Genomic DNA, 72,089 nt, shown 5'->3' on the forward strand with positions numbered 1-72,089 from the left:
TTGCCACTCTTCCCGAATCTCATCAAACTCTTCCGTGGAGAAACCCAAAGAAAAATGTGGTCTCCCACCTTAGAGGATACCGGCCGTCTTCGTTTATCTGTATAGCTCTTCTGTCAACTTTGAGCTGTAAGTAGCCTTTGTCTGATCAGCTTAATCTTCTCAGTAGTCTAGAGTACAATATCGGGTCCTAAGGCGGCTGTCTCGCCCACCTCAGTCCAACAAACAGGAGACCTATAAGGTCTACCATACAACACCTCATATGGAGCCATTTGGATACTCGCTTGATAACTGTTGTTGTAAGCAAACTTAATAAGAGGAAGGTGATCCTCCCAACTACCTCCCAAATCAAGTACACATGCCCGAAGCATATCCTCCAAAATCTAGATAGTACGCTTCGACTGGCCGTTTGTCTGTGGATGGAATGCCATACTAAGATGCAGCACTAAACCAAACGCTGCTTGAAGTCCTTTCCAAAACTTTAAAGTGAATTTGGCATCCCTATCTGAGACAATGGTTACTGGAACTCCATGCAACCTTACAATCTCCTTCTCATAAAGTACACCAAGCTTCTCTGCATCATCTGTTGCCTTAATAGGCAAAAAGTGAGCCATCTTGGTCAACTTGTCAATGATGACCCATACGGCTTCATTGCCCCTCCGTGACCTTGGAAGACCTATCACAAAATCCATAGCAATATGTTCCCATTTCCACTACGCTACAGGCAATGGTTGCAATAAACCAGCTGGTCTCTGATGCTCGGCCTTCAACTGCTGACAGGTAAGGCACTCAGCCACAAACTGAGCAACATCTTTCTTCATCCCGTTCCACCAATACTGACGTCTCAAATTGTGATACATCTTGGTACCACCTGCATGAACTGCAAAGCAGGAAGTGTGAAACTCTCGTAAGATGTCCTCGCGACAAACCGTGGGAACCACTAACAAACACCTGAACCGTAGACTCCCATCTGCATGCAAGACCCAATCTTTCACTGTCTCACCACTGGAGATCAAAACGTGAATGGCATCTAAATCCGAGTCTTGTCTCTGTGACTCAATCACTCGTACAACAAGAGTAGGCTAAGCCACAAGACTAAATAAGAATGCTGGCTCACTGTCAACATCATCATCAAAACGATTCAATCTCATCTCTGCTAAATCCTTAACCATCTTCCACTTCTGAATAGCCAAACAAGCCTGAGTCCCACGAGATTTCCGGCTTAAGGCATCTGCAACCACATTTGCCTTGCCCGGATGATTCTGCAAGTCAAAATTGTTATCCTTCAAGAACTCAACCCATCTTTTCTGTCTGTTGTTTAAGTCCTTTTGGGAGAAAAGGTACTTGAGACTTTTATGATCTGAGTACACCTCGAATCTCTCACCATACAAGTAATGTCTCTAACATTTCAAGACAAATACAACTGCCGCTAACTCTAAATCATGAGTAGGGTAGTTAAGCTCGTGAGTCTTCAACTGTTGAGACTCATAAGCCACTACTCTACCATCCTGCATCAACACACATCCCAAACCATCACGTGAAGCGTCACAATAAATTACATAACCCAAGCCATGCTCAGGTATCACCAACACTGGAGTTGTAGTCAATCTTGTCTTCAATTCTTGAAAGGATGACTTACATGCTTCATTCTATGTAAACTTAATCCCTTTCTGGGTCAAACGAGCCATAGAAGCTGCCAAACGGGAGAAATCCTTCACAAATCTCTGATAGTAACCCGCCAGGCCAAGGAAACTCCAGATCTCAAAAACATTCTTGGGTTGCTCCCAAGTCAAAACTGCTTCTATCTTCAATGGATCCACTGACACTCCACCTCCGAAACAACATACCCCAAAAACTTCACATCTTGTAGCCAAAACTCACATTTCTCATATTTGGCATACAATCGGTGCTCCCATAAAATCTATAAAACAATACTCAAATGGACCTCGTGCTCTTCTCGAGATCGTGAATACACAAGAATGTCATCTACGAAAACTACCACAAACTGGTCCAAGTAATCGTGAATGACACGGTTCATCAAGTCCATGAATACCGCTGGCGCATTAGTTAAGCCAAAAGGCATAACAAGGATCTCATAGTGTCCATAACGAGTATGGAATGTTGTCTTTGGGATATCCTCATCCCTAACCAGTAACTAATAATAGCCTGACCTTAAGTCAATCTTCGAAAAACAACTGGCTCCTCTCAACTAATCAAACAAATCATCTATCCTTGGCAAATGATACTTATTCTTGATGGTGGCACGATTCAACTTCCGGTAATCAATGCACAACCTCAAAGAACCATCTTTCTTCTTCGCAAACAAGACTGGTACGCCCCCTGATGAACACTCGGTCGGATGAAACCGTTCATCCTCAAATCATCAAGCTGCCTCTTTAATTCTGCTAATTCAACTAGTGCCATACGATACGGTGCCATAGAAATTGGCGCGGTACATAGCATTAAATCAATAGTGAACTCCACTTCTCGGTGTGGATGCAACTTTGTCAAATCCTCAGGAAACACATCCAGAAAATCACGAACAACTGCAGGATAATCTTCTTCCACAACATCATCTTCTTTGACTATAAGGCTAGGCAAGAAGTAATCACCATGACTCCGTCCGCGAACCCCATAAAACGATGAAATGTAAGAATCACTCCGATCTCCCACGAAAAAGAAACAGTCTCCCTCGGGGGTGCAAACTGTGACTCTACCTCTAAAACAGTCGATCGTGGCATGAAAGGAAGCTAACCAATCCATCCCAAGAATGACATCAAAGCTAGTCATCTCCAGGAAGATAAGGTCAAACAAAAAGGTCCACCCGGCTATCATAATGGAACAATCCCGCACAACTCGACTCAAAGACACTGAAACCCAACTGGCGTATCAATACATAACGCCCGATCCATGAAACTAACCTCTACCCCCGTTGCAAGTGCAAATGATAATGATATGAAGGAATGAGATGCACCAGAGTCAAACAAAACACAGGCCCATGAACCAAACACTGGAAATATACCTCAGAAAACTAATGATCCAGGAGATGTATCAGTTCGTGCAAGTACAAAGACACGTCCCTGTGGTACCTGTGCCTGAGAACTACCAACCTGAACACCTGACTGCTGCACTGACATAGTAGGAGTATCCCTCCTAACTGGCCATGAACCCTGAGAGGATATGGCAGGCTGTGATGGTGGTGGTCTGAAACCTGACTGAACCGCAGCCGACTGTGATGGCCTCTGCTGTGACCCTCTGCCACTACCGGTGCCTGCTCCCTGATTAGGACAATTTTTAACCTTATGGCCCTGTTGGCCACAACCAAAACAAACCCCAGAATTAACCAATGTCTGTGGACACTTTGACTTGTAGTGACCCGGTTAATTACAACGATAACAAATGACATCACTCCTGGCAGACCCTGCTGGCATAGGAGTGGTAAGAGTGGATCGTACTGAATGCTGCCCCTGAAACTGAGATGAACCACCCATGTTCCTCTTCCCTGAAGGTTCCTCTGAAAATGACACTGCATTCCTCTTTTACTTCCACTATTCCCTTCTTGCATCTTTATCTTTGGCCTCCACCTCTAGCATTAATACCTATTCCACTGCCTCAGAATAAACCTTGATGCCCTATGCTATTAACAATAGCCTTATCTTGTAGTCAAGTCCAGAGATAAACTTCCGAAACTTGTCAACTTCATTACTCACCATCTCTGGAGCAAAGCGAGAGAGTGAGGTGAACCTGTTCTCGTACTCCGTCACCGACATATTGCCTTGGATAAGGCCAATAAACTGATCCTTTAACTCCTACCTCTTGGAAGTAGAGAAATACTTCTCATAGAACAGCTCATTGAACCTATCCCAACTCATCTCTTCAATCTTATACTGATTTGTAACCGACTTCCACCAAAACTTGGCATCCTTTGAAAACTTGTAAGTGGCTAGGATGATTTTCAAGTGATCATCTGTCACATCCATAGAAGTCAATTGAGTTTCAACTTAATCCATATAGTTTTCCGCTTCCATTGGATTTGCACCACCTTCAAACATCACTGGCATTAACTGAGAAAACCCTTTAATGATCTTGAGACGTTTCTGTGCTGGCATCTCCTCTACCTGAATTACCGGTTGTGGTACCGGCGGCGGTATCGGCTGTGGATGTGTTGCAATTGTAGCCCTTAAGGCTCTCTATAATAAATAGTTTAATGTAAGTTCCGCCGAACCTTCACCCTCCTCAATGGGTACTTCAACATTATCCCTCCTTGTAGGAACAACTCTTGGGGCAATCAAATCCCTAAGAAGTATGTCCTCATCAACTGGCTCCGCCAGATTGGAGCTAGAGCTCTCGCAAACATCACCTCTTGTTGGCCTAGGGCCAACTTCCTTTGGTTCTTCACGCCGTGACATCGTTCTATAAAATAAAGAAAATAGTTCAATAACGATAATACTAAGGTCCAACCGTGAACAACTTAACACAAAAGGACATTATACTAACACTTAGCATGCAATACTATGCAATGAACACATTAATATAAGCATATAAGCACATAAACACGTAAATAAGTAAACAGTTAAGCATGCCTTTTTTTTTTTTTTTTTTCACATAGCAAAACACTTTTGCAAATAAGGAAATAACAATGCCAATGACTTCCCAGACAACCCTAGGTAGGCCTCTACCCATCGTCCTAATAGTTTTCGAACCTTTGTTCTGATACCAAATTTGTAACGACCCTAAACTGATACCATTAAAAAATAAATTTTGGCATGACCTCCCCTAAAAAGGGGCATACAACCCTTTGCTAAAAAAAAACGCAATGGCCATTCCTGACCTTTCAAAACATATCCGACCTGTTCCAACACATAATACAATTAATATATTCCAGCATCCCACTCATCCATTCATTATACCTCAACATGGATCATCTCATGGTGGAACATCCACATACAATTTAATCCAAATTATCATAATTACAGTCCCAAAATATACGGTTAAGATCTAAAGTACATGTTTTACAACGTTTAGACAACTTATAATAAAATTACAGCCCATGAATATTACTATAATAGCATGAGTCTATAAGTCTCTATACTAAATATGACAAAATAAGGTTTTACAAAAATATGGGACTTAGATACAAAAATAGCAAAATAATTTTCTAATCCAAATTAAGCCTGTGGTAGTACATCATCCGCCAGTTCTTTCCCGTTTTCTGAAAAATGTTAAATATAAGGGGTGAGCATAAGCTCAGTATGAAGTGCCTAAGGCACATCTCTTGAGACCCCGTGAATCCACACAATGAATAGAAATAAGGAAATTGGGATCATACCATTCCGGGAGTAAAAGTATAACTACGATACCACATCATTAATCCAATACCACAAATAAATATGCCATGCAATGAGATGCCATGCCATGCAATGTCACTCCCCATTTTCCCAAAACCATTTCCATTATCATTTCCAAGCTGTTAGTGAACCTGTCCCATGGCAACTCCATGGCTGCACGAAAGGAGGATTGGCCACTGTCCCTGACCCATGGCAACTCCATGGCGTCATTTGGGGTTTGGTAACTCAACCACACTAAAGCGATCTCTCTAGTCCCCTCTAGGCCCCACTAACGCCACAATCCCTAGGCAACTCCTAGGAGGCTGGGTTTTTCTCAAAAATCCTTTTCAAAATTCTTTCCCAAAATCCATTTCATTTCTTTCAAATCAATTTTTCCTATTCTTTCCCAATGAATGCATATATGTCTTATGTATTTCAATGACGTACCAATAAAGAAATTTTTATTTCTTACAAGTCAAATATTTACAATATACATGCCTCATAGGACAATTCTAGAAATTTACATCATACTTCAAAATCATAAAATTCAGCATATAGGCATGAAATTTAACATGGTCCTTTATCACATAACAACTAACATGTATATATACACATCTCATATACAACATATAACAAATACGAAAATAACACAAATTAGAACACAAATTAAACACAAATTATGAAAAATAATTTACCAAAATCTAAGAGATTGTGGATTAAACACCCATACCTCAATCTAAGCCAAAAGCCCCAAATTTTCACCTCAAACCCTCAAAATGGGTTAAGATTTTTGGACTCCCTAGGTTGGTCAAAACTGAAATTGCTGGTACACACGTGTAGAGTTCGCCGTGGTCTCTGTTTTGCCGCAAACGACACTTAAAAACACTAAGAAATGAGGGAGAAATCAAGCCTTGAATTTGTAAAATAAAAAATTAAATAAAAAAACAAAGAGAATGCCGAGAGGAAGACACAGAGACATAGACGGGAAAGAGGGAATGAGATTACAGAGAGCCAAAAAAAAAAAAAAATCGTGTTCTTATGATCACTTAAAACAATTGTGGGCCCCACCAATTTATTTTTTTTAAAATATCTTTTTTCTTTAGCTAACAATATATATATATATTTGAAATATTACAATAATAATAGAAAATATACATGAACTAAGGATCTATCAATTTCAAAGCACAACTATGTGATAATAGAAAGTATATATGAACTAAGCATCTACAGTAGCTTAACTATAATATCAGTAATAAAGATGGACTGAACATCTGCTAAATTTATTTACTTTTAAAAATTAAAGCCTTAGACATTTGAAGATCCAAACTTGAACTCAAAAATTCCTCAAGCCTCAGTTATAACTGCAAAAGAATAAATATGGTCAAGATTGCATAGTTAGAGTTGTTAATTAACAAGTAAGTAGCTAACAATTTGTAATTATCTGATTCATATTCTTCAATTTCTTCCATAGTTTCTTCAACTTCAATTGGGAGTGGTAAAGCCCGTAACCAATCTTGTACACATATCAAGCACTCCACGAACTTGGGCGACCTCCGGTGCAAAATGTGGATTCAGTGGCAATAGTGGACACAGGGATAGCCAAAACATCTTTAGCAACTTGAGCTAACACTCTATACCTGGAACAATTCAATTTCCACCAACTCAATATTTCAAAATTAGGGCCACACTCCTCACAAGATTCCTCCAAATACCTATCCACCTCAGATTTGCAACTCCCAACCTTTTTTGCTTTCAAGTACTTTCGGTATCTGGATAGAAGAGAGTCTTCTGGCTCACATGCTTCTCTAAACGGTCCATCAACTGCCATTCCATTTGATTTTTGAGTCGAGCTAGCCGAAGCTGAATTAATTGAGTCATACAACTGGTACTTGGCAAAAATACGACTCATAGCCTCTTTTACCCTATGCATTAGCTCATCCACCTTGTGTAGAGGATGCAGTTTAGTACAACAAAACTTCACATACTCCATTTTGAAACAAGGATCCAACACAAGAGCAACCAACAACATTGAGTCCATTTTTTCAATGTTCCAACAATACATGTCAAATTTGCTCTTCATTCTTAAGGCCATGGAACATAAACCAGTATCCGAACTTTTTGCACACTCAGATAAGAGACATTCAATTCCAATTACTTCTTGAAAATATGAATTTGAAGTGGCATATAAACATCCGGACAAGCGTAATGCTGTATTATAAAATTTTTGCAAGAATTTCGCCAAAACTCGAGCATCATACCAATCACTCTTCGATGGAGGTTCATTATTAAGTTCCAATTTATAATGTGGATCGTCCTCCTCTAACCTCTCAAATGCCTTTTGAAGTTCTAATGCTGCTTCTAACATAAAAAACGTGGAGCTCCTCCTAGTTTGAACATCAAGACATAAAACACTCTTACTTGCTATTTTCTCTTTCTTTATACAAGCCTTAAAATGTTGTTCTCTTTGTGGAGAACTCTTAATATACCTCACAGCACCACGAATACGAGTTATTAAATCCTTAATATCATTTAGCTCATGATTCACAATAAGATTCAATATGTGTGCTGAACACCTCATGTGAAAAGATTCACCGCGTAGAATCAAAGTCTTTCTTTTCACAAAATTTTCTTTTCAAGTAAGCAATAGCATCATCATTGGAACTCGCATTATCAACTGTGAGCATGCATAATTTATCAAGACCCCATTCTATTAAACATGCCCCCCGACTGCCTGACCAATTGCCTCACCTTTGTCACTCGAAAGCACACAAAAGTTTAGAATCCTTTTATGCAATTTCCAGTCATTATCGACAAAGTTAGCCATGAGGCACATGTAAGAGAGGTCTTGCAACGATGTCCAACAGTCTATAGTGAGAGAAATTCTTTGTCTTGTTTCTTCCAATATGTTCTTCAGCTTGTTCTTCTCACTAAAATATATTGCCAAACAATCCCTTGCCAAAGTAGTCCTTGACACGAGCTTAAATTTAGGTTGCAAAACACTACAAAAATTACGGAATCCTTCATGCTCCAGAAACTTAAAAGGCAATTTATCTATTATGATCATCTTAGCAAGTGCATACCTACACAACTCCTGGTAAAATTTACAAAGAGGTTACTATTGGAGCTTTCTTTTTCTCCCGCCATTTGAAACAATTGGAGCTTTTGTTTTTTGTGTTGATGGTATGGATACTGGGGACACCCAGTAACATGTTTTTTTAGCATACTAGTCTCGTTTACACTCTCCGGCGCATAAATTGCATTTGGCACCCTCAGGCTTCCCTTCCTCATTAATTTTAGTAAAGTGATCCCAAACATTAGATTGAAAGGTATTTTCCTTAGAGGTGCATATCTTCGTTTGACATGGAGAGGCATCGCAACCATCACTGCTTTGATTTAAAGTATCTCCAGTAGTTGGCATCTGAAATTAAGCATTGTTTCTAGGTGATTTACCAGAAAATCAGATCTCATTTATTAATACAAATAAAATTAAGCACTGTTACTAGGTGAGTTACTAGAAAATCAGATCTCATTTATTAATAGAAATAAAATTTGAAGCAACCATAAAGTAGTATTTTTAGAGATTATCAAATTAGAAAATTAGAGTAATAAAAAATGAACCTCTTGCGGACTGAACAAACTATAAAATCAGACTATTAAAATGAAAATCAGACTACAAAGAAAGAAAGAAAACACACACACACACACAATAAACAGAAATGAATTTCTCACATTTTGTCCCAAAATTTTGGGCGCGTGTTTGTGGGTGTGAAGAGTGAAGACAGTGTGTGTATCGATTTGTGCCTAATGAAAAGAACAGAGAGAGACTTACCGGAGAATAAGATGAATTGTAGGCCGGAGAAGATGGTGAGTGGCTGTGACAGCGTGAGAGGCGAGGGGTATTAGGTTTATCTATGGTTAATGTATTGGGGAAATGGATATATATATATATATGTATATATATATGAAAGATCGACGGATTGGTTTGATCAACGGATTGATTTCTTGGCGCCAAATCTCAATCCGACTCGATCCGAACCGACCTGACCAAGTTGGTTTGATTATTTTTCACTATGGTAAACCTGAACTAACGTTACACATTAGATGCCTAAATTTTATTTTATTATTTTTGGCTTAAACTTGTACCAGTTTGTCCCTGTCCTAAGTCTGTAAACTTTTCACTTGCACAATTTTCTTGTATTTTTAACTTGTGAGTGAATATGAGGGTCAAAACAAAACTAGCAAGTTAGAGTGACAGGTCTATAACAAAGGTTTTCTGGTTCAATTTTTTTTTTTTTTTTTGCAATTAATATATTGTCTCTTTTAAAATTATTAATTTTCAAGTTTGAATATATAATTAAACTGAAAAAAAAAAAAAATTAAACTTACAATGGTATTTATGAAAATATATGAAATATTTTGTTTGAACTTTTTAAATGAAATAAGTATTTTGGAACAACCTAAAAAGAAAAAATAGATAATTAAATTGGTATGTACCCCGTCTTCACAAAGAAAATAATTCATAGGTGTGACCATGGATGAGATCAATCGGATTTGATTAGACATTAACCCTAAGCCAATTTGATCTCTGTGGATTAGTGAAAATTAAATTCAATCTGATGCGTTATTTTACGGATTAGATCGAATTAAGTCTTTTTACTGTCTGGATTGGATCATATTTATAAATCGGACTTTTTCCAAGTAGCTCAATATTATTACTTTTAACCATGACCCAATGGATGAATTTTCAACCGTTAGTAATAAGACTTAAAAGTTAGTAGTCTTTAGGGTTAAAAGTTAGTAAAACTTAAAATAATAAAAGAATAAAGAAAATAAAAATAATGTGTATGTGTGTGTGTGTGTGTGTGTGTATATATATATATATATATAATTTTTGGGGTGAAATATCATGACGTCCCTTAAGGTTTGTTCACATATCTCCCAACTAAAATTATTATCAAAATAACTCTTGAGGTTTGTCCAAATTTATCTAAGTACCCAGACGTTAGTGAGAATTAAATCTTTCAATGGAATATTTTATAAATGCCCAAACAACCACTAAGTGAGAGAAAATGACTCAAATGACTTGGTTAGTATACCAAATTACTTATGTCAACATATAATTCAATATATTTGTTGTCAAAACAAAGTATTCAACATATAATTCAGCAAAATAGACGTTGGCTAATAATTATTCATCATTTGATTCATCAACAAACCACATATTCAAAAAAAAAAAAAAAAAATTGTCTTCAACTGCCCATAAAAATTTATTTCAACTCTGCAAAAATAATACAAAAGGGTAGATATACAAAAGGGTAGTTTTGTCCAATTAAAATTGGTTGAAATGGTAATTTGGTATTCTAACAAGATTATTTGAGTAATTTTCTCTCACTTAAGGATATTTTTGGCATTTAGAAAATATTCCATTGATTAAGGTGAGGGGTGACAAATTTGAACAAATATCAAGGTGTGTGTGTATGCCAAACCAAACAAACTCATTCCTCTCTCTCTCTCTCTCTCTGTCTCTCTGTCTCTCTCTCTCCACCATTTTCATTTTTTCCTTCAATCTTCAAGCTTCCATATCTTCGTATTCCCTTGTGATTTTGAGCTTGCCATAAAGGAAAAGTAACTGAGACACCGAGAGTGACAAAACCTTGGAATTTATTTTCAATTTGGAGCATATTTCTCTTTGGAGTGGCTAGGGTTTGCACCTAACTTAACGTAATGGTGTGTTATGTCCATAAACTAGGACTGCTTGGGATTTTATGAGCATTGTGTGAGTTATACATGCGTGTGTGTGTGTAGGAGTTGAATTAAAGTGTATATTTTATGGTGTAATTGCATAATTTATTTATTTATTTTAAAAAAAAAAAATTTGAAATCAAAGAGTATAATTACAAAAGGATTGAAACTCCAATACAGCAAAAGGAATGGACAAACTCCACTTCTGGCCAAAACTAAAACAGAAAAAGAAAACATGCAAAACAAACTAAACTTCAACTTCAAATAGCCATCTGCAATTGTTTCCTTCATTGACAAATGATCAATAAATCTTCCAGCCTAAGCTTGAGATATTGAATCACATCCCAAATAATACTCCTAGCAGCATAGTCATAAGAATCTTTAATTCCCTCATGTAAGTAAGAATTCCTACTGGACCAAATCTTCCAAATAGTAACAACAAACACAATACCCAACACCTTAGACTTTGTACATTTGACAGTAGAATTCCCAAGAAATTTGACAGTAGAATTCCCAAGAAACCAATCTGTCATGTGAAGCATAGAAGAAAATCTAGGCAGCTCCATAATATTAATGTTTTAGTGACTTCAGTATAGATTTCATATGTTGTATGTTCAATTGATCTATTACAATGTTTATATGTGGTAATTTTGTTGTCCATGCTTATGCATATATGTTTTCATCATTTACAGTTCATTTAAATTGAATATATATGTTTAGGTGGCTATCAATTGTGCTAATTGTGGATTTTGCTCTCTTGAGTGTAACTATGTGAAATTAATTGAGCTATTGTACTCCTTATAATTGACAAAATGCCCGCATGAATTAATTTGAGTTATTTGTAATTGTGTTAGGCTATAAATGGGGACATTGTATTGTTGAATATGCCATGAAAGTATTTTGAGACTATAGGGCATGAATTGCTTGATTATCATTGTAAACACGCGTTTGTGAAGTGTTATATATGATCATCAAGTATGTGGATTATTTGTGGATATGGTTGTTGATTTTGGAAGATACTCTAAACTTTGATACCGTGATAGCGAGGGCTTGGCTCGCAGATGAAACTCGGATTTCCCCAACTTTATATTAGCCAATAGGTTTGTTCCTTGCGGGTTAATAACTCGAAAATAATTATTTTGCCAGTGTGTGCATTAGGTATGACCGAGGGTGTGGGTGTGTCCAAGTTATCTCATTTAATGATTTTAAATCTTATTTTCAAGTTGGTATTCATGTGTTATTGCAACTTGTGATTTATTGCTACTACATTATTTTGCATATCCTTTCCTATAATCAGATTAATGTATATTTGTTCCATGGTAGCTTATAGGATGTTCCCTTTCTAGATTCTCTTGAGACTAGACGTTAAGGAGCATGTCCCTTGCATTGTGTAGCCATGCTATGTGGGTAGGATTCGAAAAACCTTAGTTTATTTTCATACCATATCCCTACTGAGCGAATCCATTGCTCACCCTGTTGAAATTTTACTCTTTTCAAGTAAGGGCATTGCCGAGGAGGAGCCCCCTACTGGAAACGGGGACATACAAAACAGAAACTTTGGATGAAATTTAAAGTAGATTACGCTAAGAAGTTTTTGCGGATCTATAGACGAACGCGTTCCTCTCCGCAAGGAGATGCACATTGTAATGTTTGTAATTTATTTACATATGTATATCTATGTGGTGGAGAATTGTTATGTGTATGAATATATATATATGTGTGTGTGTGTGTGTGTGTGTGTGTGTGTGTGTGTGGAATTATAGTGTAAAAATAAAAGGAAAAAGAAAATTTTTAATTAAAAGTGGTGGGACCCACCACTTATACAAATTGTGGCCAAAAGGCCATGTTGGCCTCACATTTTATCCACTCCCGTAAGCTCTCTATCTTTCCCCCTTCTTGATCCATTTTCTCTTTCTTTTCAAAATAAAAATTCAATCCTTGATTTCTCCTTCATCTTTTGGTATTTTTTAGAGCCGTTTACGGCAAAACAAAGAGCGCGTTGAAATCTACGATTTGATTGGAGCAAAAGTGGTTTTGGTGCACTCTAGGGATTTCGAATTTAGGACCTATTTTAAGGATTTTTCTATAAAATTAAGGTAGGGGTTTCTAATTCACATTTTCTTGGATTTTAGTGAATTACCTTTCATTAATCGTTGTAAAGCATGCCTAAATTTTGTGGATTATTATAAAGATGACTTAATTGTTATATATGTAATATGTGGTTATGTGCTAATTGTTATTTGAGGAGAATGCATGCTTAAATGATGTATATGAGAAATGTGTTTTTGTGTTAGTAGATGTTTTGTGTGTAAGCATGTCTATGTGGAATAGAATTTATGCCTTGTATGTTTACTATGTTAAATCAATGTTGAATGAAAGCATGAATTACGCATTTTGAAATTTATTATGGAGAGCATATGTGAAATACAATAGTTGAATTGTGTTTAGAAGCATGAAGCATTCATGCATCCATTGGGAAAGAAAGAGAAAGGAAAAAGTGTTGTTGAAGCAAATGAAATCGTTTTGAGAAAATTATTTTTGAAAAGTGTTTGTGAAAATCGGACGCCTAGGAGGCGCCTAGTGGTCCATGATATTAGTGTAGTCTAGAGGGGAGTATGGTTAAGCTAACTAGGCCAGATGCGACGCCTTGGAGGTGCCTTGTGGTCGTGGATAGTTAGCCAATTCTCTCTTTGTGACGCCTTAGAGGTACCTTGGGTCAGATTGCACTAATGGTTTGGAAGTTGAAACAGTAATGTTTCGGAAAATAGGGAGCGACATGGGCATGGCATTGCACTACATTGGCATACATGGTATAATTGTGACTTGAATGACAATTGTGGTTATATTTGATGTTGTGGTTATGGATTATATCTTCGGTATAGTATGATCCCGTTCTCTTGATTTCTATTCTATACTTGAATTCACAAGGTCATAAGAGGTGTGTCTTAGGCACCTCCTACTGAGTGTTTAGCTCACCCCATTATTTAACATTTTTCAGGATACGAGATGGAAGTGGCGGACAACGCTCCTCCACAGGTCTTGATGGGTTAGTGGACTGTTTTGTCATACTTTGTAGTTATGATCTCATTTAATTATTATTATTATTATTATAATTATTATAATTTTTATTATTATTATTTTATAAACCCTGGAATAACACGTATAATATGCATTGACATAAGAAAGGACAGTAGTGTCCTTAGTTGACCTCAAGTTTGGGTAAGGAACCTATTAGCCATTCGAACCCATGGGTTCGGATCGTTACAAACGTGATATATTTACTTTCTCAAATCCGTTTCCAAGTGAATGAGAAATTAGCTCCAAAGTAAGGTATTTGATATACTTAAATGAGTATGCAAAATATAGGAAGTGTTTGTCCCACATAGAAAAAATGTTGAAACCATTTTAAATTTAAATAAGCTAAGTTTTGGATTTTTGTTTGGGCCAAGGGCACCCAAGTTTTTAAAAGAGGGAGGACCAAACCATTTACCACATATAGGCGTGCCGGGCCCAGACCGGGCTTGGTTGTAAAGTCCATTTAATTTTTTATTAAAATTTTTAAATTTTGGCTGGGCTTATTTAAACGGGTGGTTGATTTTTGAATTAAATTAAAACCACTTTTTAGTTTTTTCCAAAGGGTTGCACCTGGTTCTTGAATATTATAACAACTCAAACCCGAGGGACCGAATCGCTAACCGGGTCCTTACCCAAACCCGAGGCTAACTAAGGACACTATCGTCCTTTCCTACATCAATACATAATATATTTGTCATCCCAAGGTTTATAAAAAATAATAATAATAATAATAATAAATGAGATCATAGCTACAAAATATGTTAAAACAATCCACTAACCCATCAAAATCTGTGGAGGAGCGTCGTCTGCCACTTCCTTTCCGTATCCTGAAAAATGTTAATAATAAAATGGGGTGAGCTAACTGCTCAGTAGGAAGTGTCTAAGACACACCTCTTACAACCCCGTGAATCCACATAAATAATAGAGTGCAAGTGAACGGGATCATGCATTGGGATACAAATAAAAATAGTAATAGCATCAATAAATACATACTCAAGTTACCCGACTACCAAGTGTGCAATACATGCCAATGAAATGCCATGCCATGCAATGTCGCTTCCTATTTTCTGAGACAATACCGTTTCACCTTTCAAACAATTAGTGCAATCTGACCCAAGGCAACTCCAAGGCGTCACAAGAGGAGGATTAGCTAACTATTCACGACCACAAGGAAACTCCAAGCCGTCGTATCAGATCTAGGTGGCTCAACCATGCTAGGGTCTCTCTATAGTCCCCTCTAAACCACACTAACGCCATGGACCACTAGGCGACTCCTAGGCGTCCTGGTTTTCGCAAACGCTTTTCAAAAACATTTTCCCCTAAAACAATTTCTTTTGCTTATCAAAAACACTTCTCCCTTTTTCCTTTCCAATGGAATGCATGAATGCTTCATGCCATCAAATATCCATTCAACAATAAAATTCCATCAACATCGGGGTTTCATATTTAAAAGAAATTCTACACATTTATTATTATAACCACAACATCATTTTTCATAGGAATTGAAAATCATAGGGCCTTTAATACATTCACACTAAGCATGCTTCTACACCACAAAGAATGTCATCATACTTTTAACAGAATTAACACATAGTATACATTTATCACTTTAAATGCAAATAATCACAACAAACATAATCAAGATAATTAAAATTAAGGATGCTCAAAATCAAATTAGAGGGGAAAATTCACAAGAAATTCAAGAAATTGTGGATTAGAGCACCCTACCTCAATTAGAAGAAAAAGGCCCAAATTGAACTCAAAATTCAAAACCTAAGCCTCGACACACTCATCAACTTTGCCTTCTATGGCAAATCAAAATCCCAATAGAATAGTCTAAATTTAAGCTTTAAATGAAAAAAAAAAAAAAAAAAATTGAAAACCAGAAGAGAGAAGAAGAAATGGCTTACTGGAGAAAAGAGAAATGACTTCTGTGACTATACTGTCATTTACAATGATATACACTAATAGTGGGTCCCATGCCTTATGAAAATCTTATAACTTTAACATTTATATATATATATATATATATATATATATATATATATATATATATAAACAAATCATTTTACAACCACAATAAATATTTAAATAATTAACTTATGCACAACATAACAATGCATGAAATGCAATGAACCCATGACACAACCCTCGTGCACAATGACCCCGGTAGCGGGTCCCATCTGGGACCTCCGGCCCGACAAATGAAAAAAATACCTAAATGACAACCAATACATTTCCAAGAGTTCTGGACTCAAGGAAAGGTCATCAACACTCTGACACACCCGACACACACCACGGTATCCGGTACACAAAATGATAAAAGATAAAAATACCCTCAAAAAATTAAGAAAATTCCAAAAAATGATACAAATCGGAAACATTATATTCTACTCTTCTTAAAAAAAATTTGTCCTCGAAATCTACTCTCCTTAAAGAAAGAAACTCACAGTCATAGTCCTTACCAAAAGACATCCCACAAAACCATAAGACTAAGAACTTATCAACCTTACTGCCTTTAATACCGAACATTAATAGGCAATCACATTCTACCGCCACTAAAACACAATGTTCACCACCCTATGAGGGTACTCATCACTCACAACATCATAACACAAGACTGGCTAGTGTGCCCTACGCTATACCCGACTTAAAACGAACATCGGTCCACTCTACACTGCCATGAAAGGCTTTAGAGCCTGAAAAAAGAATGGTCACAAGACCACTAAACATGATAACAATCAATCTCAACTTATTTTTTAAAGGACACATACCCCAAACAAGAAACCCCTAATCTCACAATCAAGCTCAAACTCAAATCTACTGATCCTTGTTAAACCAAACATTTGTTATCTACCGCATAGCTACACCACGCATAACCGCACTAGCGACTATTAACCACACTATACGACAATCATTATACTAAACAACTTCAAGATGACTAAACAACAGATCTCCCAACGACTACATAATCATGAATCACCAGAACAAAAAAACGTATTATCCTTTACCTAGAACACAAATCTTCAAAACCAAATCTTCAATAATCAAATGGTCGGACACTTGGTCCTACTTACACACCTCGTTACCCAAGACATATCATCTGAATCCATAAAACACTATTATTCCAACGAATGTCCTTTTCAGACTAGATCCACACTGTCATACTGACACAATATACAACACATTACTCTCATTGTCGCTAACAAGTTGAAACAATCATTGACCTTTGACCTGACATAGTGCTAAAGAGGAACTGATTCAGGAGAAATGGTTGGTTAGGCCATTCTCATCATCGATCAGATCTTAACACAGATGTCATTCCTGTCCTCAGGTCCAAACCTTAAACACAATCTCACACAGTCCACAAGACAACCATGAGATCCACTCACTATCAATCCATCGCTCTACGTAACCTCAACAACTATAGAGTCATATACCTGCTCTAAAAATCCCAATCATACCTCAATCACACAACCTATAACAACCTAAAAACAACACGGCACCAAGCACCACAATTATCGACCAGCATAAAAGCTCTCTAATCTTTTCACAATTCCCTTACCAGGTAAACAACTCCATAACATTACTCGATTCAAATTTTACCTCATCAAAACACACAATGTAATTATCTCATGCCTAAGATCTCAAAACCAAAGTCAATCTTTTCCATTTTTCCTCAACGGAATCCCACATTCATTTTCTCTAATCACATAGTTCTAAAGCGATACTGACACTCGTCCTCAAGACACTACTCGAATCAAATGTCTATAAAAACATCCGAGTACATGACTTACATCATATCACCTAATCATCCTCAAACTTACAGTTCTTAACACATCCCCTAGCTATAACTGCTAGTACTAGACACCGAAAACACACAATCTCTATTCGGCAACTCATGCCTTACACACCACCGGCCAAAACCACTCTCAGAACAAGCACAATAAAAACCAAAGACTCTACCTCCCTCCATGGGAGTGAGTTGACCCATTCAACCAAACCTATACCAATGAACTCTAACAACATAATAACCCACACATGGGTCAGCCCATCCGCGAATGCGCACAACTCCTAGATGAAGGACAAGACATACTACTAATGGCATCCTTGTCGGTACCAGAATAAATGGAAGGGTAATGAATCCCACTCTCACAAGAGACTGACGACTCATACTTGAATGCACCTAACACCTTGTCACACACTGCTCATCAATCATCCAACCGTGGACACCCAATCTTACCTGAGATTAATTGAACTCCTTACACATAAGAAAAAGAACCAACTAGATACCTGTACGGAACTATGAACTCAAATCTAGGTGACCTCGCCACTAACAAACCGTCCACACTATCAACACCAGAACCTCCCATGTGCTACATTGCGATACCCATGCTAACCAAAACTAACCAGAATGCTTAACATCCAAATGTCTCCTTAAACCATCCACAACACAATCAGTCACTGACACTTAACCGGTTACCTAAACCACTCTTCCCAAGGTAATCTTTGCGCCTAGTCAAAATAACTTCACATTCTAAGTTCAACATCAATATCTCTCCTCTTCACTGTTCCTCGGTACACCCTTGGCCCCGACAAAAGTGAAATGGGGCTGCCAATTAAACCTACAAGATCCCTCTTATCCCAAACATTTTAATCAACCGTCCATCACTTCGGATCCTCAAACAACAAGCACCACCTCTTGATATTCCAGACACAACTGGAATACAACTCTAGTCCACAACTTACAACTTTTAAAACATAGTTCATATGGTAACATAGTACCTTACCATCTATCACTTTATCCGCAAACGACCAAGCACATCAATGACTCCATACTACATACTTTATCGTTCAATCCTACACTACCCAGTTAAAATTGACCACTATACACCACCTCGAGACTCTCTCGACAACCGTGCCAATCTATAACCCTACTCATCGACCGAGCCATGCAATTGACTCACTGAGAGTCACTCACCCGCAACACACTCCCGTATCTCTCCAAAATGGGAATCACTCCTCGACAAACCAATCTCTAAAACAGACTCTAACAAAATCACAAAATGAACCACCTCTAACTGTTAATCACCAGCACTGGCATGACTCCAGTTAATGCCCACGCCATCCTAGACTTATAGAGTCCAACAAATCCCCTCAATAGTCCAAACCACCACACTCCTGTGAACAGTGCTAGAATACGCAAAATACACGTCTACAACCCATAGACTACACTCGTAACTCTAGCAACATCCATCACACCTATAACAAACGGGTTCAAAAAGAACCTTCGCACCAAACCGTGACCTAAGTCACAAACACCAACCTCCTAAGGTCATACATTTCCCACTAAAACCCTATCTCACCCACTTAAGTAGGCGGCTCAATGGTCTTCCTCACTTGTCACCCTCTAGGTGGGACCAAATCACGTAACAAAACAACCTCTTTAACCTGCTCATGATCCCTCTCCATGGGATTGGAACTAGAACTCTCCCCTGGATACCTTGGTGGCATGGCGCTATAAGAAAAAAGAAACGAGTCACAAACAATGACGTTAGAATACACACGAAAATGGAATCCTCACACAAATGACTTGACATGAAATGAAAACACTTAAATAGTTTCCATACTCCTTTATTTTTTTCATAATTGGTGTTGTATTGACCTCAAAAAATGAACAAAAATACAGGAGCATAGAGGGTATACCCTCAGAGAACTGAACTGAAAAGGCCTACAAAGAGAAAGGACTTTAATGAATAAGCCCATTTCCAGTACAAAAGCACTAAACCAAAACAGAGATTACAAAATAACATCATTAAAATCAACTCTCTGAACATCATAAACTTCCGAGAAAGCAGTCTGAGCCACCACCTCAAAAGTTAAGCTATTGGAACCATGAAGTCTATTATTTCTTTCCCTCCAGATGTACCATAGGCTTGCAACAAAAAGATTCTGCAATTATTTTGAATTTTTATATATTGTATTCATCCAATTACACAAGTCCCACACTGTTACCATTTCCTGAAGCTTTCTGATATCCCAACCTAAAATCACTCCCGACCACCTCCAGTAGCCTTGAGAAAATTGACAGGTAACAAACACATGGTTTGTCAAATCCAAATTAGCTTGACAAAGAGTACATCTAGCAACCAGACATACCTTTCTTCTTTGCAAATTACACATTGTAGGTAATCTATCCAATAACACTAGGACAGCTGTAATGGACCATCTGGGCTGAGCCTTCCCCCAACACAATTTAAACCATTCCACCTCTGTATCAATATGTCGAATAATATTCCATGCAATTTTGAAAGTAAATTTCCCTTTATCCCACAACAAAAGATCCTCTATACCTTTAATAACCACAGTCTGCAGAAACACTAGGATCTCAGTTTGCAGACTCTAAAAATTCCAATCTCTATTTAAAATAAGAGAGCTGACCTAAGCATCTCTATGGAGTTGAAGACTTCTAGCCACTCGGTGGCCAAACATAGCACCAAACAATTGTCCATTACACCAAGGGTCCTTGAACAGAGAAGTTTGTTGACCATTTCCAATTTGAAACTGAATATTTTACTGCATCACATCCTTAACAGCAACCATTGATTTCCATATAGGGGAGCTAGTCTGTCAGACAATAACATTCCAGTAATTAGCATTTGGAGCATACCTGAACTTAAACCAAGAAATCCACAATTTGTCTTTGCTAGTTAAATAGTCCCAGGGTAAAACACATCTGGCAGACATTTGCAGATCAGAGAGCTTCTTAATCCCCAAACCCCCTTCAGCCTTTGGTTTGGTAACTTTGTCCTAGTTGAGAAGATGCATCTTCTTCACATGGTCTGTACTTCCCCATAGGAAATCTCTACATTTCTTCTGAATTTGATTGATAGTCGCCACTGGGATATCATATATACTACACCAGTATTGAAATATGGGCATAATCACAGCTCGAATCAGTTCCAGTCTACCTGATAAGGAGAGGAGTTTGGTATTCCAGCAAACAATCTTATTAGAAATTTTATCCACCAGGTCCTTACACTGAGTTTTCTTTAAACCATGTGGACACTGAGGCAATCCAAGGTATTTAATGGGAAAAACATCTTCTGCACATTTTAGGACCTGTAACAACACTTGTTTTCTTCTTACAGCACTAGAGAATAACACTCTACTCTTCCCTTGGTTAATTTGAAGCCCTGTAGTATCTTTAAATCTTTTAAAAATACCTTCAAGGGTAGTTACATTATGGATTGAAGCTTCATAAGCCAAAATAAGGTCATCTGCGAAAATATATGGCTTATAGGGTTCTGAAACTTTGCTACAGACTTCAACACCACCAAATTTTTTCTTTGAATTGCTTCATTAACCAATGTAGAGAAAATTTCAGAAACTAAAGTGAATAACAAGGGAGATAATGGACATCCCTGTCTCAATCCTCTCCAGATGGAAGAATCCTTCAGGAGAGCCATTCAACAAAATAGAGTACCTTGATGATTGAAAAATAGCTTCAATTAATCTTATCCAATTCTCCCCAAAACCATACTTCTGTAGAGCTGTTAATAAACCTTCCTAAGAAACCGAATCTTAGGCTTTCCTAATATCAATCTTTAAAGCCATAGCAGGATTTCTGGGTTTGTTGCCTCACTAACTCATGAGCCATGATTACTGCCTCTTGTATTTTTCTTCCCTGCACAAAGGCACATTGCTCCAATCCAACCAATTTCGATAAAACCACTGCCAATCCATTTGCCATAATTTTAGTAATAATCTTATAAACCAAGTTACAGAGTGCTATTGGTCTAAAATCTCCTAATTTAGCAGCATCCCCCACCTTTGGAATCAATGTAATAAAAGAACAACTAACCCCAACAGATATATTCTTATATTCAAAGAAGTGTTGAACAACTGTAACAACTTCTTTATCCACCATAGCCCAAAAAGTTTGGTAGAACCTAGCAGGAAACCTATCAGGACCAGGTGCCTTGTCCGGAGTGAAACTCATCACCACCTCCTTAACTTCAGCATAAGTAACTAGACCTTCTAAAAGATCCCTATCAGTAGAAGTCAAAGTATGTCTACGGGTAACATCCCCTATAACTTCAGTAGTATGTTTAGAGAACAAATCTCTGTAGTAATCCACAAACCAATTACTAATCACCTTTGGATCTCGTGAAACCGTGCCTTCTTTATTCTCAATTTTGGTAATAGCATTGAAGTTTCTGTGTTGTTTCAGTTTCTGTGTTGTTTCAGTTTCAAGTAACACATATAAGGGGTCTTTAAGAAGCAGTCCTGGACTGTTTCCAATCTCAGTGTAGTCTTAATAATTTTATCTCCCACATCTCCAAACACATTCTTGTTCCATTCCTTAAGGGCTTTTTTCACATTCCGAAGCTTATGTAAAAGTCTGTGCATTAGTGAACCCTCTGTAGCCATATCCCAAGCCTGTTGAACCAAAGGTAAAACTTTATTCTTTACACACCACAGTTTGAGCATCTTGAACGGTTTTGTTCCCGAAGCAAAATTACTTGAAACCTGAACCATTACTCCATAATGGTCTGAAGTTTTTGCCATAGTGTAAGAAAATTTTGTACCAGTGAACTTATCCAACCAGATATCATTCAGAAAAACCCTATCAAGCTTCACATGAATCCTTTTTCTCACCCTCTGCCTATACACCAAGACCATTCCCCATTTGTAGGAGGTAATTCCAAAAGATTAGCAGCTTGTAAGCACTCATTAAATTCATCCAAAGCTTTTTGAGGGACTCTCCCACTTCCTGCTTTATCTCCATGAAACCTTATAGTATTACAGTCCCCTAGAGAAATCCAAGGACCTTGAACTAAACTAGCATATGAGGTGATATAGTCCCATAACTTTAATCTATCCTTCCTTTGATTTGCAGCATAAACAGGACTGCAATAGAACACATCCCCAGTATGGTGAGTAGTAGCTTTAAGAAGCATACATTGGTCCTTACTATCCACCACAGTTACAGAAAACACAATAGGATTCCAGCCTATCCAAATCCGACCCCCCAGATGAGAATCATAATTTGTAATCCAACACCAATTATTCCTAATTTTTTAGAAATAAGATCAAATTTATCAAGTTTCACTCTAGATTCTAATAGACAAACCAGGTGAAAGGCATTATTCATGATCCATCCCCTCACCTCTCTCTGTCTTCGAGGCTTATTTAAACCTCTCACATTCCAAGCCCCAATCATTGAGAAGATGATGTAGTATGGGGTAAGAGCCCCTTCAAGTGTGGTTAAAGCCTCTTGTTGCATAATTTATGTCTCTACACTAAAGGATGGAAAGTATAAAACTATACAATTTAACATACTGTTAACGGACGGGTGGAACTGAACTATTCTGGAAAAATTCTAGGACTACACAGAATGATTAAGAAGTTAATTTTAGGTGTTAATAGGACTTGAATTGATCAAGGTTTACCCCTAAATTAATGGAACAAACTGTATAAAATTTATTCATTTTTTTATTTTATACGGCTAATGGATGGAAGATAACTTAAATTGCCTAAGTTTAATTTTAGCAATTCTGTGGGATCTAGTATGGTTATAAATCTTATTTTTGGTTGCATGCTAGGGTCAGTTAGTTATCAAGTTTGCTCTAGGCATACCTTGGATGTTAACTGCTGAAATGCTAATTCTGTTTTGTAATACATGGATTTAAGCTGGGATTGTAACTGCAGTAATATTAAGCACTATTATGCAAATACTTGGGTTATTGAGTTAGACCTAAATTATTAAATTGATACTTGGGTCTCGTTAATATAATTGGGTGATGGCCTGGAATTAATTGAAGAATTAATTATGTATTCTCTGTCAATTAACTGGATGGATGCTGGACTTTAATTTGATGAACTATTAAACTTAGTCTCGTTAAGTTATGTGAACTTCACATATATTTGATTTAGAATATTCGGTGAGGTTTTGAAACCTTTCATTTAATTAATTTCCTTATTTAAGATTTAATTCTCATGGTGATATACAACTTGGAATTGAATTGTGGCAAGTTAGAAAATTAAGCTTTGGTGTGGTTGTTTACATATATTAAATTGGGATTAATTGCATGAGACTTGCAACTTTTAATTTATATTTAACTTTAGTGAAAGTTTAATTCACATGGTCTTAAATTGAATGAAATAAACTCGTAATGTGATATTACATTAGTTCTTGGCATGCTTTCCAACATAGGTTAATTTGAGAGCATTTAGTTAAGTTTGAAAATCAAGAGATTTTAATTAAAAGAATTAATTAAAATCTATTTTGTGGTCCCATTAACTTAATTAAGGTTTTAACTTGATGTTTGTATTGGCCATGACTTGTTTACTAGTATGTATTAATTTGGGACTATTTGAAGTTGTTTTAGAACCTTGGGATTTAAATTAGCATGATTTAATTAAAGTTCTACTTTGTTGTTTTAACAACCTAATTGAGTTTTAGAATGGATATAAGTGATGACCTTGCCATGCCCTTTAACATGTATTAAATTGAGGTTAATTGAAATTGAATCGAAAATCTAAAGAAATTAATTGTGTTTATCTATTTAAATTCTATCAATTTGCTCCATGATCTAGTTGTGTTTTAGAAGTAGTTTCTATATTCAAATCATGGACTTAGACTTGTTGTATATTCATTTGGTTATGTTTTGAACATTGGACAACATAGTTGCTATGTTTGTATTCAAGAGAATATGTTTTCTTTATTGAATATATTGTTGCCTTGTGTAATGATTTGCACACTTCGTGTTTAACATCTTTCATGCATAGCGTGTAACGAATCGCATACTGAAGATTCGACATTCATCATATCATATTAGTTGTGGATTTAGAGCATGCATTGTATAGGTTTCCAAATTTGGTTGTACTTAGTAGATAGTTGATTATCTTACATATTCCTGTTGATATATGCGTTATTGCACCACTTATTGATTTTAGAAACTTAGGGATGTCGTTGTTTGACTGTGGCTAGGACGTGGTTCTAGTACGGGAGGTAGTCCCTCTATATGGTCTAATGCGCACATAGGGAGGTCACCCATGGGCTAGTAACCCTAAAGTAACTATGTTATCGGTCTGATCCAGTATGACATCCGAGTATCCACTTTGTTTGATTTCGCATTTCATTTTCAAGTTGATAAGTAGATGATGTTGTAACTTGTTGTTTCTTATTTGTCGTTCCATTTTAAGTTATAGGATGTTAACTTTGCGAAATTGTGCTTTATGCATTGTATTAGAAGTTCCAATGTTAGTTAAATTGCATCGATATTGAAAATCGTGCTTTGACGTTCTAATAAAGCTTAGGATTGATCCTATTGATTCATTTATAACATAGACGTTAGGTGGCATGACCCACTTCTGTTGTTTTCGTGCTTCAGATTCCAAGCTGATAGCTTTAAGAAATTGTATTTTGTTGCCTTGTATAATATGCTTTTATGTGGTTAGACTGCACTGAAGATGTAATTTGCGTTTTGATTGTTCAACATGACCTAGGATGATTCCTTAGACTTATTTAGAACATAGACGTTAGGTGACATGATCACTTTAGTTGTTTCTGTATTCGAGATTGCAAGTTAATACCTTTAAGAACCTATATCTTGTTGCTTTGTATAACGTGCTTCCATATTGTTTAAATGGCATAGATGATGTGATTTATGCTAGAATCACTCTAAGGTAGCTTAGGATGCTCCCTGAGTCTCATTTCGATATAGACGTTAGGTGGTATGAACCCCTTTAACATGTTTCACCTTAAGGTGATAAATTTGTAAAATGCTAGGTCGATGCATGCTCATCTCCTACGAGTAGCTTTATGTTACTCACCCCTACGATACTGGGGTATATTTCAGGTACGAAGACTTGGTTCGTGACGCCTAGCATTTCTTGGATGTCATGTAGTTTTCAAGTTTCCATTTCATGCAAATGTTAGCATGAAATGTCATTTTGTAGACTTATATGTCAAAATATGTATATTTGACTCCATGTATGTAATGTGTACTTAAGTACACTCCTTTCAATATATTTGATATCTATGAGATGAGGCCGGAGGCCAATGACCATTATATTGTATTCTATGTACTTTTTAACTTCATGAAATATTGTGAAAATCTTGAAAAATTGCAAGTCATTACTTCACCATGGTTGCATCGGGTGTGGGAATTCCATTCTCATTCTTTCATAGGGTCTCATAAATCATGTTTGAAGTGTGGCCAAGGGCCAAATGGCCATTTGATCCCGTTTTGTATTTTTGGATTCCGAGTTTTCATTCCAAGTTCCATTTTTGCCTTTTTGCCCGTTGGGGGGTTGGATTTTGTGTCGGTGGTATTTTTAAGTCATGGACCATTGTAGCACGTCTAAATAGGTAAGTTACATTTGCGTGCATGGTCGTTTCCGGGCAAAACCTTATCGTTTGTGTTTTGAGCCTCTTGTGAATTCATTTCGCATTTTTTTTGCATATTCTGATCTAGGGGCATTATAGACATTTCACGGTGGTTTTATTTTTTTCTTTCAATATGGTTGAATAGAAAACATGATTTTAGGGGGGGTTTCTTTTCCATGTTTTTCCAGAAAATGTCGTCTTGATATCAGAAATCGCTTACAAAGTTCAGCTCTCAGTTTTTCAATTTAGCAGCTTTTTAGACCTCCATGACCAGATTTCATGGAGGGGCATTTCGGGTATTCTACATTGCATTTTTGTTTTAATTCTTTCACGTGTCATGTAGAAAATTCAATTTTGAGGGGGGTTTCTTCTTTGTGTTTTTCCAGAAAAATTCATCTTCTAACCCGTTTTTGCTTTCAGTTGCAGACAGTCACTGTAGCAACTTTTAACCCTCATGTTCAGTTCTGATTTAGGGGCATTTTGGGGATTTCACAGTGAGTTTTTTTCGATTCCATCCAAGATGTCGGGTAGAAATCTCAATTTTATGGGGGGTTTCTTCTTCGTGTTTTTCCAGAAAAACTCGTCTTGACCTCCGTTTCAAGCCTCAGTTCTGGGCAGATAAAAAAAAAATGTAGCAGCAGCCAAGGGCTGCCACCAGCCATGTCTTTGGGCGCCGGCATGCGCGCCGGTGGGCTCGTGGATGGGCGCTATGTGCGCCATGGCCCTCGTCGGGCCGCCGCGACGTCAATTCTTCTTTTGGGCTTTTCTCCTTCGTCCGGACTCCGATTCAAGTGAATTTTTTTTTTGAACTTGACTAATTTTTCACTTGTCTTTCCAACGGTTTGCCCAGTTACACCCGATTCTTCCTGGATAATTACCAGTTTACCCTTTTTGCCTTAAGTACTCGTTTCTCTTCGTCATGCCGTTTCTCCTTCGTCCGGACTCCGAATCATGCGATTCTTGAGTCCATCTTGATTACTTTTTCGTTGTCCTTCCAGCGGTGTGCTCAGTGGCACCCAAATCTACAGTTTTCAAAAATGACTAGTTTGCCCCTGGGGGCTTATTTGTCATATTTTCGATCTTTTGCTTCCGCATCAGTTCTTGTTGAGTTCCACGACCTCATGGAAGGTCACTTTGACTTCTTAGAGTCTTGTTTTCTGTTTTCGCTTCCGCATTCGGATCCGTTATCGAATCATCCTTACGGTTCATCATAGGACACGCTGGCCTAAAAACCAGGGTCGTCACAAATCATGTGAAACATAATTCCCAATTTAATCACACATAGACATGTAAATAAATTAGAGAATTAATAGGAAGAATTAAACCATAGAAATCATAGAAATATACCAAGATTCATTAAATTCACAAGGTTAGAACATTAATCACAAGATATTTTTTCCTAAAAAGTACGAAAAAGATAAAGGTTTAGATTACAAACTTGGCGCTCATCCAAGCCCCAAAGAGAAGTCTATCCAATCATGGAAGAGGTAGATGTGATCTTGGAACCCTCAAGGGCAATCCCCAAACATGGCTCCATCTTCGTCCTCTTCTTCTTGTTAAATTCTAGAGAGAGAGTGTGTGTGTAGATGTTGAGATGTGTTCTTGGAGCCTCCACTCTTCTCTTTTCTTCTAACCCTAATCTCTAACTTTTTTAGAGAGAGAAAATAAAATTACAATGTAAAAATAAAATGATGAAAATCTCTCTATAAAATGGTTTAATTCCCTTTAAATACAAGGTCTTTTTCTTAGCCACTCAGTTAGAAATATAGCCCCAAAAATATCTAATCCCGCAACTTTTTGGTAGGTGGAGTTCGGGCGCGCGGGAATAAGACAGCTCGTTGCAAGCACATTTTCGATCGATCCAACTTTTGATCGATCTGGGTTCGATCGATCCAATTTTCTGTGATAGATCTCACTTGGCAGTTTTTTAACATTAGCCTCCTTTTGCTCCAAATCAGCCTCTTTTTGCTCCAAATTCTCACTAAGACTTAGTTTGACTCTAAAAAGGCCTTAAGAAACCATTTTTAGCTCGTTTTAACTTTATTGACCTAAAAAAGGAAATAACACGAAATTAGTCTAAAATGGAAAAATAAGATAGATAAAGGTCCTAGAATACTCAAGCTTAAGGGGTTTAAATGTGCATTTTTCAGTGCTCATCACACCCCCAAACTTAAATATTGCTAGTCCCTAACAACGAACTACAAAGTAAAGGAATGAAATGAACAACTAAACAACTATGAACTAGAAAGCGATAAATGGATAATGCCACTTTCGTATGGAGCATGATTGTATTTAGCGCATGCAATAAGCCTTTTAAACCCCTAGTGGAGGAGTGAAGTCTCGCGAGGGTTTCTAGAAATGATACCAACAAACATTAAGCTCATTCTCACAAAAGAGGCACCAATATTTCAAACAAGTATTGGGAGAAAACTACCTCAAGTATGTAATTTTTCAACCATTTCCAAGCAATCTCCCAAAATTTCAACACCAAGCAAGCAAATATGGTCCTCCACACATCAAGAAAATGATCATACAAATCAAAACAACACTAGAATCCTTTTTTAGTGGACCAGTATCAAGTATGTTGCTATCTAAACCAACTAAAGAAATGATCACATCCTTACCCTCAAACTAGCACACAAATCTAGTACCGGTCATCAAGACAAAGAGTGGACCTTTTATTAAAGCTTTATTGATCTAGGTGCGCTTATTCTATTCACTTGAAATTTTAAAAATTTTTTTTTTTTTTTTTTTTAACTATCCTAGAGGATCAAAGATGGAAGCATAGTGCAATGTGTTAATCTATTAAGCTTTCTAATAATCCATGAGGTCGAGCGTTAGGTCAATGACTCCCAAACCAAACGTCTTTAGGGCATTAGGTGTTAAAACACCTCTAAGGACTTACAAGCTCAAATCAACTAGGCTACAAATCAAAACAACCTCCATCTAATCATTTCCTACTTTTCACCTTTTGGGAGAAGTCCTCACCTTTTTATTACTTTTGCAATTTTTCTATCATTTTTCTTTTTCTTTTTCTTTTTCTTTTTTTTTTTTTAAAAAAAAAAACATTCAATTGTTAACCTAGAGTTTGGGCCCTCCACCTTTCGGTGCGAGAAATTCAGTGCTTGATGAGGCTAGAATCCCAGCTACTCAATGAAAAGGGATTGTTATCCACCTTTATCAAGAATGAAAGTTTTCAATGCACTACTAGCTCAATTGGGATATAACCAATTCAATAATCAACAAAGCATGTACCCCACAAATGAATGCTAATATGCGTCTGTGCTAGTGTAGAATCCTAGAATGAATCTCAAAATAATCACAAAATCAAGGTGATGTGGATCACAAATGCAAGCAAGATATCAATCATTTAAAAAATTTACTCCTAAATGGCATCCACAAGGCATACAAGGAGTATTAAACTCTCAAGCCAAACAATTTTTAAATTTTAAGCAATATAGTCCTCAAAAGATTAAAATTATCACTAACATGGATCCCAAATCTTAATCATGCAATTAAGTCTCAAACTTAAGCAGAATGCAACAAAGTCACCTTACCCCCAAACTTAAACCGCACATTATCCTCAATGTGCAATGAGAACAATGGAAAAGATGGAAATAGTATACCGTGGTGGGGAAAGCATGAAGCCCAGTAATGGTCCAATATGAAAAGGGTCTCCCCCAACTTGGAATCAGCAACTTATTTGAATAACCACACTAGCAAACTCACATCAAATATCAAATGGGATAAGAATAATCAAATCGGGCATTCTAAGGCAATATAACACAAGATAAAAGAGAGATATGAGATCAAGCCCAAGATAAAATAAGGAAATATACATGACTACACACAAGGGCACAATGGTGAAACAATTGTTTTTGTATTTTTCATTTAATAAAAGCAAGTATAAACAAAATGTAAGAAAAACAAAAAATAAAATGCATGAACAAAATACAAAAAGAAAAATAAAGAAGATAAAATGCAATGAAAGAATATGTACAATGCAAGAAATGAAAAACAAAAAGTAAGAAAGGATGTAAGAACAAAAAAATAAATAAAAATAAAATAAAAATAAAAATAAAAATGAAAATAAAAACTTTTTTTTTTATTTTTTTTTTATGGCATAACTAATATGTACACACAAACAATAAAATGCAATAAATAAAAATGCAATGAAATAAAGAATGCAAAAATTTATTTATTTATTTTTATTATTATTTTTTTTATTTTTTATTTTTTTATGAAAGTATGTATGATGAAACAAAATGCAAGAAAAATAAAGAAATAAGAACGAACATGAACATGTATGATACAAGAGATAAAAGACACAATATGTCATGTGGGTGCTAAGTTTAACGTCTCTAGCAAGACGGAATGCTACTTTGAAAAATTATTTTTTTTTGTTTTTTTTTTATTTTTTTATTTTTAGACAAAATAAGTATGTACATAAACAAAAATAAAAAGGCAAGTAAATAAAAATGCAAAAACTAAAGACGCAATGAAATAAATAATGCAAAGAGAGAATTATTTATTTTTTTTTTTCAATTTTTTTTTTTTCAAAAGAGAAAAGTAACTAAATAAAATAAAAGAAAATGACAAAAGTAAATGAAAATGAAAAATAAAATAAAATAAAAATAGAAAGAAGAAAAAGTCAAAAAGTCAAAGGGACAAAGCTGTGATCGATCTAAGGGTGATTGATTGAACTCGATCGATCCAAGATGTGAAAACATGCAGATAACTTCGAATGATACACAGAGATCTGAAATATGTAGAGATTCAAAAAATTCCTAAGTATAGAACTGAGATCGATCGAGAAATAATTGGATCGATCTGGAATAAAGTTCGCACGATACACAGAGAGCTGATTTCTGCAGAAAATTGATTGCAAAGAGGTTCGATCGATCGAATGGACACTTGTGATCGATCGAACTGGCACCAAATGCCTAATTTTGAGATGAAAGTGCAGAAAATCAAATGTTATGCCCCAATGATGGTAACAAGAATATAAATTGAAAAATAGATGAAAGAATGTACACAAGAACAAAAAATAAAAAGAAATGAGGGAGGAATAGAGTTTTGAAACTCTACGAATACTAGTGTTTAACGTCTCTAGCAAGACGTTGGGTCGACTCACTATTCGAACGAATCAAAAACCGGATATAAAATATCCTTATTAACCTTCTTTTCCATTTTCTCATTTAATGCCTCACTTACAGCAATGAAATCATCCTCCAAAAGAATGACTTGAAAAGAAATGAAAGAGATGATATTATTCCTTTCATTCACGGTCTTGAAAATGAAGTCAATAATGGGCTGTCTTGCCTCATTTTTGTGCTCTTGAAGTGTATTTAAAGAATCACTTCCTTTATGAATTGGCAAGTCAATGTCTTTCAAAGACTCGTTTGGAATATCAAGAAACACCTTCTCTTCATCCCTCTTCTCTTCCTCAAAAATCACCATCTCCTCACCTTCCAAGTTAGCTAAGGAGTCCATTAGAGAGTTTATTTCATTTTTAGAGCTTTCAAGGTCAAAACCACAATTTTTATACATTTCAAAAAGGCATGTCTCAAGAGGGTCATTAAAGATAATAGAAAGAAGGCTCTCTTTTACGAGTTCCTCCTCCTTCTCTCATTCCTCAAGTGCGGTTAACATCTCCTCACTCTCTAAAGTAGCAATGGCCGAGATAAAATCATGATCAAAATAAGGAAAGTCCTCATTAATCATGTTGTGCTCTATTGGATTAGCTACTAACTCACTTGTCACTTCCTCCTCTATAAAAGATAGAGTGCTAGGCATTAGCTCACTTGTATCATCCTCATCTTCACTCTCATCATCCTCATCTATATACATTGAAGTTCTTGCCATTTTTTCATTTGCCTCTTCCTCCTCCTCTTGACGAGAAAGAGTACTTGCAATTTGCTCAACTTGAGCTTCTAACTTGGCTAACATTTAGGAATGAGAATTAATAAGTGGAGTTTATGAAATATGTACATCAAGTAAAGCTAACACTTTTTTTTCAAATCCGGGTAAGTACCTAGAAGGTGGAGTTGGTTCATCATAAAATGGTGAGGGCGGGTAATAGTCATTAGGAAGATCAAAAGAGTGATCAAGTCTATAATAAGATGATGCATGTTGAAATGAATTGGACTCAATCTCATAAGGATTAAAATATGATGGAGGAGCATAAGGTGAAGGGAAGAAGTTCCCCCCCCAAACTTAGATCAAACAATTCCTCCATTCACAATTAAAATCCAAATGCAAGAAAATATTGGCCTCCACACGGGCCGATGCTTCGACAAAAATTTAAGCAATATAATGAGCTTCAACAAGGGCTATCACTAGCATGCAAAGAAGTATACAATTAAAATTCAAGAGTTCCAAGAATTGCTACAAAAGTCCTAAAGCAACTTCAAATTTTAATTTTAGCTTTAAGCTCCAATGATTGCTTCAAGTTCCAAAGAATGTCTTCCTTGTAGTCAAGTACCTAAATGACAAATAATATCAAGAATGAGAAACGAATATACAATGGAAAATAAAATAAAAATAGAAGCAATCAAATGAACACTATTATCTAGTTTAATTCTAACAAAACCGTTAATCCTCGGCAACGGCACCAAAATTTGATGAGCCCCTTCCTATGTGTTTAGAAAACAGACTTTTTAATGCGAGAGGTCGCTTCACAAGGTCAAAATATGATTGTGTTTTAAGAAGCCTTTCTAGTCAAATTTACATTTATAAAAACTACTACTACAACTAATGAAGTATAGCGAGTAGGGATCGTCCACAGAGATTATATGTGTTGGAATTTAACCTTGACTCTAATGCATCAATTGATTGTAATGAGAGATTGGTTGATTACTCTAAAAAATAATTAATTAAAATGCAAGTAAAATAAAACTAAGTTGAGATAGGGATTTAAGAGATGAGAAGTGAGGTCTTGGGGTCTATTAGAATTGCCACCAAGCTTGTTCACCAAACCACACACTTTCAACTAATTGGGGAAAACATTCTTGTGAGCAAAATGCGACTGCCAATTGCAATATTAAGCATGGACCATCAAATTCATGTATGAATCATCTACCTAACCAACAAATAAACTAAGTGTAGAACAACCCATCAATTCTAAGTATGACCCATCAAACTAATCACAATTGTAGCATACATCAATCTAGAGAATCAAGAAATTTGCAATAATAAGCCATGGAATATCAAATCAAGTACAGATTGTCTACCTACCTACAAGCATGAATTAAATTATAGAACAACCCATCAAGTATAAGAATAATCCATCAAATTAATTGACAAACTCATCTAATAAAACCATGTCTAGCCATCACTAGATTCTCAATTAACCACACATAGACATACAATTAATATGGAAAAACAAGCGTAGAGATCAATTCCAAAATAATCACACATAAGACAACATGTAATCATATAGAGAACCAATAGAAAGAATTAATCCACATGAATCATGTGAGATATAATTCCCAATTTAATCACACATAAACCTGCAAATAAATTAGAGCATTAATAGGAAGAATTAAACCATAGAAATCATAGAAATATACCAAGATTCATTAAATTCACAAGGATAGAACATTAATCATAAGATATTATTCCCTAAAAAGTATGAAAAAGATAGAGGTTTAGATTACAAACTTGGGGCTCATCCAAGCCCCAAGGAGAAGTCTAGCCAATCATGGAGGAGGTAGATATGATCTTGGAACCCTCAAGGGCAATCCCCAAACATGGCTCCATCTTCTTCCTCTTCTTCTTTGTTGAATTCTAGATAGAGAGAGTATGTAGATGTTAAGATGTGTTCTTGGAGCCTCCACTATTCTCTCTTCTTCTAACCCGAATCTCTAACTTTTCTAGAGAGAAAATAAAATTACAATGTAAAAATAAAATGATAAAAAGCTCTCTACAAAATGGTTCAATTCCCTTTAAATACAAGGTCCTTTTCTTAGCCACTCAGTTATAAATATAGCCCAAAAAATATATAATCCCACAACTTTTTGGTAGGTGGAGTACAAGCGCGCGGGAATAAGACAGCTCGTTGCTAGCACATTTTCAATCAATCCAACTTTTGATCGATCTGGTTCGATCGATCCAACTTTTAATCGATCTTGGTTCGATCGATACAACTTTCTGCGATAGATCTCACTTGGCAGTTTTTCAGCATTAGCCTCATTTTGCTCCAAATCAGCCTCTTTTTGCTCCAAATTCTCACCAAGACTTAGTTTGACTCCAAAAAGGCCTTAAGAAACCAATTTTAGCTCGTTTTAACTTTATTGACCTAAAAAAGGAAATAACACGAAATTAGTCTAAAACGAAAAAATAAGATAGATAAAGGTCCTAGAATACTCAAGCTTAAGGGGTTTAAATGCACACTTTTCAGCGCTCATCACCCAATCTCTAATTCTCTCCACTTGGGCTCCAAACACCAGCAGCAGCCCTTGCAATTGGTTTGGGATTCATTACAAAAAGGGTAATAGAAGTATCACCTACATACGCCTTTTAAGTGTTGGTTTAAGAGGACACTTCACTATCTCAACTTCTCATGCTTTTCCCATCTCCGTAGCATTGATCTTCATAACAATTCACTATACGGGACGATCCTTAACCACATCACTAGCCTTTCCAAGCTCACCTATCTTGACTTGTCTAATAATTCTCTCTCTGGAGGAATTCCATATGAGATAGGAAACTGATGTCGCTCAGTGTAATGTCACTCGAGACGAACAACCTCGTAGGTCTAATCCCTGCTACAATGTGCAACTTGACCAACTTGACACTTCTATATCTTGATAACAACAAACTTTCACGACCCATCCCTCAAGAAATTGGAATGTTGAGGTCTCTTGTCGATTTTCAGTTGCACAGGAAAAACATCTTAGGTCTAATCCTTTGTTTTATAAAGAATTTGGTCAACTTAACCACTCTGTATCTTAATAACAACAAACTTTCAGGACCCATCCCTCAAGAAATTGGAATGTTGAGGTCTCTTGTTGATCTCGTGTTGTCAATGAACAACTTCTCAGGTCCAATCCCTTGTTCTATAAAGAATTTGGTTAATTTAACCACTTTGTATCTTGATAACAACAACCTTTCAGGACCCATCCCTCAATAAATTGGAATGTTGAGGTCTCTTGTCGATCTCCAGTTGTACAAAAACAACTTCTCAAGTCCAATCCCTTGTTCTATAAAAAATTTGGTCAACTTAATCACTCTGTATCTTAATAACAACAAACTTTCAGGACCTATCCCTCAAGAAATTGGAATGTTGAGGTCTCTTGTAGATCTTCAGTGGAATAACTTCTTAAGTCCAATCCCTTATTCTATAAAGAATTTGATCAGCTTAACCACTTTGTATCTTGATAACAACAAACTTTCAGGACCCATCCCTCAAGAAATTGGAATGTTGAGGTCTCTTGTCGATCTTGTGTTATCAATGAACAACTTCTTAGGTCCAATCCCCCAAGAAATTGGAATGTTGAGGTTTCTTGTCGATCTCGATTTGTCCGAGAACAACTTCTCAGGTTCAATACCTGCTTTGATAAAGAACTTGGTCAACTTAACCACTCTGCATCTTTTTTCCATCCAACTTTCATGATCCATCCCTCAAGAAATTGGAATGTTGAGGTCTCTTGTCAATCTCGAGTTGTCTAAGAATAACTTCTCAGGTTCAATACCTACTTCGATAACGATCTTGGTCAATTTAACCACTAAATATCTTTTTTCCAACAAACTTTCAGGATCTATCCCTCAAGAAATTGGAATGTTAGGGTCTCTTGTTGATCTCGAGTTATCCGAGAACAACTTCTCAGGTTCAATACCTGCTTCAATAAAGAACTTGGTCAACTTAACCACTCTCTTTTTACCAACAAACTTTCAAGACCCATCCCTCACGAAATTGGAATGTTGAGGTCTCTTGTCGATCTCGATTTGTCCGAGAACAACTTCTCAGGTTCAATACCTACTTCGATAAAGAACTTGGTTAATTGAACCACTTTGTATCTTTTTTTCAACATACTTTCAAGATCCATCCTTTAAGAAATTGGAATGTTGAGGTCTCTTATCGATCTCGATTTGTACAAGAACAACTTCTCAGTCCAATACCTGCTTCTATCAATAACTTGGTCAACTTAACCGCTCTGCATCTGTTTTCCAACAAACTTTCAAGACCCATCCCTTAAGAAATTGGAATGTTGAGGTCTCTTGTCAATCTTGAGTTATCCAAAAACAACTTCTCAGGTTCAATACCTACTTCGGTAAAGAACTTGGTCAACTTAACCACTCAGTATCTTTAACCAACAAACTTTCAGCATCCATCCCTTAAGAAATTAGAATGTTGAGGTCTCTTATCGATCTCGATTTGTCCTATAACAACTTCTCAAGTTCAATACCTGCTTTAATAAAGAACTTGGTCAACTTAACCTTTTTGCATCTTTTTCCCAACAAACTTTTAGGATCCATCCCTCAAGAAATTGGAATGTTGAGGTCTTTTTTCGATCTCGAGTTGTTTGGTAACAACTTCTTAGCTGCAATCCCTACTTCGATAGGGAATTTACAAAACTTAACCGTGTTGTACCATCACGAAAATCAACTCTCTAGGTCCATTCCATCCACTATTGGGAACTTGACCAAGCTCTTTGACTTGGGTTTGTTCGAAAATCTATTATCTGGCTCTATACCAATAGAGTTTAATAATCTTACCCATTTACAAAGCTTGCAGTTGAGTAGGAACGAGCTTACTGACCATTTACCATATAACATATGCTGTGGTGGATCACTTGTAAATTTCACTGCATTTGGCAACCATCTCACATGTTTAATCCCTAACAGTTTGAAGAGTTGCACTAGCTTATTCAGAGTTAGGCTTGAAAGAGACCAACTTTCTGGAAATATGTCAAAAGATTTTGGCATATATCCAAAATTAGATTATATTAATTTGAGTGATAATAAAATGTATGGTGAACTTTCTCATAAATGGGCCAGTACCACAATCTAACAAGCCTAAAAGTGTCCAACAACAATATTTCTGGTCAGATACTACTTGAATTGGGAAATGAGACTCAGCCTTGTATACTTCACATCTATTCAAATCGTCTCGACGGAAAAATTCCAAAGAGTTTAGGAAGGTTAACCTCATTAATAAACCTTGATTTAAGCAACAATAGACTTTCAGGCAGCATCCTTTGGAAATTGGTGGGTTATCATACTTGGAACGTCTTAATGTGGTAACAAATAATCTATAGGGCTTAATTCTGGAACTATTAGGAGAGTGCGTGAAACTATTGTATTTGAATTTGGGTAAAAATATTCTTACTGAAGGTATTCCTTTTCGCATAGGCAATTTACACTCTCTTGAAAACCTTAATGTCAGCCACAATTTACTAAAATGGAAAATACTAGCCCAACTTAGACAAATGGATAAGTTAGAAGCATTGAATCTCTCCCACAATAAGCTTTCTAGATCCATTCCAATGACTTTTGAAGGTATGTTAACTTTAACTTCTGTTGATATATCATACAATCAGTTGCAGGGTCCTGTTTCAAAAAATAAAGCCTTCCAAGCGGCTCCGTTAAATGCATTCACATATAATAAAGGTTTGTGCAGCAATGCCACTGGTTTGAAGGCTTGCGCCACCACAATGAGTAATGAAGAGAATGGCAACAAACTAGTGATTTTGATTATAGTTCCTCTTTTAGGAATTTTATTTCTTTCATTCCTGGTTATTGGGATTTTCTATCTTCTTTACTCGAAAGTGGGCAATGTAGGAAATGAGCTAAGAAGAGAAAACAATGAGAATTTATTTACAATAGGGAGCTATGATGGAAAACTAGTGTATCAAAACATCATTGAAGTAACAGAGGACTTCATCTCTAATCATTGCATTGGGGTAGGAGGATCAGCAAGTGTTTATAAAGCTTAGTTGCCGAGTGGTCTAATTGTTGCTGTGAAAAAACTTCATACCCCTGAAGAAGATGGTGGATGGGCTACTGATCAAAATGGTTTTACAAGTGAAATCCGAACATTTACAGAAATACATCATCGGAATATTGTGAGGCTTTACGGTTTTTATTCGCACCCACAACACTCATTTTTTGTTTACGAGTTCTTGGAAGGGGGAAGTTTGCAAAAGATCTTGAGCAGTGGATTAAGAGAGCGAATGTGGTAAAAGATGTGGCAGATGCTTTGTGTCACATTGATCATGATTATTCGCCTCCTATAGTTGATGGGGACATATCAAACAAAAAGGTTTTGTTAGATTCTGAATATGTGGCTCACATTTTTGACTTTGGCAGTACTAGCCTTCTAAATCCTAACTCTTCCAATTGGACTTCATTCGCGGGGACCTTTGGGTATGCTGCTCCAGGTAATTTTGCTTATTACATTATTTTAAATGATTTTGGTCCAATTGTTGTTCTATAAAACACGCTTATTACATTATTTTAAATGATTTTGGTCCAATTGTTCTATAAAATACCTCTTTCAATCTTAATGGAATACTCTAATTACACAATATACTAGAAGCTCTTCTTCATTTAACCCTTCTTACCTTGATATATGATTAACATCATCTCCAATTTCTCGTTCATAAAAGATAATTTAGCTTAAATAGCGAAAATGTCCAATTTTTTGTACCTCTTGATCCTCACATATTTGTGTTCTATAATTATGTTGAACAATGATTGTTTAAAATAAAAATTATATTGTCATATTTCTCTTTTACTTTTCTTGTCCTTTATTCATTGCTTTGCAAAGCTTGCTTATACAATGGAAGTGAATGAGAAATGTGATGTTTATATCTTTGGAGTCCTGACACTGGAAATGATTATGGGAAATCATCGAGGCGAGCACATCTCCTCTCTATCATTATCATCATCGCCACCGACATTGTTTGTCCCAGATATACTCTTGAAGGATATGTTGCATTAATGTCTTTCACCTCCAACGGAAAATGTAGCAGACGAAATAGTTTTTATTACCAAGCTAGCTTTCACATGCTTTCATGTCAGTCCCTAATCTTGGCCAACAATGGGAAAAATCTCCACAAAGCTATCGAAATGAAGGCCAACTTTGCAAAATCCATTCCACGTGATTGCCATAGGACAACTACTTGATATTGGATGTTTAGCTTCCTGAGCATTTTTACATATTCTAAGTTTTTATCTAAATAGAATTTGCAAGAATAGTAGATCCCCTCCTTCAATGGTGTTTGATTCCATCTTCAAAATTGTGAGATATCGCTCTGCAGAAAAGCTCACTGGATTGTTGCAGATTGGAATTTCGGGCGTGCCAGAACCACTTGTATGGTTCGATTGTAAATAGTCAACTATAGTCTCTTTGGAAGATTGACTTTTAGACGATGCAAGGTTAAAAAGAACAGTGATACTCCTTTTAGAGTTCAAGAATTGCCTTAGTTAAAAGGACTTTTAATTGAATAAATTATAGTAACGTTTAGAGAATAGAAAAAAAGAGAAACAGATATTGAAAGAAATATTAAAAAAGAAAGAAAGAGAAATAGATAGAGCGAGAGATTGAGAGATAAATAGATAGAGAGAAAGAAGAAATAGCAAAGATGCTATTCTAGGAAAGAGCTCGAGAAAGCAAACAAATAAATTAAAGGATTCTGAGGGTGCTGGACCTCTATCACAGCATGCCACTTTGTTTATTTATAGGAAAATACGTAAACCAACTTCCTAAATACAAGCATTCTAATTGTATTACAACTCTATAATACAACTGAAAAATAAATTCAAACTAAACATTCCTAGATAAACACTAATTCAAAAATCAAGTAAACACATAAATCTTATCCAACAAAAAGTCCAAAAATATTCCACCCGATCAGTAGCGCCCTTGTGTAACTTTATTCTTGTATAAAATCTGCTATGTCATTCAGACCAATTCCATCGGCTGCTCTTTCAAACATAATCCATGCAAAACCCAAACTTCCTCTAATCTGTATTATAGCTATCCCAATTGTAGTCCAAGTCTATTGTTCACCAGGCTTTATATTCTTAGCCCATATAATCCGTATACCAAATTGAATTCTTCTTACCAGCCCAATCTCTTACCATGTCACTGTTCTTTTCACCTGTAGCCCACATATAAATCCTTATCCTAATCATCATCTATAGCCCAAACACTACCCATGGCCCAAATACCAAAATGGGTGTCAATCCTGCCCCCCAATTTTGGTAGCTATTTTAACCTTCCGGCTTCTAAAATTTAAATACACCCATTGCATCATAACATTGTATACACCATATAATCTCTTTATTTGTATCAAGAATGAAGTTCCCAAAAAATGCCGATCACACTAACCCATCTTATCAACCATTAATTGGGCTATAACAACGTTTTCATTTCCCAACTAAAACACGGCTCTTCCTGCATTTGCACAAAGCTTTGCACTTCTAACATAACTCTTTCTTCCCAAAATCTTTCTTCACTTGAAAACCTCTGCAAGTAAATCATTTATGTTTGTAACCATGGCCTCAAAAAACCATAAACAAAGCGATTTGAATCTAGAAACCCCTTTTCCAGAAGCTACCTCACATACCCAAATGACAAAGTCTGTGATCAAAACCCTAGCCCAAGCCGAACTGGATACCACAACGTTGATCGATATCACAAAAAACGCTAAGGAATTAGGTCCAGCCTTTCTCAATCGATTCCCTTCTATGTTGTCTTCAATTTATCCATTAGCCAAAAATCATCTCCCTTTTTCAAAACCTCTCTATCTTACAGCGGAAGAAGAAAAACCTGCCCTCTCTGTCAGAAATTGGCATCCACCAATGCTCCAATGGAACGATTGGGTGGATCATGTATCAGCAACGAAAGGAGAGCAGTGGAAAATGATGGGTATTTTTTATCTCATCCAACTCAGTAAGATTCCTTTTACCTTTGATCGAGCATTATTTTTTGCTTCTTTGCACTTCTGGTCACCCACAACCAATTCACTACACTTGCACTATGGTATAATGGCCCCTACATTAAGAGATGTCTATTTTCTAATGGGTTTGAAACCTGGAGGAGATAAAATCAATTATCTCCTCCAAGATGAAGAAACCTCTTTTATTTTCCAGAGCAAAAAGGGTCTAAGCCCTACGTGCAGTTACATGGCCCATTCTTAAAGGAAATGTTAGGGGAAGATGGGGCTGAAGTAGATGGGCAGGAACACATAGGTTTTTTACTATTGTGGTTGTGTAAGTATTTGTTGTGTGCCCCTGCTATCCAATCACTAAAGACCTTACCCAGTTGGCCATTGCATTATCCAAAGGAAAACCCATGGCCTTAGCCCCATTCCTTTTAGCTTCCTTGTATAGAGGTTAATCCGATCTCATTACTTCTAATTTTTTAAGATCTGGAGGTGTAACGACCCACTCCACCACATGGTATGATATTGTCTGCTTTGGGCCTGAGCCCGCACGGTTTTGCTCTTAGGCTTCACCCCAAAAGGCCTCATACCAATTAGAGATGACATACTTACATATAAGCACTTCCCCCTTCCTCTACCCAGGCGATGTGGGACTGTGCACCCGTAGCTCGCCAGTGTGGTAGCCTGACAGTGTCTCTCGCACCCCACGGCACACCCGCACACAAGGTCATCACAATCCACCCCCCTTGGAGGCTCGACGTCCCCGTCAGCACACTTCCGGCTGGGTCAGGCTCTGATACTATTTGTAACGACCCACTCCACCATATGGTATGATATTGTCCGCTTTGGGCCTGAGCCCGCACAGTTTTGCTCTTGGGCTTCACCCCAAAAGGCCACATACTAATTAGAGATGACACACTTACATATAAGCACTTCACATTTCCTCTATCCAGGCGATGTGGGACTGTGCACCCATAGCTCGCCAGTGTGGTAGCCTGACAGTGTCTCTCGCACCCGCCTATGGCACACCCGCACATAAGGTCATCACAATATCATACCATGTGGTGGAGTGGGTTATTACAAGAGGCCCACTTTGGCTCTATCAATTCTGGCTGCATGCGTATTTTCCTGAATTAGCTCCCCCCATTCGGCTTTTTACTAATGATCATTTATTGTCATTTGGGTATGCCAAAGTAAAGCCCAAAGATCACTCCTTCAATGACTGTTTTCAGTTTTTCTATCATCAGTGTAAGATCAGGACTCAATCCCAATTCTTTCTTTTTCAAAATACCGGCTAGCTCCCTCTTGGTTATTTCCTCCTACTGCTGAGTCCTCGGCAGAACAAATTGAACTTCACAACACTTCTTGGGGCCATTTCTTAATTGCTAGGGATATTCCCTATAACACCGATACTCCTCACCTTGCCAAGAGCTGAACTGGGGTAAAATTTTACAACCCAGCTCAACTAGCCCGGCAATTTGGATTGACCCAAATAATCCCAGTGCCGCCCCACTTTTCTTATAAAAAAAATTATCATCGGCGGGTCAAGCTTTCAAACAGTGAACATATTTAAGATGTAACCAATCGATTTACTCAGTGCCTTCAAGAATTTCAGTATAAATCCTTTTTTGAAGAACCACATACTGATCCAAGTTTCGAGGATTGGTGGGCATCATACATCAATTCTACAAGGACTGTAGATTCTAGCCAACTCGTGTGTGCTCTTCTTGGCTCCTACAAATTCATTTCCCTCAATTTTCAAGGTGTAGATTCCATTAAACCCATTGTTCTCACTGCCGCTCCTAAACTAAAGAATGTAACAGATAAAACACCGATAAAGAATGTAGACCAGATCTCGCTCTCGGCAGAGTAAGTTTTACATCTTTGTTCTTTTCACACAAACTTGTAGTTTATTTATATGCTTACTAACATAACTTTAAGCACAGATTCTAATATACCAGAGAAATTAATACCCACCAAGTCTGAAGAAACCCAATGTGATCCTTACATCCCTATTCAAAATATACCACCATTGTCGGCTACTCCAGTAAGTTAACTAGACTTCCTCTCTATTTTACTGAATTTATATATATATAAATTCTAACACCTTACCCCAGGAATCAAAGAAGAGAAAGAATGTCAAAACAGTGGGAAGAGAACCTGCGAAGAAACAAAGGGCAAAAAGGAACTTTGTGTTGATTGATGATGATGATGATGAAGTTAATGAAGATGAAGTTATGTCCAAGAAAAAGAAACTTGCCACTGGCACTCCCAAGGTAAATTTCCTTAATTCCGGATTTCCTCTACATTATGTTTTTGTTCAAGTAATATAACTGAATCGGCATTATTTTCAAAAAATTCCAATCTCTCCAAAACAAAAGGTAAGATAAGAAATTGCTATGGACAATGTTGAAGAAGAAGAAAAACTTGAAATGTCAAGAGAACAAAAACAAGGGCCCCTTGAACAAATAATTTCACTAGCTTCTTCTCAACACCTTGCTACAACTTCAATGAATGAGCAAATTGGAGATTCTGAAGAAGTAAGTTGTTATTTTTATAACCTGTTCCTGTAAACTTGTAATTACTGAGACTGACCCAAAATATTTCAGGTACAGAAAGACTCAGCTACTCCTACCATTCCTGCCAGCATCAACCCAAGTTCTCAATTTGCAACCCTAAACTCTTTATTCGATTCTGTATTTGACTTACCAGATCCTGAACCTCCTGTCATCCCAGCTGAACAAACTTATGAAATTCCTTTGGAAGTAACAAAAGCTGTCCAAATATTATCTCAAATGGTGCAACAGGATTTGTCTTCAATCCCTTCCTTCAAAGAAGAACTAACCGTGACTTTTTTCTTCCTCAGTAGTTACCCAGGATTTTCCTTGAATGACCAATCCTTTTTTAAAGGTTTCCAACTTCAAGTCCTTTCCATGATCACTTCCTATGTTGAAACAACTCAAACTATCAACCATTGTGCTGTTCAAAGCCAGGAAAAAGAATTATTTTTTCAGTCTTTAAAACGTGGAAGAGAACTTCATCTGTTATTGAAGAAAGAAGTTGCCGATCTGGGTGTGTGATACCCCTCGATTCTAGAGCCACGGGTGATCAAGTCCGAGCACAGATCCAAGGAATACCAAACAAATAATATGTAAAACGAACACGGAATACAAATCTGAATTTAAAAAGAAATAAATAATATAGCTGAAAAGAAATCTAATTACAAAATCCTCAAAGGTTATTATTGTAAAACCAAAAATCCAAAACCTCCATTTATTTACAACTCGGGAATCCATCTGATGGACCCCTAATAAAATCCTAAACCGAAGAGAAAAGAACTGAAACAAGTCCAAACTAAATAAAGAAAGTAATCCAACATAATCGGAGGAGTGAATGTCTGTATCTGCTCTGTACATCCAAGCTCTAACCCTAGAACTGACGAACACCTGAAAAAATAAGAGAGTGGGTCAGGCCCATATGTAAGTCATATTCTACTACAATCCATACATGAACCCGATACGCAGATACATCTTAGATAGACTCAACAATATCTAGAGTAGTCCATATATGTATATAATACACACTATAGGACGCTCACTAGTCCAATAGGTCTGTCTCAGCCTGAGTAGAGATACCATGCAAATCGCATATTACGTGGTCATGTATACCTAGACCTACCAAGGAATAGCAACTACTGTCCAGCTATCCATCCTAGGCGATATACGTACCCTAACCATGGTCTTGAGACTCAAGCTCATACCATAGTACCATAACATAAATATATAAAGTCCGTTCCAAGTGTGTCATTCAAAAGGTTTATTGACCTGACACCTAGTTATAAGTAGGACTTAACTTTTGTAGTTAATCCATCTTATTTCAATATAGGTAAGACTTTAGTGTTTGAACTAATCCATCCCCAATATAGGTAGGTCTCAGTGTTTTGAACTGAGACGTCCCTATTATACCACCGTCCTATACCAGTGCATAGACATCCATATAAGTAGGACTTAACGTTTTATAGTTAATCCAACTCATTCCAAAATAGGTAGGATTTAGTGTTTTACTAATCCATCCCTAGTATGCCACCGTCTCATACCAGTGCATACAGTCCTCCAATCCACATAGTTGATGCTCTAAATATCATGCTCCAACTATTTAAACTACTAAAATAAATCATAGCATTCCAATCCTCCACAACAGCCGATAAATCAATACAATTATACCAATTTAAATATCAATTAAATCCAAACTAAGTATAGTTAAAGAAAATTAATTCAGCATACTTATAACACTGTAAAAATATATGATTATATATAATTAGAATATATATAAATAAATAAATAAACCTTGCCAAGTTCTAATAAATAAAACTAACAAGACAGTGTGCAAGCTACCAATTTTCTATTGGTTTTTCTTACTCTATTCTTCAATCCAATTATGAATTTATATTTTTACATCACAATATCAGTCTAATACAATCCTAAGCACCACTTAACACAGTTTAAACGAAGTGCAAACACCCTGTATAGCCCAAACAAGCCCCTAAAATCAATTATGTAATATATAAGGAGAGAGCAGGCTCTTTAAAAATTTAGAGCCTGGTCAAAACCACTTAGAGCCAGCTCTAATTCACTTAGAGCCTGCTCTAAATCACTTAGAGCCGGCTCCAACTCTTTGGGAGCTGGCTCTAAGGGTTTTGGGAGCCTGCTCTCCCTCCCTTAGCAGCCATTGTCCGTTTTCCTTTTGTCTTCTTCGACTCCGGTGAGTTTCCAGCCCTCTGTACTGTATTAAATTCTTCTTCCAATATTCAATTAACATTCCAGACTACTTACAAGGCATCCATATGCCTTATTAATCTCAAAGAGCAAAGCTTAAACGCATAAACAGAAAAAGAAACAACTAACAAAGACTTACAAAATTTTGTATATCAGTTTCATTCAACGAGATTAATTATCAGTCAAGCATACATAAAAGATTGTTTAAGTATTCATTAAACTCATGGAGTCCATCTAAACATACACAGAACATAGATTCATTGGAAAGAATAGAACAGAAACCTGCCTTTGAATTTTAGTTTGAAACTCTAAACTGTCATCTTTGAATTTTCTAACGAGAGTCCCGACTATTGTTCCCCCTCTGTTGCTCTTGGTTTCACCTACGAACAATCTCTCCTTCCTCCTTCTTGGTCCAACCTTGGTATAGACCAAAACCTAGCCCTCCTCTCTTTACTTCCTCTGTTTCTCTCAGTACCTCTTTGTATCTCTGTTCTACAGAATTTACATTTATTTTTCTAAAACCCTAGACCATAGTACTGCGTATATTTATAGGTGAAAACAATAACCCTAGTTCATGTGCAATTAGAGACTAAGCCCCAAGTCCAATCCTAGTCGGCCCATCCGTGTTGTCTAAAAGAAGATAAACCCTAATATTTAACATTGAAATTGTTTCTAATTTAATTCAAATACACACACGAGGAATGCAAATAAAAAAATAATAATTTAATGAAACCACTTTCAAAGTAAAAATAAAACATTTAATGCATTTAACAAAAATAAAAGAATAAAACATTTAAGGAAAATAAAATAAATCTTGCAATTTATTCCATTTTCTTTAAATAACCCAAATATCAAATTATAAATCCAATAATAAATTAAATTCAAATAAACCAAATAATAAATGCAAACCAGCAATTAAACAAACAAAATTACCAAAAAACCAACCAACAATACAATAAAATAACTATATAAAATACTGAGACTATCATTTTAAAATTAGGGGTATTATAGGATGCCAGAGAGAAAAAAACTCCAAGCCGAACTAGCTCAGCTTCAACAAGATAAATCCCAGCTCGGCAACAAAGTGGCAGTTTTGAAGAAACAAGCAAAAATGAATGCACCCAAGTTTAAAGCACTACATGCTCAAATGCCAAAGTTGGAACAGTCCTAGAAACAAGCAGAAATGAAGTTCAACCAAACCCAATATCATGGGCAAGTCTCAAAACCAAATTTGAAGAGTTTTATCAAAATTTCAAGCAACCTTGAACATTTTATGGTCTTATGAACAATTTGCTATCACTGGTCTGTAATATGGTTATTGAACAACTTGCTATGGCTGTGTTTAACTTAATTTGATAACATCTTTATTTAACTGAGCACTTATGGCACCAAAACAACTTACATAAAATCAAATGAACACAATCCAAGCTGTTTTTATTTAGTAGAGGTTTTCTTTTCCTCCATAAGTTCAAAAATAGTTGGATTATATTTCTTTAAGTACCTTCCATTTTTCGGTCTCTCATGAATTTCACCATCTAGATCCTTCAATTTGTAAGCTCCTTCATGCAACACTTGGTGAACCACAAATGGTCCCTTCCATGTAGGTGACCATTTTCCATAAGTTCTATCTACATTTCCAGTTGGAAGAATTGTTTGCCAAACTATATCACCCTCTGCAAATGACTTAAACTTGATCCTTTTATTGTAAGCCTTCATTACTTTTGCCTTATGGACTATAAGGTGGTCTAAAGCAAGTTTTTGAACCTCATCCAAGTCTTCCAACTTGGCAAGCATAGCTTCATTGTAATCGGCAGGTATTAGATTATGTTGCAAAGCTATCCTTACCGATTTCACATTTAACTCCATCGGCAACACAGCATCATAGCCAAATGTTAGCCAATAAGGAGTTATTCCTGTACTTGTCCTTTTTGAGTTTCTATAAGCCCATAAAGCCTCTGAAAGGGTTTCATACCAGCGTCTCGGCTTATCCTTTATCATTTTCTCAATAATTTCAATTACAACTTTATTTGAAGCTTCTGCTTGGCCATTCACTTGAGCATAGTATGGTGTTGAAGTTAACATTTTTACCTGTATATTGCGGCCGAGTTGTAACACTTCTCCCACTCGAAACACAGACCCATTATCGGCAACAATTGTTTCTGGTAAACCAAATTGGTGAAAAATGTGTTACTCCAAAAACTGTATCACAGTGTTGTGAGTTACTAAGATATATTCCTCGACTTCTACCCATTTAGTAAAATAATCGGTAGCTAAAATAATCCAATGATGACCCTTTGATGAAGGAGGATTAATCTTGCCGAATCCATAGCCCAACCTTTAAAAGGCCATGGTTTGACTAATAACTGCATCTCTATTGCTGGAACCCACTACAGTGGGCTATGCTTTTGACAATATGTACAACCTTTTGCATATGTCATACAATCTTTTCTCATTCCAGGCCAATAATATCTATACCGACGTATCAACCATCTCATTTTTATGCTACCTTGGTAAGCTCCACATATTCCTTCGTGTACCTCAGTCATAATCTTTAAACCTTCAAATTTGCTAATACATTGAAATAGTAAACCATCTTCAACCGATCTTCTATAAAGATCTCCATCCATAAGTATATAATTGACTGCACTTCTTTTTATTTTTCGATCGGCTTCTGGAGTTGGAGTTGTAAGAATAAGATGTAAGGAACTCGTCAATCATCATCATCTAACTTGGCCACATCAGTAGCAAAGACTTCTTCTATAACTTGATTTCTTGTTTCAGCCAATGGAAGAGATCGGCGTGTGATTTTCATTATCCTTTCCTTCATACCACTTGGCACCCTGATTCCTAAAGCAGTTTGTGCTAAATCATTAGTTATTTTATTCATAGCCCTTGGTCTATATTCCAAAGTCACGTTGTGAAATTGGTTAACCAACTGGGTTGCCAATGAATGGAATGGCCTTAATTGCCAATTTAAACATCTAAAGTCTTCTGAGATTTGATTAATCACCAAACTTAAATCCCCTATAATGTGGATATCTTTGACAGCCATCTTCAATAGAATTTCCAAGCCGATAATCAACGCTTCAGACTCGGCTTGATTATTTGAGCACCTAAAATTCAAAAAGAAGGAAAACGAAATTTGGTTCCCGGATGGGGATATTATTGCTATACCAACTCCTGAGCCTTCATTGGTACTCGATCCATCGAACATTAAAGTCCAAGGGGTCATGAATATGGCTACCGAGTCAAGTTCATTAAATACTTGTGATTCGATTTCAGATGAGGGATGATCGGCTAGAAAATCTGCCAATGCTCTTCCCTTAATCGCTTTTTGTGGTACATAGGCAAAGTTGAACTCCATTAGTGCTAGGGTCCATTTGCATATCCGTCCTGTGATTAGTGGCCTTAATAGCATATACTTTATAAGATCTGTTTGACAAACAATATAAACCAACACAGGCAGCATATATATTTTTAATTTCATTACTGTAAAATACAAAGCCAAACACAATTTCTCAATCGGCATATATCTACACTCAACTGGGGTTAAAACTCAGCTTAGATAGTATATTGCTTGTTCACTTCCTGCTTCGTTCTCTTGTGCCAGCATACCTCCGATGCATTCTTCAGCAGCCGATAAATATAATTTCATCGGCCACTTTTTCCTCGCGCGACATCATCACAGGAGGACTCGACAAGTATTTCTTAATCTGGTCAAATGCCTTCTGATGTGTCTTATCCCATTTGAATTCTTCCATCGGCTTCTGTAACGACCCACTCCACCACATAGTATGATATTGTCTGCTTTGGGCCTGAGCCCGCACGGTTTTGCTCTTGGGCTTTATCCCAAAAGGTCTCATACCAATTGAAGATGACACACTTACATGTAAGCACTTCACCTTTCCTTTACCCAGGCGATATGGGACTGTGCACCCGTAGCTCTCCAGTGTGGTAGCCTGTCAGTGTCTCTCGCACCTGCCCACGGCACACCCGCCCACAAGGTTATCACAATCCACCCCCCTTGGAACCCGACGTCCTCGCTGGCACACTTCCGGCTGGGTCAGGCTCTGATACCATTTGTAATGACCCACTCCACCATATAGTATGATATTATCCGCTTTGGGCTTGAGCCCGTACGATTTTACTCTTGGGCTTCACCCCAAAAGGCCTCATGCCAATTGGAGTGACACACCTACATATAAGCACTTCACCTTTCCTCTACCTAGGCGATGTGGGACTATACACCAGTAGCTCGCCAGTGTGGTAACCTGACAATGTCTCTCGCACCCACCCACGGCATACCCATCCACAGGGTCATCACAATCCACCCCCCTTGGAGGCCCTACGTCCCCGTCGGCACACTTCCAGCTGGGTCAAGCTCTGATACCATTTGTAACAACCCACTCCACCACATAGTATGATATTGTCCGCTTTGGGCCTGAGCCTGCACGGTTTTGCTCTTGGGTTTTACCCCAAAAGGTCTCATACCAATTGGAGATGACACACTTATATATAAACACTTCACCTTTCCTCTACCCAGGCAATGTGGGACTGTGCACCCATAGCTCACCAATATGGTAGCCTATCAGTGTGTGCATTGTTATGACCTTATGGGCGGGTACGAGAGATACTGTCAAGCTACCACACTGGTGAGCTATGGGTACACAAGTCCCACATTGCTGGGGTAGAGGAAAGGTGAAGTGCTTATATGTAAGTGTGTCATCTCCAATTGGTATGAGGCATTTTGGGGTGAAGCCCAAGAGTAAAACCATGTGGGCTCAGGCCCAAAGCGGACAATGTCATACCATGTGGTGGAGTGGGTCGTTACAAATGGTATCAGAGCCTGACCCAACCGGAAGTGTGCCGACAAGGGCGTCGGGCCTCCAAGGAAGGTGGATTGTGATGACCTTATGGGCGGGTGCGAGAGACACTATCGGCTACCACACTGGTGAGCTACGGGTGCACAAGTCCCACATCGCTTGGGTAAAGGAAAGGTGAAGTGCTTATATGTAAATATGTCATCTCTAATTGGTATGAGGCCTTTTGGGGTGAAGCCCAAGAGCAAAACCATGCGGGCTCAAGCCCAAAGCAGACAATATCATACCATGTGGTGGAGTGGGTCGTTACAGCTTCAACTTGAGTAAAGGTGAAAACCCATGCAACTTACTAGCTGTATTTGCAATAAATCGCCTGAGATAGTTCACTTGACCAAGTAACCTCTGTAATTGCTTCTTGCTTCTTAGCGCACTAGCATCAATAATTGCCTTAGCTTTATTCCTATCGATTTCTATGCCCCTTTGGTGTACCAAGAACCCCAAAAAAGTTTCTTGTCGATACTTCAAAAGCATATTTTATTAGATTCATCTTTAACTTATAAGCCCTCATTTTCTCAAAAGATGCTTTGAGATACTAAATGTTTCTTTTTTGTTGCTGATTTCACTACTACATCATCAATATATACTTCCATAAACTTGCTAAGCATATCTTGAAAAATAGAATTCATAGCTCGCTGATATGTAGCACCAACATTCTTCAACCCAAAAGGCATTACCACCCACTCAAAAGTTCCAATCGATCCTGGACATCTGAAAGCTGTCTTTGGAATATCCTCCTCGGCTATATAAATTTGATTATAGCCTGCGTGTCCATCCATAAAAGATATGATTTCATGTTTGGCAGCCGCATCAATTAATTGATCGGCTATCGGCATAGGATACTCATCTTTTGGTGTTGCTGAGTTTATGTTCTGAAAGTCAACACATATTTGTAATTTTCTATTCTTCTTGATAACAGGAACTACATTTGATAACCACTCGACATACCTTGTAGTTTGAATGAAACCAGTATCAATCAATCGTTCAATTTCCACCTTGATTTTATCTACCACCTCTTGAGACATTCGGCGAGGCGGCTGTTTATATGGCTTATAGCCATCTTTAATGGGCAACCGATGTTCCACCAAATCTCTGGATAAACCTGGCATTTCCTCGTAATTCTAAGCAAAACAGTCACTGTATTCTTTTAACATGCCGATCACCTCGGCTTGTAATTCTAGGTCTAACAGTGCATTGATATAGGTTGGTCTAGGCTCTAAATTAGTGCCTAAATTTACCTCATTTAATGGATCTTGAGTTTCTGCCTTAAGATCATCAAGTTTAGCTGGTGCCAATTCCAAATCTTCTAGTTGAATAGCATCCAACTTTTCATTATCAATTTGATAGACTTCGGTAATACTAGCCGATAGCCTTGGTTCTACTTTTGCTTCCTTTTCCAGTCGTTTTTCAGTTATGTATGCTTGTAACCTAATGCAAGCGGCCCTATAGGCCTACTGCCGAGCTATTTCTCTTTCAAGTTTCGCCTCTATTGACAACTTCTTCTTCAATTATAGTAAGCCGAGGGAGTTCTACCTTTGGCCTAGAATTTTCTTGCTTTAACTCGCCGATTTCACAATCAGCAAGACTTCTTCTCATTGTTGCCGATATAGGTCTTCCATCAGCTCCCGTTCCCACAAATCAAATAGGAACAGACTCTTCATCATACAAAATAGCATCTGTCGAGTACACTTTTGCCACAAATGGCTTATAATCGGCATTCACTATTTTCACCTTATCACCATCCCAAAAGATTAGTATCTGGTGTAATGATGATGGGATGCACATATTTGAATAAATTCAGTCACGGCCTAATACCAAATTATATGAAGCCATGGATTCGATAATAAAAAATGTCGTGAAGGATGTCCTTCCTCCAATTTCGACTTCCAAAGGAAGAATCCCTTTAGTGCTAGTAGAAACTCCGTTAAACCCACAAATTGCTACATCAGTAGGAATAACATCTTCCATACTCTTGCCAAGTTTCTTCAACGTATTAGCTGGAATTACATTCAGAACTGAGCCATTATTTACTAAGACTCGGTTAACAGGTTGGCCTTCTACCCATACCTTGACATACAAAGGCCTTAATTGTTGAGTCATTGCTAACAAAGGTTTCTCAAAAACTACCTTTTTGCCAATTTTGATGAAAGAATAGAAAAATTCTGAATCGGCTGAGTTTCTTTCTCCTTGATGCTACCTTTATCCTCCATTTCCTCATTCTTTTCAGTATTTACATTTGATGCCGATGGGGCTTGGAACATTGCCGGTAATACGAATACCATATTACATGACATTTCCTCTGGGAAACTACCAAACTGAATTTTTAACTCATTTTTGCGTCTGGGACATGTCGGCTGATGCTCCTCTACCTCATCCGATTGATCTTCATCTAGAATACTAACCTGCTTAGCCAACTCTACATCTTCTGCTTTCCTTTTTTTCGTGACTCTTCTCCTTTGTTCCTTGCATTTCTGAGATCAAGTAAGGCCTCCACTCTGATGTTGTTGAACCTTAGGGAATTTTGGATGATTGACTTGAGTCCATCTATCCTCAGTTGAGTCTGTTCTTGGTTTTATAGTTCATACTCTATGTGAATCGGCTTCCTTTTGCACCCAAATTTCTGATTGGACTGGTCAACGCCTTTTAAAATTGGGATGTCGATTCTGGGAATGAAATCTGCTGGATATATATTTTTACCAATTCTAATTTTCTGCCTTCAAATGACTGCTAATGGAATCATCCTGCTGAGGCTCTTCCCCAGGCTTAATTGGGAAAGTAAGCCTCTCAAGAATTCCTTTTTTCCTTGGTTGAACTTCTACTGGCTCCTCTTCATTTGGTTTCTGTTTTCCCTTGCAATTTGGGCAACAGCCATGATCGATCAAGGCCAATTGAGCCTTTTTTAATTATCTCTGTAGTTCTGCCATCTTTTCAGGTGTCGCATTTGATGAAAGGAACTCACCTGACATCCTCTCAGCCTCCTGCCGATTTCCTCGTTTGGCTAAGCTTATCACATTCATAGATGTGATTGTAGGGAATGGATTGGTATCCACCTTCATGGTTTCTGAAGTTTTCTCTGGGAATTTTAAAGTACCTTCGTCAATAGTTCTCTACAATACACCTCGTACAATAGTACAATCATTAGTAGCATGGTTCCAAGAGTTATGATACTTACAGTACTCTTTTCCTTTCAGGTCACTTGCCGATGGAATCTTATGCCCCTTAGGCAAAGATATCATTTTATCAGCCATCAAGTGATCAAAGATTTGATCTGTTTTTAACAAGTCAAAAGAGTAGCTTTTCCCAGTATCTGTTGCCCCTTTCCTTGCTGCCGATGTTGATACTGCATTGCCCCCCGTGGTTGGCTTAGGTTTGACCAATGCCTCACAGATGTATGGCTTCTTGATATTGACTTCAGCAATGTCAACTTCTAATTCATCTCCAACTTCTGCCGAGAATACCTCATAATTAGGGTCCTTGTAATAGGTACCCTAAGAAGAATTCTTCCTCTCTTTCTCTTCTTTAAGTATTTCCTCATACCGAGAAGCCCTGTCTGCTAAATCAAAGAGATCTTAAAACTCCACCCCATCAAACCTCTTGCAATGTTCAATGTCTAAACCATTTAATGCTAACTTGATATATTCCGGTTCTGGCAAACTTACTCGACACTTGAGTTTAGCCTTTCTGAACCTGGCCATAAAAGTCTCAATCGATTCGCTCGGCAATTGAGATAATCAGGATATATCTGTCAGCGTAGCTTCTATCTCTGTTCTGTAGAATTGGGTATGGAAAGCTTCCTCCATTTTATCCCATGTCTTAATAAAATTGGCTGGTAAGTTGTTGTACCATTCAAACGCCGCCCCAGCAAGAGAGCTAGAGAATAACCTTATCCTCAACTAAGGACTAAGATCTGCTTCACCACATTGTGCAGTGAACCTCGCAATGTGCTGCACTGTAGAAAAATTCTCTTCTCCACTGTATATAGAAAAATCGGGATACCGATAATTTCTAGGCAACTCGTGGGCATCGACATTATCAGGATAGGGCTTTCTGCATACTAGCCGAGCTCGTCTGCATCCCTGTGCAACTTTGGCTTGTATTAAAGTTAAAATTTGAGCCCTATCGATCCTTGCATTCTGACCTGGAGGATCATTTGGGTGAAGCAGAACAAATGGGTTAACCTACCCTTGTTGTGGATTTGCATTTACATCCCCCCCTCCCCCGGCAGCCGCCAAAGGTATCAATAGATTAGCCCTACCTTGGTTTTGGTTGCCCACCACCTCTTATTGATCTCTCACTAGAGGAATTGGCTGCACATGTGGATGCTGCACATTTTGATTATTTACTGGTGGCTGATACATCGGTATAGTAGTTACTGCCGGCGGATCTGATAATATTGGTGGATTACCAATCGGCATGCCGAGAGTAGGATTCGGCACATTGCCGATTGTAGTGCCAAGTGTTGTGCTTGGCGATATGATGCCTATTAATGCTGTTCGAGGCCCCTGAGATATATGTATCAGTGGTGCCGACATACGCTGAAATATAGATTCATTTGCGTGAGATGCTTCGGCTTGATCATGTCGGTTTAGATTAGTCGATAAACTGGTTTCAAATTTTTGACTCATCTTTGCCAGTTGAGCATACATCATTTGATTTAACTCCCCAGTCATTGACCTTATCTTATGTATTTGAGAGACCAGAATTTGATTTGATTCTCCCATTTGGGACCTTACCTCGCCGATCTGAGCTTGTTGGGCATCTATTTTCTACATAATTGATTCCAATATCCGACCCAAAGGAACATCGGATGGAATAGAAGAATCGGCATCATCACCAACGCCGAGTTGCTGGTTCTCTTCGTAAGTATTGTCACCTATAGTCACACCTTTCGAATTTCTTAGCTTGGGAGGCATATTTACTATAATTTACTCACCTGATGGAGTCCCACCGAGCGTGCCAAAAATGTGACGCTAAAATCGGCCGGCTAGAGCCGATCTTAAATTGATGTCTAGCCGGTCTTAAATTGATGTATATCGGGTGTGCCAAAACCACTTGTATGGTTCGATTGTAAATAGTCAACTATATTCTCCTTGGAAGATTGACTTTCAGACGATGCGAGGATAAAGAGAACAGTGATACTCCTCTTATAGTTCAAGAATTGCCTTAGTTAAAAGGACTTTTAATTGAATAAATTATAGTAACGTTTAGAGAATAGAAAAAGGGAGAAACAGATATAGAAAGAAATATTAAAAAAGAAAGAAAGAGAAATAGATAGAGCGAGAGATTAGAAGATATATAGGTAGAGAAAAAGAAGAAATAGCAAGGATGCTATTCTAGGAAAGAGCTTGAGAAAGTAAACAAATAAATTAAAGGATTCTAAGGGTGTTGGACCTCTATCATAGCATGCCTCTTTGTTTATTTATAGAAAAATACGTAAACCAACTTCCTAAATACAAGCATTCTAATTGTATTACAACTCTATAATACAACTAAAAAATAAATTCAAACTAAACAATCCTAGATAAACACTAATTCAAAAATCAAGTAAACACATAAATCTTATCCAACATAAAGTTCAAAAATATTCCACCCGATCAGTAGCGCCCTTGTGTAACTTTGTTCTTGTATAAAATTTGCGACGTCATTCAGACCAATTCCATCTGCTGCTCTTTCAAACATAATCCATGAGAAACCCAATCTTCCTCTAATCTGTGTACCAAATTGAATTCTTCTTGCCAGCCCAATCTCTTCCCATGTCACTGTCCTTTTCACCTGTAGCTCACGTATAAATCCTTATCCTAATCATCATCTATAGCCCAAACACTACCAATGGCCTAAATACCAAAATGGGTGTCAAATAATTTCGAAATCTCTAATTTTCAAATGTAGAGTTTCACTGGTTTTTCTAAACTTGAGAAACGACTAATTCATTGCAGCGTTCTTGGGCCATGGGCCCATAGATTTTGGGCTTTTCCCTCTGTTTGGCTTTTGTAGCTTGGGCTTTAGCCCTGCCCCAAAAATCAATTGATATTTCATGCAACTCTATATCTTCTTTACTGTATAGCGAAAAGCTTCTTGTCTTTAAAATCAATTGATATTTCTTGGGCTTTGGCTATAAGTATGTGTGGCTATAAGTATGTGTGGCCATTGGATGTTTTAAAATGTGACATTTTATATTATTGCTTGATTTGAAGAAAACAGTAAAAATAATAATAAAAATAAAAATTTTGGCTTCTATTAAACTATTAAAGGAAAATTATCGGGTTTTTTTTAATTCCACCAAGAACATGTTCAAAGTTCTTAATATTGCTTAAGATGCTCCTTAACCAGAGCAATAATGAAAATGCTTAGTGGTATGGGGCACCTTCAAAGTTCTTAATACGGTTGAGAGTTGGCTCTGAGCTCTATCCAAGAGTTTGTGTTCTTATTATGGTGGTACTTTGATCTTTTGGCCTATTAAATAACAGTCATTATTTATGCTTTCACTTCTTATTTCAAATGTCCAAGCATGATTGAAAAAAAAATTAAATCTGCTGTCCTGTATGTTTAGTGTTTACAGAAAAAATGATTTTTACGTTACATAAAGAATTACGCTCAACAATGTTTTTTATAAGAATGTTTCTGTTTATATCAATGAATTGAAAATTTGAGTCAGATTGACAGGAAACTTCCCCCCGGACAGAGTTTTTGCCTAGTTGAAGATAATGTAGGTGAAAAATTATATGTAATGAGCTCACTAACTACTTGTTGATTGAAAATTTTGGCAATTTGAATTTGTTATATTCTTATAGTTTTTGACTTTTGACGATTTAATTTATTCATATAATTCATAAATAGTTATTTTGTTAGTCGAGTTTTGGTTTTTTTCATTGTTTTTCGTTTTTTTTTTTATTACTTTTGTAACTATTTTATGATTTATAATATTTCCTACTAAAATATATTTAAAATAAAATCTATCATGAGTTTGTTAGGTTTGGATTGAGAAATCTGATGTAATGGTGCTGTCCACTTGTGGTAGTCATTCTTCGGTCCACCCACTCTATCCATGAAGGTTCAATCCATCCACCTTCTCAATCACCTTCTTTTTTTTTTTTTTTTTTTTTTTTTTTTTTATCAAAAACTGCTTTAATGAAAACATATAGCCTAAGACAATGTTAATAGCATGACTACAAGGCCGTTGTTATTTTACGTGTCTATTAGTCTCAATGACAATGCTTGCACGAGATAACTCAATTGGTAAGACTTTTCGGAATACTTCGTTGAGGTCTTCGATTCGAGATTCACCAAAGGTGAGACTTGAACAAGTAGTTTATGGGCAATCGAGAATCCAAATTTATAAAACACATGATTAAAGAACATGATTGAAGAATTGATTTTATCAATTAGATTTTGAGCGTTTCTCTGAACATGGGATGAGAGTGATCATACAAATTCTGAACATTATAACTATTTTATTGTTGCATCTAACTTAAATAAAATAAAATAACTAATAGCAAAACACCACTAAGATTCACTAAAACTCAACGAAATAACCTAGTTTCATATTTTAATTAATAAACTCAAATCTGATAAGCAAATTGAACGTTAGTGCAGACTTGTTGCATTCTTTTTGTGCGTACGTAACAGCTCAATAATTACTTGTTAATTGAAAATTATGACGGTCTGAAATTTGTTATATTCGTATAGTTTTTGAATGGACTTTTGACGGTCCAATTGATCCAGATAATTTATAAATAATTATTTAATCGAGATTCGAGTGTTGATTCCTTTCATTGTTTGTTATTTATTACTTTTGTAACTATAAACATGAAAAGATACTCCCTTCATCTTAAAAAAAAAAAATATTGTCCCTCGGGAATAAAAGCTTTATTTGGCCTCCCATTTCCAAGGTGGATTGTGTGTGTTTATTCCATATAAATATTGTATATATCAAGAACATATGTATTCTATAAATACATATATAGAATACGTGGACAAACTCGTATAATAGTTCTTTCCATTTCCTCCCACTAGTGCAACTACAGTAAAAACATTTTTCTCGCAAGTGAGTGTGCCTCCATGATAATTTCTTCTCCACTAGAAAAAATCGCAAGTGAATGTCAGAAAAATTTTCAAGGACCCAACTAAGCAAAAGTGACGTACGGTTCTACTAGTTGAATTACCAAAGGTGGATTGTGTGTGTTTATTCCATATAAATATTGTGTATATCAAGAATATTATTCTATAAATACGTCTCCAAATATAGTAGAGCCCTTCATCATCCATCCAACCATTGCAGCCTTTTCGTGCATATGTAATGAGCTCACTAACTACTTGTTGATTGAAAATTATGACAGTTTGAATTTGTTATATTCTTATAGTTTTTGACTTTTGAGTTTTGACTATTTAATTTATTCATATAATTCATAAATAGTTATTTCGTTAGTGGAGTTTTGGTTATTTCATTGGTTTTTTTTTTTTAATTACTTTTGTTATTGTTTTATGATTTATAATATTTCATACTAAAATATATTAAAATAAAATCTATCACGAGTTTATTAGGTTTGGATTGAGAAATCTGGTGTTATAATTTGTCCTCTTGTTAGAAATTTGTCTAAAATTCATTTATGACATGTTAAAAATCTTTTGGCTAAAGAAGTGTGATAGTAAAACTTCCAAATTAGCTTCCGAAGGAAGCTTTGAAATTCTTGGGTAACAAGAATTATTCTTGGGCAGCAAAAATTATTCTTGTAATATACTTGGACACCAAGTATATTTTTGGCTATAAATAGCCTTGCACTCTGTCGATAAAAAGTATCCGAGAGACATCCGAGAGTAATATAATATTCGGATCAAGAGAGTATATTGGTTTTGTGTGTGTGAGAAAATCCTTTTGTGTGTACAATCTTCAAGAGAGAGTTGAAGTTCGTATTTGGATGGGTTTTTCTTTTTGTGTAAAAAATATATTATTTGGGGTATTTCTTGAGTGTTGAGTGAGTCTTCTTTGTTAGTGAGTGAGTGGTGTGAGAAAAGAGATTATTGTGAGGATGAATCAAAACGTTCTTCAGTTTGTAATATTCTTCTTTGTAGTGATATGAATCATCATCGTCTGTGGACGTAACCCTATTTGTGAGGGTGAATCACGTATAAATTTTTGTCTCGTTTATGTGTGCCGATTTATTTTTTTGTTATTATTTTTCTCTTGTTCTCATAAACTTCTATTCGATCATTATTATATAACACCTCTCAACATCTACATCACTAGTGATGATCCATATCCGGAGACCTAAAGTAATGGAAGGTTTAGAAATGGTGCTGTCCACTTGTGTTAGTCAGCCTTCGGTCCACCCACTCACTCTATCCTTGAAGGTTCAATCCATCCACCTTCTCAATCACATTTTTTTTTTTTTTTTTTTTTTCTTCCAAAAACTGCTTTAATGAAAACATATACCAAAACATATACCCTAGACAATGTTCATAGCATGACTATAAAGCATTTGTTAGTTTACATGTCTATTGGTCTCAATGACAAAGCTTGCACAATCTAACTCAATTGGTGAGACCTTTCCGAATACTCCGTTTAGGTCTTCGATTCGAGATTCACCAAAGATGAGGCTTGAACAAGTAGTTTATGGGCAATCGAGAATCCAAATTTATAAAAACATGATTAAAGAACATAATTGAAGAATTGATATTATCAATCTGGCCATGGATCGGATTAGGTATCAATCCTAATCCGATCTGCTCCTAACGGATTAGACAAATTCGATCCGTACACTACGGATTGAATCCATGTAATAACGGATGGGATCGGATTAAATCCGCGGATTGGGTTTTATCTAAATTATCTATTATTATTTTTATAATTAATATTATTTATTATTTATATATTTTTTTAAATTTTAACCATAACTTAATATATAAAATTTTAATTTATGAATATTAATTCATATATTTAAATAATTATTAAGTAATACATCTTTAGAGTCCATTAAATTATCATTAACTAATTAAATTAACTAATATATTCTTTGAATATATATTTCACGGATCGGACTCACGAATCAGATTGAATTTTTAACAGCTCAATCCGTGATCCGATCCGTGAGCTACGGATTCAATTTTTTTGAATCCGCCACCGATCCGTAGGTGTAGCAATTCGATCCTATCCGATCCGCAGATCGAAATTCGCAAATTATTTGCCCACCCCTATATTTATGACTTTATGAGATAATTAATAAAATATTACTCGTAATAAATAATCCCATTGTCGGAGTGCATGTCATTTTCTAAGTACTGTATATATTAGGTAATCATTATGCTATCTTTGTGCATTCCTTGCACGCTATGCTGGGTCAAGCTATGCTGGGTCAATCTGTTGCAATGGCCACTAAAAAAATTCTAAGGCCATTATCATTATCATCACGAGAAAACCTATGCTCAAGCCCAAGGATCAAAGACTCCAGTCAAGAACATGATTAAAGATTTGATTTTATCAATAAGATCTTTGAGTGTTTTTAAAATTAATATCGAGCGATTGGAGTTTATTAGAAGTAAAGAGGCTTTAAATGTGTTCAATTAGGAGATGAAGCCTTAATTAAATTTTCTAAAAAAAAAAAAAAAAAATGAGCATAATTTTGTACAATTTTCAATATTCCCGAAAATAAAAAACCATTCTCAGAAAATTAAAGAAAGGCCCTTCCTGAGATGAGTGTGAATAGAGACAGTTCCTGTTAACATCACTAGTGCTAATCTTAAGAATCAGCTTGTGGTGGTAATACATTCTCCAAGTGATAAACGTCGTTCTCAGAAAATTATATTTTCTTCCTTTTTCTCTGATTTAATTTTCTTTTTTTTAATTATTCTCGGACTAAGCAGCAGCACAAATAACAACAATAATAATGGAAGTGTCACCCGCTTACGCCTTGATGGTATCGATTGCTATTTGGAAGTGTCACGAGCAAAGGGGACTGGTATCAATTGTGAATTTGTTCATAATCAAACGGGACTGGTATCAATTGTGAATTTGTTCATAATTAAACGGGACAGGTACGAATTTAAGCAAACTCATGCCATACCTACTCTGTTGTCATCCTATCCAAATCCAGATAGGAGGGGGCAAAGGGGCGAAAAAAATAAAAATAAAAATAAAAATAAGAGTGGGACCCACCATGATGGCGAGCCTAGTCAATGGTAGGCCTCACTCCTATGTGAGTTGCCCGACTTTCAAGTGTTAATGATGAACCTCACTTTTATGTGAATTACCCTGGCTTTCGACTGTCAAAGGGTGAGACACCGAGTATTAGCGGCAATTGTGGACCTACTCCCATGTGAGACACTGCTTATCGGGTATCTGTTCACATAGCAGTGCTCTTTTAATATTGGTGGTAGTTGTTTACCTTGAGTTTATGGGTGTTGCGAGAGTAGTAGGCCATCTTGTAGCCAAGTTAACACAAGTACAGAGTACTGAGTACAGAGGTCTTGTGTTCAATTTGTGGTCATCATGTAACCGAGATAACACAACAAGAATCAAACCCAATCTCTTCTCTCTTCCTGGGCTCCAAACAGCAGCAAGCCCTTGCAATTGGGTTGGGATTGGTTGCAAATAATAAAACAATCATATGCAAAATAAAAGAAAGTAAAACAAATAAAGTTTGACGGATGATACTAGGATTTTTAGCGAGAAAATCCTGTTTGGCAGAAGTGATCAATCGTTGTGGGAAAAACCTCGTGGACTGTGCAGTCCAGAACAAAACGATCTACTATATTTAAAACAAAATACAATGAACTTTCACTCAAGCTCACACCCGATCATTCTACCAAAAACTAATTAGTGACAATCTTCGGCTTTGCGATGTCCCATCCAATAGCTCTTGACTTCAGGCTTATTAAATGATATATATATATATATATAAAAACTCAAACATTACACCTTTAATTTTTTTATTTGTTTATATTATAAACTTTTAAAATTTTTTATTTTCTTCCTATTATTAAACTCTGCCAAATGAAAAGGCCCTCCCCAATTTTTTATTTTTATTTTTTTTTCTTATATGGACAATACTTAGGTCTTCACCAGTGAAAATGCACACCGTCCTCACTGCTGATGTGGATCAATAAAAAATAGATACGTGGTAATAAAAGAAGACATATCCATTTTTTATTGGTCCACATCAATGGTGAGACAGTGACCAAAAGAGATTCAATAGTGGGTCCAAAAAATTTCTATCTTTATCACACCATCACATTTTTTTTTCTCCCATATTTGTAAAACTTCCTATATTCTTCTTTTAACTTTTATTTTCTTTGTTTTTTTTTTTCCTTCTTATTTCTTACATATTTTTCCTTCTTTTTCATTAAATTTAAGTATAAGTTGTATAATTCTAAAATCAATTATGTGACAAGAAAGATTAATTGGATTAACTATTTATTAGAATATTAAAAGGCCACTTTTATATTTTTCGCCTAAGACCTCAAATTATATTGTGCCGCCCCTGGTTATACTTATGTCCTGTTAACATCTCTGGTGATGAAAGAGATTATCCATATTGGAAGACCTATAGTCTAAGATTTTATGGTCTCTTAAATGTTTTATTATGCAAGTAAAAAGAACAAAAGAAACCCCTGTTAACATTTCTTTCTCCATTGTGGTTTTGTTACTTGTTATTTAAAATATTTCCAACTCTCTGTTTCCCCGCTTAGTGAAAATACAGTAAAAACATGCATTTCTCAACCTGCAAGGAACTCTTTCATTGTGTAAAATTTAATTTTATTAGAAAAACTCAAATAAAAAAATTGCTTATTTATTAGAAAAATATATATGCCCAAGTGGGTGTCAAAGATATTTCCCTTTGATGACAGTGATCACTGATCAGTGACTGAACTCAGGTTTCACAAACAAAGATCCAAAATTGAGACTTTTGCAAACCCATCTAAGCAAATATATTTGCCAGACAGTGGGTCAGCCCAATCAATCTATAAATTGATTACCTCTCCACGCTCAACCCAACCATTGACAAATCCGCAATGAAATTTCTAGTAACAAATCCGCAATTCCACCATCAATTTCTTTCTAGTCTCCAAATTTTGTCCATTTCCATCAACATCCTTGTGTTGCTTTCTTTTTCTGATTTCACTGCTTGTGATTCTTCTTCTTCTTATTCTGCAGCTCCAATTAGAGAAAAGGAAAGAGAGGCTCTTTTAAAGTGGAAAGCCAGTCTTCACAATCAAACCCAATCTCTAATTCTCTCCTCTTGGAGCCCAAACACCAGCAGCAGCCCTTGCAATTGGGTTGGGATTCATTGCAAGAAGGGTAATGGAAGTGTCACCCGCATACGCCTTCCAAGTGTTGGCTTAAGAGGTACACTTCACTATCTCAACTTCTCATGCTTTTCCCATCTCCATAGCATTGATCTTTCTGACAATTCACTCTACGGGACAATCCCCAACCACATCACTAGCCTTTCCAAGCTCACCGATCTTGACTTGTCTTCTAATTCACTCTACGGGACAATCCCCAACCACATCACTAGCCTTTCCAAGCTCACTAGTCTTGACTTGTCTTTTAATTCTCTCTCCGGACCAATTCCATCTGAGATAGGGAAACTGATGTCGCTCACTAAGATGTCACTCGCGACCAACAATCTCATAGGTCCAATCCCTGCTACAATGTGGAACTTAACCAACTTCACACTTCTATACCTTTTTACCAACAAACTTTCAGGACCCATCCCTCAAGAAATTGGAATGTTGAGGTCTCTTGTCGATCTCCAATTGTCCAAGAACAACTTCTTAGGTCCAATACCAACTTCGATAAAGAACTTGGTCAACTTAACCACTCTGTATCTTGATAACAACAAACTTTCAGGACCCATCCCTCAAGAAATTGGAATGTTGAGGTCTCTTGTCGATCTTGATTTGTCCGAGAACAACTTTTCAGGTTCAATACCTGTTTCGATAAAGAACTTAGTCAACTTAACTACTCTATATCTTATTACCAACAAACTTTCAGGACCCATCCCTCAAGAAATTGGAATGTTGAGGTCTCTTGTCGATCTCAAGTTGTCCGAGAACAACTTCTCCGGTTCAATACCTGCTTCGATAGGGAATTTACGCAACTTAACCTGGTTGTACCTTCACGAAAATCAACTCTTTGGATCCATTCCATCCACTATTGGGAACTTGACCAAGCTCCTTGAATTGACTTCGGACGAAAATCTGTTATCTGGCTCTATCCCACGAGAAATAGGAAGGATGAAATCCCTCGAGTATCTATCCTTATGGTCAAATAAATTCACTGGATCTATACCTATAGAATTGAATAATCTTACCCATTTGCAAAACTTGCAGTTGAGTATGAACGAGCTAACTGGTCATTTACCACATAACATATGCCATGGTGGATCACTTGTAAATTTCACTGCATTTGGCAACAAGCTCACAGGTCCAATCCCTAAGAGCTTGAAAAGTTGCACTAGCTTATACAGAGTTAGGCTTAATAGGAACCAACTATCTGGAAATATATCAAAAGATTTTGGCATATATCCAAACTTAAATTATATCGATTTGAGTGATAACAAATTGTTCGGTGAGCTTTCTGGTAAATGGGGCCAGTGCCATAATCTTACAAGCCTAAGAGTGTCCAACAACAATATTTCTGGTGAGATACCGCCTGAATTGGGAAATGCAACTCAGCTACGTGTACTTGACATCTCTTCAAACCATCTCGTCGGAAAAATCCCAAAGAGTTTAGAAAGGTTAACCTCATTGATAACCCTTGATTTAAGCAACAACAAACTTTCAAGAAACATTCCTTTGGAAATTGGTGAGTTGTCAGACCTGGAACGTCTTAATTTGGCAACAAATAATCTAAAGGGCTCAATTCCAGAACTATTAGGAGAGTGCGTGAAACTATTGTATTTGAATTTGAGCAGAAATATGCTTGCGGAAGGTATTCCTTTTGGCATAGGCAATTTACACTCTCTTGAAAACCTTGATGTCAGCCACAATTTACTAAAATGGAAAATACCAGCCCAACTTGGACAATTGGATAAGTTAGAAGCATTGAATCTCTCCCACAATAAGCTTTCTGGATCCATTCCATTGACTTTTGAGGGTATGTTAAGTTTAAGTTCTGTTGATGTATCATACAATCAGTTGCAGGGTCCTATTCCAAAAAATAAAGCCTTCCAAGAGGCTCTATTAAGTGCATTCAGTAATAACAAAGCTTTATGCGGCAATGCCACTGGTTTGAAGGCTTGCGCCCCCACAACGAACAATGAAGCTAATAAGAAGGAGAAAAGCAACAAGCTTGTGATTTTGATTATAGTTCCTCTTTTAGCAATTTTGCTTCTTTCATTCATGGTTATTGGGATTATCTATCTTCTTTACCCAAAAGTGGGCAGAGTAGAAAATGAGCCAAGAAGAGAAAACAATGAGAATTTATTTGCAATATGGAGCTATGATGGAAAACTGGTGTATGAAAACATCATTGAAGCAACAGAGGACTTCAGCTCTGAACATTGCATTGGGGTAGGAGGATCAGCAAGTGTTTATAAAGCTCAGTTGCCGAGTGGTCAAGTTATTGCTGTGAAGAAACTTCATGCCCCGGAAGATGATGGTGGGCGGGCTAATGATCAAAATGGTTTTACAAGTGAAATCCGAACATTAACAGAAATACGTCATCGGAATATTGTGAGGCTTTATGGTTTTTGTTCGCACCCACGACACTCATTTTTGGTTTATGAGTTCTTGGAAGGGGGAAGTTTGCAAAAGATCTTGAGCAGTGACCAACAGGCCTCGGAGTGTGGATGGATTATAAGAGTGAATGTGGTTAAAGATGTGACAGATGCTTTGTGTTACATGCATCATGATTGTTCACCTTCTATAGTTCATCGGGACATATCAAGCAAGAATGTTTTGTTAGATTTTGAATATGTGGCTCACGTCTCTGACTTTGGCAGTGCTAGGCTTCTAAATCCTAACTCTTCCAATTGGACTTCATTCGCGGGGACCTTTGGGTATGCTGCTCCAGGTAATTTTGTTTATTACATTATTTTAAATGATTTTGGTCCAATTGTTGTTCTAAGGAACACCTCTTTCAATCTTAATGGAATACACTAATTACACAATATACTAGATACACTTCTTCATTTAACCCATCCTACCTTGATATATGATTAACATCATCTCCAATTTCTTGTTCATAAAAGATAATTTAGCCTAAATAGCGAAAATGTCCAATTTTTTGTACCTCTTGATCCTCACCTTTTTGTGTTCTATAGTTATGTTGAACAATGATTGTTAGAAAAAAAAAATTATATTGTCAGATTTCTCTTTACTTTTCTTGTCCTTTATTCATCGCTTTGCAGAGCTTGCTTATACAATGGAAGTGAATGAGAAATGTGATGTTTTTAGCTTTGGAGTGTTAGTAGTAGAAGTGATCATGGGAAAGCATCCAGGCGAGCTCATCTCCTCTCTATCATCATCATCATCATCATCATCATCATCGCCACCAACATTGGTTGTCCAAGATATACTCTTGAAGGATGTGTTGGATCAACGTCTTTCATCTCCAACGGCAAAAATGGCAGAGGGATTAGTCTTTATCACCAAGCTCTCTTTTGCATGCTTGCATGCAAGTCCCCAATCTCGGCCAACAATGAGAGAAGTCTCCACAGAGCTATCGAAACAAAGGCCAACTCTGCAAAATCCATTCCACAAGATTACACTAGGACAAGTGCTTGATATTGGATCTTTAGCCTCTTGAGCATTTTTTGCATCTTTTAATTTTTTATGTTCTTGTGTTACTTTTTCCACTTTAAATTTTCAATTTTTTCTTTGTCCTGTTTATCTTGTGTGGTGAGGATGATGCCAAGATTGTTGTAAGATAATTGCATTTTATTGCACATCGCAAGACAAATCTAAGTTCCTCTTATTCAATAACATACATAGCTATTATCGTAACCTGCTGATGAACACAATATAGGGCAAAATTCAGTGTTGTTGAGATTTAAATGTGTTTGTTGTCATTCTTCAATTAAGAAACTTCTAGAGTGTTATGTAGTGTAAAATATTGGGCACAAAGAGTTTCAGTGGTCTGTTTAGTCTATCATTGTAGCAGCAGTGAGTGAAGGAGAAAAACTCTTTGTGTTTGTGTGTGTGTATGTAGATATATATTTGAACTTATATTATATATGATTGTTTCTGATGGTGATTTTTTTTTTCTAAATTTACAGAAAGAATTTTGCTCACCTGTCATGCTTGCTTACTCGTAAAGGTAGGTATGTGCTTAAAGGTGCTGCTCCTCTCATGTTTTCAGGGTTCTATGCTTCTTCAGCTAAATTGGACTTATCATCATGGAAGCACGCAGGGGCGGAGCCAGTGTATGCCCGGGGGGGCACTTGCCCTCCTGTAACCTTCTACAACTCATTTCTTCTCTAATTCTTTTCTTCATTCATTGTGCACCTGCACACACAACACTTTGACCCCATATATAAACACTCACTACACACAATCACATTCAACCTTTTTCCTTCTCATTCATTGCATTATCACCACATTTAATGTATTTAATTTCAGCTAATGTTCAATCAGTGCATTGTCACCACATTTAATGCATTGAATTTGAGCCAATAATGAAAACAAGTGGGAAGTCTCCAACTTCACAATAATGAGAACTGTGTTCGCGCCAGCGGTCCAATAAAGAGGCAAAGTAGTAGTATCTTTCTTTGATACATTTCTATATAAATAAATGTGTATCATGAATGTATTCTATAAATTGAAACTTTTCCATGCAGTACTAGAGCCCTTCATCATCCAACCATTGCCCTCTTGTAGTTCATTGTAGCAAACCGACCCACAATGAAATTACTAGTAGATAGGCCATTCCACCACCAATTTCCTTCTGAATTTCAACTTTTGTTCATTCCCATCATCTTCCTTGTGTTGCTTTCTCTTTCCCATTTCACTGCTTGTGATTCTTCTGCAGCTCCAAAGAAATGGCAGAAGGAAAGGAAAGAGAGGCCCTTTTAAAGTGGAAAGCCAGTCTAGACAACCAAAGCCAATCTCTTCTGTCGTCTTGGGCTCGAAACAGCATCCCCTGTAATTGGGTTGGGATTGGTTGCAACAAGGTTGGAAATATCACCCAAATAAGCCTTGAAAATGTTGGTTTAAGAGGTACACTTCACAATCTTAAATTCTCATGCTTCCCTCATCTTCTCAACTTATTTATTCATAACAATTCGTTGTATGGGACAATCCCCAAGAACATCAGTAGCCTTTCCAATCTCACCAAGCTTAACTTGTCTGTAAATTATCTCTCTGGAGCAATTCCACATGAGATAGGGAAACTGAGGTCACTCAATGAGATATCACTCATGGTAAATAATCTCACAGGTCTAATCCCAGCTACAATGTGGAAATTGAGCAACTTGAGAGTTCTATTCCTTCATGCCAACAAACTTTCTGGATCTATCTCTCAAGAAATTGGGAGGCTAAACTCTCTGGTAGATTTAAGCTTGTCAACAAACAATATAGTAGGTTCAATTCCTACCACTATAGGGAATTTAGGTAACTTAACCAGATTGTACCTTCACAAAAACAAACTCTCTGGATCCATTCCATCCACTATTGGGAACTTGACCAAGCCCTTTGACTTTACTTGTTCCGAAAATTAATTATCTGGCTCTATCCCATGAGAAGTAGGAAGGCTGAAATCCCTCTTGTATCTAACCATGTTCATCAATAAATTCACTGGCTCTATACTGACAGAGTTGAGTAATCTTCCCCATTTGAGAAGGTTACATTTAGATGTAAACAAGCTTGCTGGTCATTTACCACATAACATATGCCGTAGTGGATCACTTACACATTCCACTGCATCTACAAATAATCTCACAGGTCCAATCCCTGAGAGCTTGAAAAGTTGCACTTGGTTATTCAGAGTTTGGCTTGAAAAAAATCAACTTTATGGAAATTTATCAAAAGATTTTGACATATATCCAAACTTGGATTATATCGATTTGAGTGATAATAAAATGTATGGTGAGCTTTCTGGTAAATGGGGTTAGTGCCACAATCTAACAAGCCTAAGAGTGTCTAACAATAATATTTCTGGTGAGATACCACCTGAATTGGAAAATGCAACTCACCTTCGTGTGCTTGACAGCTCTTCAAACCATCTCATCGGGGAAATTCCAAAGAGTTTAGGAAGGTTAACCTCGTTGATAGACCTCGATTTAAGCAACAATAGACTTTCAGGAAACATTCCTTTAGAAATTGGTGACCTATCAGACTTGACACGTCTGAACTTGGCAGCAAATAATCTATGAGGCTCAATTCCTGAACAATTAGGAGAGTGCGTGAAACTATTATAGTTGAATTTGAGCATAAATAATTAATCTTGTTGAAGATATTCCTTTTCTCATAGGCAATTTACACTCTCTTGAATATCTTGATGTCAGCCACAATTTATTAAAAGGGGAAATACCACACCAGGTTAGACAATTGGGAACTTAGAAGCAATGAATCTCTCCAACAATAAACTCTCTGGTTCCATCCCATTCACTTTTGATGGTATGTCAAGTTTGACTATTGTTGATGTGTCATACAAGCAGTTGAAGGGTCCACTTCCGAAAAATAAAGCCTTTCAAGATGCTCCATTTAATGCATTCAGAAATAATAAAGGTTTGTGCAGCAATGCCACTAGTTTGAAGGCTTGCACCCCCACAATGAACAATGAAGCTAATAAGGGGGAGAATGGTAACAAAGTTGTGATTTTGATTATAGTTCCTCTTTTAGGCATTTTGCTTCTTTCATTTATGATTGTTAAGATTTTCTATATTCTTTACCTAAAAATGGGTAGCATAGAAAATGAGCTCAGAAGAGTAAACAATGAGAATTTGTTTGAAATTTGGAGCTATGATGGAAAAATGGTGTATGAGAACATCATTGAAGCAACAGAGGACTTCAGCTTTGATTATTGTATTGGGGTAGGAGGATCAGCAAGTGTTTTTAAAGCTCAGTTGTCGAGTGGTCAAGTTGTTGCTTTGAAGAAATTTCATGCTACAGTAGATGGCAGACAGGCTAATTGTTGAACATGTGGCTCAATTTGAGGCTTACATCACCCATGACATCATCTTCTTGGCCTCCAAGTATATGTGTTCATCAAGCTTTATTCTTGGCCTCCAAGAATGTGTGCCTAGCAAGTCTTTTAAATGGTCACCAAGTAGCCTCATTTTGGTGTCCCATTTTGGCTATAAATAGCCTTGCCCTCCATAGTGTTGAAGCATCCCAAATCAATTGAGTGAGTTCGTAATATCAGTTAGTGGGTGAGAGAGTTTGGGTGTAATTGGGTTCTGGGTGTGAGCCACTTTGCCTCGTATCTCTTTATTTCCAAAGTGAAAAATTGTTCTGTCTTCTCCCCGTGGATGTAGGCATAACCGAATCACGTAAATCCTTATCTTGTTTATGTGTGCCAATCCTATTCGATCCTTTTTTTTCATAACAAACTGGTATCAAAGCTCGGGTTCGTGTATATCGTGTACAGATACTGTTCACACGCACGGTACTATTCATATATACTATTCGGGTACTGTTCACAAATACGGTACTATTCACCGAGAAATATTTTGGGGAGTTTTTTTAGATGTCGACCAGATACGAGATTAAGAAATTTGATGGCAAGATTAGCTTCAGTTTTTGGCGCATTAAGATGCAGGCCCTGCTGACTCAACAAGGTCTAAAGAAGGTATTGTTCGGGAAGGACAAGTTGCCAACAATAAAGACAAGAATGAGGTCGATGAAAAGGCGCGCAGTGCGATTATTTTGAATCTAGTTGATGAGGTGTTGCGCAAAGTTATTGATGAAGACATGGCGGCAAAATTGTGACTGAAATTAGAGAGTCTGTATATGACGAAGTCTCTCACCAATAGACTTTACCTGAAACAGAGACTCTACACCCTTCGTATGAAGGAAGGTATGTCTCTTAAGGAGCATATTGATAATTTCAATTCTATTATTATGGA

General features: G+C 36.8%; 3 protein-coding genes and 1 pseudogene across 3 annotated transcripts; 2 read left to right on the top strand and 2 right to left on the bottom strand.

The window, feature by feature from the left end:
• Positions 1 to 6,849: 6,849 nt before the first annotated feature.
• On the bottom strand, positions 6,850 to 7,902 carry LOC132272816 (zinc finger BED domain-containing protein RICESLEEPER 2-like). The gene has a single exon (XM_059773900.1). The coding sequence runs from the start codon at positions 7,900 to 7,902 to the stop codon at positions 6,850 to 6,852; it is 1,053 nt and encodes a 350-aa protein (XP_059629883.1).
• A 27,409-nt stretch (positions 7,903 to 35,311) lies between these two features.
• LOC132272817 (probable leucine-rich repeat receptor-like protein kinase At1g35710) lies at positions 35,312 to 44,512 on the top strand (annotated as a pseudogene).
• Positions 44,513 to 47,641: 3,129 nt separating this feature from the next.
• Positions 47,642 to 48,834, bottom strand: LOC132272818 (uncharacterized). Its single transcript, XM_059773901.1, has 2 exons — positions 48,714 to 48,834; positions 47,642 to 48,366 (listed from the first exon to the last, which is right to left on the bottom strand). Exons 1-2 carry the CDS (start codon positions 48,832 to 48,834, stop codon positions 47,642 to 47,644), a joined length of 846 nt encoding a protein of 281 aa, XP_059629884.1.
• Positions 48,835 to 64,089: 15,255 nt separating this feature from the next.
• Positions 64,090 to 67,970, top strand: LOC132272819 (MDIS1-interacting receptor like kinase 2-like). The gene is made up of 2 exons (XM_059773902.1): positions 64,090 to 67,096; positions 67,434 to 67,970. Exons 1-2 carry the CDS (start codon positions 64,090 to 64,092, stop codon positions 67,829 to 67,831), a joined length of 3,405 nt encoding a protein of 1,134 aa, XP_059629885.1. The 3' UTR covers positions 67,832 to 67,970.
• Positions 67,971 to 72,089: the final 4,119 nt, after the last annotated feature.

This window comes from Cornus florida, unplaced genomic scaffold, assembly GCF_030987335.1.
Source record: "Cornus florida cultivar Cherokee Brave unplaced genomic scaffold, ASM3098733v1 CherokeeBrave_3.0.0_Hap2_Chr09, whole genome shotgun sequence".
In the NCBI taxonomy this organism is placed as follows: Eukaryota; Viridiplantae; Streptophyta; class Magnoliopsida; order Cornales; family Cornaceae; genus Cornus; species Cornus florida.

Bases quoted from the DNA above. Each gene is read 5' to 3' on its own strand.
- LOC132272818 (XM_059773901.1), bottom strand. From the start codon at position 48,834: ATGGATGGAGATCTTTATAGAAGATCGGTTGAAGATGGTTTACTATTT. The intron at 48,367-48,713 runs GTAGCATAAAAA...TTGGTTTACCAG, and splicing joins AATATGTGGAGCTTACCAAG to AAACAATTGTTGCCGATAAT.
- LOC132272819 (XM_059773902.1), top strand. From the start codon at position 64,090: ATGAAATTTCTAGTAACAAATCCGCAATTCCACCATCAATTTCTTTCT. The intron at 67,097-67,433 runs GTAATTTTGTTT...ATCGCTTTGCAG, and splicing joins CTTTGGGTATGCTGCTCCAG to AGCTTGCTTATACAATGGAA.
- LOC132272816 (XM_059773900.1), bottom strand. From the start codon at position 7,902: ATGAGGTGTTCAGCACACATATTGAATCTTATTGTGAATCATGAGCTA.